We start from the raw sequence: 72,089 nt of genomic DNA, 5'->3' as shown, positions 1-72,089 counted from the left end.
AACTATCAGCCTTCACTTGACATTCTGAAATTCCTGCTATCACAAGAGCACACTCGAGAAACCATGAAGTTGTTGGCAGTCTTGTCTGGGTGCTAATTAGACGTGTGTTGAAGGAGCAGCACTGTAACTGTTAATTCAAGCTGAGGTGAGAATAAGTATCGCCCTCTCTAACCTCCGTCAGCTTATTTAGAGTTTACACACCATGCCGCACAGTATGTCCCAAGACCAGAGAATAGACAGGAATAATGCATACCCAGGCAAACACCACACATGAGTGGATGAACAGACACACACACACACACACACACACACACACACACACACAGGCTTGTGAAGAAATGTGTGCTCCGAAACACAAGATTGCTGTCTTCATGATAAGACTGAGTTTGAAGAACAAGACAAATGGCGTGGACTAAGGTTCAAATAAAGAATGCATACTGTATGTGTTTTCGCGTAAGAGAGAGAGAGAGAGAGAGAGACAGTGATTTATTGGTGCAGTTTTAGTGTGATATATTTTGGGGTGATAAAGAATTCAAAGAAATAGCACTGACGAGCCATCATATGGTGTTATTAATCTCATGACATCACGAAAATTGTCTACATACCCATTGAAAGATGTTTCCTCCTAAAGTTGTTGTGATTACGGTGCAGATGTCAAACAGATGTGCTTCTCTGAGGATCATGCTCACCCTTGGTTAAAATTTGACAGCTATGGTGAAATATCCTATTTATGCTAGTATCAAAGTCACAAGTATTCTAAAAAAAAAAGAATAATAGGTTTGATAAAAAAAGATGAATAATTCATATCCCCTTCAAATGCTAAAATGATTAGCAGCTGATCTCCAGCAAGCTCGTTTTGATAATCCTCTTGCTCTTATTTGTCATACAGTTGCTTATCCATGCCAACCAAAAATACAGATTTCGGTAACACTTTACAATAAGGATACATTGATTAACAGTTAATTAATGCTTAGTTAATGCTATTAACTGTTAGTCATGTTTAAAAGGCATTAAGTAACTATTATTGCTTAGTTATTAATGCTTAGTTAATGGTTAGTTAGGCATTAACTATGATTGGTTAAGTAATGCTTAGTTATGCATTATTTAAACACAAGTTAGTTAATGTTTATTAAGCATTACCTAAGCATTTATTCCCACTTAACATAAAACGTAAGTTTACTTAACGTAAAAAAAGTTGTATCCGTCTATAAAGGTCATTCCTTTTCCAATATTTTAAACAAAGTTGCCACCAACTGTTCCAAAAATTTAACATATGACTATTGCATATAAAATATATCTTTGATCATTCAGTCATCCTGCAATCCTCTCTTCTCTTCACTCCCTACTGTATATATTGATTTGCCGCAGTGCTTGGAAAGTTTGCAGGGATCTAGTTATGTTGCTGTCAGCAGAATCTGTGATCAGGGATCATTATGGCTAGCTGGCAGCTTGTGCTTATAACATTGGTAGCCTATGTAGTATAGGGTTCTTTTCCTAAGATTTTTTACTTTTTTCCTCTCCTGTTAACTTTTTTTTTTCAGTCTCCAGTTGTTATCTGGAAACCTCACATTGAATAGGTGTGGGAAGTTACTGAGCCCAGCTGAGAAAATAATTGGTGCTGCTTGACCAATTCCCTTTTTCTTTTTCGAATCTTTGACTTGTGAAAGCTAACCATCTTCTGGCTGTAGTTTCACATTCACACAGGCAACTCTGCCCAACACGTAGCTCACCCTGAACCACCAGCCCACATTAATGGGCTTCTCAAAAACAGACATGCATCTTCAAGAAAATCATTTTTATCCAAACTACTTCAAGCTATTGGTAAGCTGAAAGACATATTGCCAGCATACTGTAACGTACTGTACATGAACAGCGTGCTTTTATACAGTCTGTGCGTGAGTGAGCACTAGTGTATTATTGCAGATACTCACTGACCCATCAGTGTGTATCTGTTTCTGAGTGCAGTCACACACATTGACCTTTTCACTCAATCACCGCTCTCCATCCACCATTCCCCCGTTCGGCTTCCTCCTCCTCTCCCTCTTCCCTTTGAAGGCACATTCAAAGCTAGCTGGAGTGCCAAGCCATTAAGTGCAAGAATAACCCTGTGTTTTTGACGATTAATATTTTACAGAAAGAAGAAGTTTTTAAAGAGCACACGCCCCCGTTTCTCTTTCTTTTCTCACAATATGAAACCTATGGAGTTCACGGCTGCTGATAAAATAAGGTCATTGCAGAAATAAATGAGAAAAAAAAGACGCAGGAGTTTCCATGAAGAAGCCACAAAGGGATTACACATGTGCATCTCTCTTACCAAGCATTCCTAGAAAATGATAAAGTATTATGTCAAGATAGGGGGCTGTATATATAACTGTCTAGAAATATCATGAATGCAGCACATTTTTAAATTGGCTTTGGTTTGATGGATTATTCTTCCAGCAAAATCTCTATTTGAAGACCAGTATTCAGCCCCTGTGATGTTAAGAGGATTCCCTTGCAATTCTCTGATGCTTGCATACGATTACATAATCTGGTCAGGGAATAGTTGTGATGGCAAGGTGAAACGTGCAACACACAGTGGAACTGTTTGATATATGCTGCGCTCGCAACATTTATTTCCAGATACACACAAAGGATATTACATAAAATTACAATGGGTGGAAGGCAATAAAGGAGTGCAACATGAATGTATGTCGTCTCACAGGGGACACACACACAAACACACACACGTGCATACAAAATGAATTACTGTTGAATTCAGGTGAGAGTTGGCGAAACAAGGCAGGGTCGATTGCTCTAAATGAGCTGAGAATAAAAGGGGGGTTAAATTTAATTATCGGCAATCTACAGCCATGGGAGCTGAATCAGAAATGAGGTAACGGCAAGGGAGTTTGGTTCAAAGAAGACAGCTGCAGCAATCAAAAATGTCTCCTTCTGTTCCGTTGTTTCTTTGGCATCTTGTTCTCTTCTTTCATTCTGAATCCATGACTCCATCTCTCATCTCAGGGCTATAATCTTCATCCTATCAGTAGCTTTCACGCTTCTTGATCTCAGCGTCATAGATCCATACATCCATCACTCACACATGCACATTTACACACACACACGCACGCACGCACACACACACACACACACACACACACAAACCACATAACTGTAGGGGATCGGTATATACCGCCTGTGCACTCAGCACAAATAAAGTTAATGAGAGACCAGGGAGAGTGGAAAAAGAGAAGTCAGTGGTGTGAAATGACACAAGCGCAGGCACTCGGCTGAGAAACACTTGAAATTGATATGAAAATGCACAGAGGGGTGTACATGTATCAGAAAATATTCAAGACCTATCATTTCCCATCCTATCATGGCGTGGCATATGTATTTTTCAGTGCAATCTCGTGCTCCAGAAACTAGCCTAAATTAGTCTTCAAAACTAGATTTCAGAATGGAAAAACATCACTGACCATTGGAATACTGGAATACCAGGCAATCAGGCACCTGCCAATATGTTTTCCTATTAAAGTGACAATGATATATATTTTCTTTTATACTTGCAATGGATCCAATTACTTTTTGTATGTGAAAGTGCTCATCTGTCCTAACCTAGTGTGTGTGTGTGTGTGTGTGTGTGTGTGTGTGTGTGTGTGTGTGTGTGTGTGTGTGTGTGTGTGTGTGTGTGTGTGTGTGTGTGTGTGTGTGTGTGTGTGTGTGTGTGTGTGTGTGTGTGTGTGCATGTGACAGTTTTTCCATGCACACCTCCAAAATACTTTTTGGGGTTGGGGGACAGATTTTAGGAACAAGAAATAATTTAGAAATCCAGCAGCAGCCCACTGTACACATATCTAACCAGCGCCAAACGGCAGATGGACAAATTGAGCACGTACCTAGTGAAAAGAGTGCAGCATTGGAGTGCTTATTAGATCAAATATTCAATCAGGAGTTGGCAGAGACAAAAAAAGGGCTAAAAGGAGAGAAAACATTGGACTTAAATCCATCTGATGGCCAAAAAATCACGATTTTTTTTAATTAAAAGAATGCGAATTTCTCCATATCTGCCAAATGTGTAAATAGGGAACTATATGTTTACTTGTTAATCCATATCAAATTTCAATGGTGATTAATTGTGTTCACAGCTTGTAGTTGACGTGCCTATTTGCAAAAAAAATAAAAGAAGCAAAGCATAGACTGAAACAAACATTACCTTTGTCTTAAATCTGATTTGTGCAGAGATCTGTGCTCGGGTCAAGATTCACCATCATGTTAACACATATCAGGCCAACAGACCAATTCATCATAATGTCTCTCTAAAGGAGAGCAGCTGTCATATTATATCATAGCATTTTTTGTTTTGTCACCAAAAGTGTGTGTGTGTGTGTGTGTGTGTGTGTGTGTGTGTGTGTGTGTGTGTGTGTGTGTGTGTGTGTGTGTGTGTGTGTGTGTGTGTGTGTGTGTGTGTGTGTGTGTGTGTGTGTGTGTGTGTGTGTGTGTGTGTGTGTGTGTGTGTGTGTGTGTGTGTGTGCACAAGCACAACTCAGCCATGTATACATATGGGGTTGGTTAGCAGATAGTAAGTTGCCATGTAGACTAACTGTATAGAGACCAGAGAAAAGGAACAGCAGGTCCAGATGGTCAGTGGGAGTACATGGTGCCTTGCTGCAGATATTAAAACACACGCACACACACACACACACACACACACACACACACACACACACACACACACAAGCATGCACACAAGCATGCACACAGACCATTGGAAGAAATTCTGACTTTAAGCTTCACACACTGTTTTTTTCCCAATTAAAGCTCAAGTCCCAGCACTATTATTACATTATGCAAAGGAATACATTGCGCTAGAGATAATGAATATGTTAATCATGGTGTGCCTAGCTTTTTAATTTAAAATGAACATTCTGACCTAAGCCGTGTGTGTGTGTGTTCCCTTTTCCTGGTGTAATATGCACTTTAATCAATGGCAAAGTTACCCAGTATAATATGATTTGCTGACTCACAAAAATGTTGACGTACTCTAACATTGCTGAATGTTGAAAGAGAATCATAATGGTCTCAGTTGCCCCAAACCAAGAACACAGTCTGTCCTCGCCCAGCCAGCCATCTATTTCATCAAATAATCTGTAAGCAGTCATCAAAAGGGGATGGGCACTATCAGGCTACACACTCTGTGCCAAGAATTCATTTAAAGGAGGGGGTATCTATGGATGAAGACCAACTTGTGGCTGCTTGATTTGCTAGTAGCTCACCTGAATGGTCAGGTTACATCATGGAAGAAAGAAGAATAACTTGTGTTTCTGGTTCTGCTGCATTGCAATAATTATTTTGAGTCCAACAATGTTATATTGTAGGTGCTTGTTTTGTTTGTTGAAGGATAAAAATGTAAATATGAACACTGTATTGTGAAGGCTCCCTTCCTTAACTAGCATGTTCTTTTTCCAATAATTTCATCCTGTGATCTTTGAACCACTTAATAGCAGCGCTGCCTTGTCAATTCACTAAATGAAATACTCAGGGCGACATTTTGATCAATTCATTTTAGATGATTCTATTGCAGTGTGAGCTGCCTTTTGATGCTGTTGTCTGATTTAGCCTTGATAAAAATAAATATGCTAACGAGGTCTCCTGATGCCTGATCACACCCTCAACTGTTTTAGTCACCAGTCTAATCTTTAGTTTAATCTCTAAGACACAACCGCAATCACATTTGAAATTGGATGCAGTCATTTAACAGGAATATGTATTATGGAAATGAATTGACTGTGAACACTTTGTTACCAAGGTGAATGAGAGGTTGTCACATTTAAAATGAACCTAAGCGACTTACACATATCCAGTTATATACATTAGGTCATTTATGTGATCCAAAAGTCTTGAATTAAAAAGGGGGGATAAAATAAAGACCTAGAGGCAAACATTTATTCACTTAATATCACTTAAGTGCTCAGTATCCGCTCTGCAGACAGTCTTTGTACTCTGACCTTTGGCAGAGTATCATCTCCTCTTTACAGAGTAGCAGGCTGCTTCATATTCATGAGTGAGTTGCCCTAGCCTCTGTGAAATATTCAACTCATCAAATTATGAAGTAACCTCGTATCTCACACCCTGTCTCATATTGATGCAGGCAAAGTGTGAATGTCCTCTCTCTTTCATTCTGCCCTTCATTTCCCTTATGCCATGCTCTGTCACTCAGTCTGTTTATGACACCGTCCGTTTGCATGAGACTGTGCCTGATTGAATATATCCCTTAATAAGTCACCATTTTTATTACTTGTAAAAAAAGAAAGAAATGCATAACTGATCTTTGTTGCTTTCAAACCGAATAAACCTCCACGAAAGCCCTCTATTGGCATCCTCAACACCCAAGCCTTTTCTTCAAACTGAATCAAACCATTATGTTTGTGACTGAAGTATGATATCCCGAATATTTGTAGCTGGTTGATGTCAAGAATACTGAAGGTGGAGTGGCCCTCTTCCATATATTGCAGTTACAAAGAAGAAATGTACAGATAAATAACAAGCAGAAAGGGGCACAGTGTGAAACAGATGACATGATGCATCGATAATGGGATTGTTTAATGGATGGGAAACGTTTCTGTCCACCGTTGGGTCGTCTTGATATCCGGCCAAAGGCATGTGTGCTTGTTCCAGGAATACATAATGCATAAACCTCTTACAGTAATGCATCGTAAAAAAAAAATGCAATTACATTCATGCGTATTTTAAAAGTGAATGTTAACAAGGCTATTAAATAAACTGGCAAGCATACTGTAAATATAGCTGTATTGTCCCGATTGCAAAGGTGAATTAGGTCATTTACAAATGGGAACATAAAAATCACAATCCCTTTCATTGATCATCACCTCTTTTTCCAACAAATTGATGCTTCTAACAATTACTTGGTTGACTGATTTCTTGCTTCCACATTATGATGTCACAGTAAAAGACATCACAGTAATATTTACAAAGTAAGTTTTTTTTAACCCTATATTTCTCTTTCTGTGATGTCACGACAAAGAGAAATATAGGGTTAAAAAAAACACTCTTTCTGCCTTTTCTCAGGCTAGGATGAACCAATTTCAATTTGTTTTGCACATTTATACTACATAGGATCTCAGAATTCAATACACCTTCATATTCAAACCGGTGAAGTAGGCCTTTAAGATAAAAAACAACATCTTATCTGTTTAACTAACATTTTAATGTTTAACTAACAAGTGGTGGGTGTATTCTATATTCTATAGCATTTCCACTTGATCTGAGCTCTTTGGTTCTTGGCATTACCAGACATACAGTATCTCACAAAAGTGAGTACACCCCTAACATTTCTTCAAATATTTCATTATATCTTCCCATGCGACAACACTGAATAAATGACACTTTGATACAATGTCAAGTAGTCAGTGTACAGCTTGTATAACAGTGTAAATTTACTGTCCCCTCAAAATAACTCGACACACAGCCATTAATGTCTAAACTGCTGGCAACAAAAGTGAGTACACCCCTAAGAAAAAATGTCCAAATTGGGCCCAAAGTGTCAATATTTTGTTTTGCCATCATTATTTTCTAGCACTACCTTAACCCTCTTGGGCATGTAGTTCACTAGAGCTTCACAGGTTGCAACTGGAACCCTCTTCTACCCATTCATGACGACATCAAGGAGCTGGTGGATATTAGAGTCCTTGCGCTCCTCCATCTCCCGTTTTAGGATGCCCCAAAGATGCTCAATAGGGTTTAAGACTGGAGACATGCTTGGCCAGTCCATAACCTCTACCCTCAGCTTCTTTAGCAAGCCAGTGGTCGTTCGGAGGGGTGTTTGGGGTCGTTATCATGTTGCAGTACTGCTCTGCGGCCCAGTTTATGAAGGGAGGGGATCATGCTCTGCTTCAGTATGTCACAGTACATGTTAGAATTCAATGAACTGTAGATCCCCAGTGCTGGCAGCACTCATGCAGCCCCAGACCATGACACTCCAACCACCATGCTTGACTCTAGGCAAGACACACTTGTCTTTGTACTCCTCACCTGGTTGCCGCTCCACACTCTTAACACCATCTGAACCAAATAAATGTATTTTGGTCTCATCAGACCACTGGACATGGTTGCAGTAATCCATGTCCGTAGTCTGTTTGTCTTCAGCAAACTTTTTGTGGGGTTTCTTGTGCATCATCTTTAGAATAGGCTTCCTTATGGGATGACAGCCATGCAGACCAGTATGATGCAGAGTGCGGCGTATGGTCTGAGCACTGACAGGTTGACCCCCCACCCCTTCAAGCCCTTCAGCAATGCTGGCAGCACTCATACGTCTATTTTCCAAAGCCAACCTCTGTGTACGACGCTGACCATGTGCACTCAACCTTCGTAAACTGGGCCGCAGGGTGGTATTGCAACATGATAACGACCCCAAACACACCTCCAAGACGACCAGTGGCTTGCTAAAAAAGCTGAGGGTAAAGGTTATGGCCTGGCCAAGCATGTCTCCAGACCTAAACCCTATTGAGCATCTTTGGGGCATCCTCAAACGGAGGAGCGCAAGGTCTTTAATATCCACCAGCTCTGTGATGCTGTCATAAATGGGTGGAAGAGGGTTCCAGTTGCAACCTGTGAAGCTCTAGTGAACTACATGCCCAAGAGGGTTAAGGCAGTGCTGGAAAATAATGGTGGCCACACAAAATATTTACACTTTGGGCCCAATTTGTAAATTTTTTCTAAGGGGTGTACTCACTTTTGTTGCCAGCAGTTTAGACATGAATGGCTGTGTCGAGTTATTTTGAGGGGACAGTAAATTTACACTGTTATACAAGCTGTACACTGACTACTTTATATTGTATAAAAGTGTCATTTATTCAGTGTTGTCCCATGGAAAGATATAAAGAAAAATGTGAAGAAATGTGAGGGGTGTACTCACTTTTGTGAGATACTGTATATACTGAAACACTGCTGTCAAACAGAACACTCCTAAAGGCACAGGATGAATCATGTGAGATCCAAGAAGATCCATGAGCGCAGCTTGGAATCACAAACACACACTTTACAAATGCAGGACCTTGTGAATTCTCTCTCTCTCTCTCTCTCTCTCTCTCTCTCTCTCTCTCTCTCTCTCTCAGCCACACATTCACATTTAGACGCACTGCCTTTACTGTATCCGCCTAGATTATAGATGACTCTCTCCACCTACAGGACATTCAGGTCATGTTCCTGCTATAGAAAACATCAAAAACACCCCAAGCTACAGTTTAATTACCACCAACACAACAACAACAACATTGGCAGTTTCCATGCCCTACTTCTCCCATACAACACTATACGTTATGTTCTCCAAAGATGCATTTATTTTGAAAATAAATACATTTGCTTAAAAAACTGCACACTTTCAATCGGCCGATATTAACCATTTATTGCGTCATCATATTGTAAAGATACCTGGCACATAAGTAACTAAACTATGCTCAACAGAGCCTCAGATTTGCGACAATGAAAAGAGTCTGGACACATGTGGAAATTACTAACATGCTGAAAGCAGCAAATTGTTTGAAACATAATGTAAATAATTAACATTTTAATTTACGTTACCCTGTGACCGTTTCTCCATTGGATCCATCTTACCTGTTAATTTTTAACCTAGCATAGTAATAGCTACACACCATAAACATGCAGTGAAAAGTATTTCAATAAAAGCCAGAAATGTCAACTTAATGTGCACACTACAGTAAAATAGGATCACCAAGGTCAGTTTGATTCATTTTGTGGGAACCTTGAACCTTTTCTACAGAATTTCATGGCAATCCATTCAAATGTTGTTCAGCTGTTTCTCCCTGAACTAATGAGGTGACTCATTGACCAACAGAGAAACAGGTTGATATTGCCATGGAGCCAATGGTTAAAAATCTTGTTGACTGATACAAAAGCCGGTATGGTGTACTGTTTGGGTCGGATGTAGGCGCAAGATACGGATAATGGTATGCAGATATCAACTTCTGTGTTGTCAGAAGTCAGTAACCCGTCATCTTAATATCAATAAATTCACTAGGTTGTTTATATCAGAGCTCCACAAAGTGTAGCTGGGCTGCAGCGTGAGCTATACAAAAAAAATCTTCCTTTTTGCAAATTCATCAGAATATTTCTTCTCCTCTCTACAAGCAAGGGACACAGACACACATAGGGCTTCTTCTGACCAAAGCTGCTTGGCCAGCTCAAGCGTGACAATCCTTCTGGAGATGTTGTCGCTCATGCAGCTCCAGAAACAGCACAGATGCACAACTCCAGCATTTTGTAAAACTAAAGAAACAAATGATCTCTTGCCAGCTTGAGAATACCAATGTCTACCAAGTTAGAATGTTTATTAAAACATAGTTAAGTAGTACAATTGAAAAACTATGGGTAAATCTCATAAATGGCAATCCTGTTACACAATAGCTATAGTACATTTTATGTGCACAGCAGCCTTATAGCACCTCTAAAAATAATTTCCATCCACTGTCTATGTATCACAGGAATGTGCTCCGCTCCCCCTCCCCGTTGAGATGAATGAGCCACCACTATCTCACAGACATGTGCAGGATGTGGCATCCCCACTTACATATTGTCTTATTGCATTCTCTGATTGCATGCATTTATCTTCATGTTTCATCTCTTTAGCTCTAAAAGGAGACTAAACACAACATAATATGTAACCTTGCTATATTTCTTGAGCTGCACAAGCTGTTGGTTCAGTTTCGTTAACACAAAGCTTCATACACTTCCTTTATTGTTAATTAACTGTTAAAGAATAGTGTTAATTTCCTTTTGCACTGCAAGATGCCTGTCCTGTCAGGCCATTAGTGTCCTCTCTGGCACGGCCTGTTTTACGACCCAAATACTGTGTGGACAGGAAATCAAGAAAGTTCCTCTGTTTTCTCAATTAAAGATGTAAATCATTCATTAGACTCCATAGCTCTATCGCGCTACACAGATGACCACCCCACACCTGTCTGTTAGGCTATGCTCACAGACAATGCTGCGTCACCTTGAAAGCAAACATGGATCGTTTTGCCAGCAAGCCTGGAGAAATATTTTTTCAAAAGTAAACTGTCAGAATACGGAAATCGCAAGAAAATAATTGGATTGACCCGTTTGACCGCTGGTGAAAATGAAAAGGCTGTGACTGCATTGTACTGAGGTATCACGACTGATTGTAACATTTGGAAAACCCCAAAATAGGTGAAGAGAGTGTTTTTATTATATTAAAGATTATTTTTGGCATTTTCAAGCTTTATTAGACAGTACAGAGTTGAAATGTGGAGACAGAGAGAGAGGGGGGATGACCAGCAGTACAGGTCCACGGGTCGGATTTCAAACCCGCGACCACTGCAACGTAGGCCAGAGGCAATATGGTACGCGTTCTATCCACTACGCCACCGGAGCGCCCCGGAGAGTTACAAGATTTGATGAAGAGTGACAAATAGAGACCTGTGGTGATAGACAAATGGAGAAAGAGAGATATTTTTCAATAGTTTTGGAGATACTGTCAGGTCACACAGGTGCAGCGTTTTACTGAAAAAAAAGATACCACACACTGTCAGGTTGAAAATGTTTAAACATGGTTTGTCAAGGCAGAATCTTAACAATACAAAAACAGCCAACATAGCCTCGGGCTCCAAAGGGTTAAAGCTACAGTGTGTCATTTCTGTTGTGAGTAATTACAAAATAACTTTCGGTGCATCTACATGTTCAGTAAGCCTTCAGTGATCGCGCAAGGATTTTATACCTGCTGCTGTAAGTCCAGGTTGTTTCTTAGCAGTAAAATCAAAATCTCCCATGTGGAGCTGATAGGCTTAATCAACTTTGTGTCAACTCGTTTGCTGATGACTTGAATCCTATTTAATATATAAATGTATATGAAAAAGTTACGCACTAAAGCTTTAAGTATTATGCGAGGAAATAATTCAGTGAAACATGTACTTCATTCCAATGCCAAACAACACAGTGAAGAGCAGAATCGATTATATAGCTCGGAATGTGTTCCAGTAGCTAATTTGTAGAGTACAAGCTGGCTGCTTTCATGCAAACCTAATCGACCCCATTGACAACGCAAGCACGTTTCTTTGCCCTGTTTTTTGAGGAGATGGGACACCACCACTGCCAGCTCTTACACATCCATTTCTAAGTCCAGTGGCACTCACAACATTCAGATTGCTCACTCCACTACTTCAGTTATGTGAGGAGGTCAAAACATTATTCATGTATACTTCAAACTAGGAACCCCTGTGATTTGTGCCTCTCTGATTTTGACTGGCTGTCGCTGACTGATTGTTCTCCTTGGCAGACATTTTCAGCCGCTTGAATTGAACTTAGTGCCGAAAAGGGCCTTTTTCTTTCAGTTGATTGCATGTGGCTATACCACATGCCTAGATCTTGCAAAAAAGGGATTTTTGTTCCTGATCTGTTTGCCACAACATTTGTCTGTGAAAGGGAATTTTCAGGAAAGGTTCAGGAAACTCTGATGTCAGTCAAAATATTATCTTTGTATCGCTTTCAATACGTTAGATAAACACTAGCGTCAACATTGTTAATATGACATGACAAAAAGTAAAGTAAAACTTTTAACTACTCTGATTAAGATTAGGTTACTTCATCATCCAATAAGAAGGCTTGTTTTGATCTTGTTTTGCTGCTTTTCCTCTTAGTAGATATTATTTTAATTAAAAACCCACATCATACCATCATGACCCTGCTGGCTGTCAATCGCGTAATAAGCAATAATAGTAATGAGCACATCATTAATAACGTGGGCATTTTTATCAGAAATCTTGAAAACCTAAAACTCTTGAAGAATTATTTAAGCACACAATAGAAACAAGGCCATTGAATCCAATGTATCTTCCTGATATGTTGTATCATAAACAAACCTCATGCCAAAATCCCACATGCCCCCTCGTGCAATTATTGTATGTTAAGAGCAATTCATAGTTTCATCCTAAGTTTTTAGTGACTTAGATGGTTGGGTGAATATACAATGTCCTGGGAGCTATTGTGGCCATATTAAACCTTTCGCAGTCATTGTCTCACACTAGAATGATCTTATTGCTTCCAGAGTCTGTCCTCATTTGATTTTATGGAGTTGTGCATCTCATAAATACAGAGCAGCATTGAAAGGTGAGTGTCTGCCAACTGCCATACATATAGAAGCTGTACATATAAATGTCTCTGTTTGACATAATGTCACATTAATGTTTTGCCCCAATGCAGATACATTAGCAGAAGGAACCCCACAGATACAGAGTCTCTGTCACCCAGCAGGGGTGTGGACATACAGTATCAATTACTTGTTGTTCCCAGTATTGAAGAGTTGAGGTAACAAACTGTGAACACAGTCCCCTCCAGAGGCAGAAGTTAAAGTAAGACACTAATGAGAGATATTATAAGGGAGATTGCAAGGGAACAAATAAGGTGTTTGTATTGTCGAACAGATACCATTTGCCTTTGGGATGAGGCAGAACCCCACTGTGTGCTTTTATGGAACTAGCAGAAGGCTGTTGATTGCTTCAGGACTAACTAACACATGGCTACATTACAGATCAGCGATGACAGAGTCACTGTCTCGTGTTAGTTGTACACTCTGCATGAGGCCTCGCTTAGATTGAGCAAGAAAGAAAAGCCAATGATTACAGACACAGGCTGTGGCAAGAAGAGTGTCCCTGATCGCACCATGGAGAATATGTAAATGAAGACCCACATTTCAGGCTGAATGCTTTCATTTGTCATAAAACAAGGTGACTACAAATCTGGGCAACGCACATTGGCCCTCATTTATCAACCGTGCGTAGACCAGAAAAGGGGGTGTACGCACATTTCCACGCAAACCTCGGCATTTATCAATATGGACGTGAGCGTAGGATACGCTCAAATCCCACGCCAGCTCTCAGCTCGTGTACGCAAGTTTGGAAACAGCATGGACTCGCAGTGCAGGCTGTGCCGGGTAGCCGATGACTTTGTTGGACAATTATTAGAAGATAATACAAATGCAGTGTTTGCTCAGAACGAAATAAAGATATTAATCACTTAAAAATGTGCAGCTTATTTTTACTCAACTGAGTAGGAGAACTGATTCAATAGTGCGCACACCGGCCACTTAGGAGCTGCATGGGACTGCGGGCAGTTGTCTCCGTCTTGGAGCAGCTGGGGGGACACTGAGGCACGGGGGCTGCATTCATTCAAAATGTTAGCCTAAGTATTTAATAGCCTATGTAGTAGGCCTACACTGCTCTTTATGATAAAAAAATACACGGCACAACATTCAGCTTAAAATTGTATTTATTTGACGCACTTTTTAGATGTTAGTTCCTCTTTTAATGTGTCATTGATCGTTTAAGCGAGCGATTTATTTCCACCGTTAACCGGCACGTTTTTCCGATCTGCTGGTGGAGCAGGACAGTGGGCGCTCTCACAGCTGATCGTTGCCGGGTCGGCTTGTGCAGCTGACGGCCGGGCTGACCACTCGTGCCAAGCGCATGCTGTCATACAGTAAAAAGCAAAATGTGTTATTTTTTGTTTTTAAAACCCTTTTGAGTAGCCTAGTGCTATCTAAAAGGGCCAATACATTCTAATCATTCAAATCTCTGCAGACATGTATTTATTTTATGGGGACCATTGAGTCAGACCACCTTTTCTTCATCAGTAAAGAAATGGCGACATATAATTGTATATGCTGTTTTACAGCATTTGAGTGATAGCCTACTGATGTAAACCTAAAATGCAAAATCCTCAGCTGGATATCGTTTTGTCAACACCAACGCTGTTGACCGCAGCAGTTATTTCCTTCCTAACTGCTGCCCCCTGTCGTTCTTTGATGCCGCTTGTAATGCTCCGAAATTAAACTATTTTTTTTTCTACTTTCGCTGTTATTCTGTCAATTTCTACTTCTGAGAAGTTCCTCTTCTCTGCCGTAATGCGCATATCCATGTCGTAAAACCTCTGGGCGAGCATTTTCAGCCGCAGCATTTGTTCTCCCTTAGGCCTTTCACACCAAAAAGAACCATGAGCCAGTTCCAGGCTGGTGCTGGGGTCAGTTCAAAACTGGTTACAGCCTTATCCCAGTTATGAACCGGTTGGTTTCACATTGACCGGAGACAGCCATGGAGCCGGCAAGAGAGCAACGTCATGACGTCAATGTAAACGTGTGTGTACGTCGCCCGACGCCGCTGCTCTTGTGGCTAACGCTAAAGCTACCGCTAGCTTTAAGCACAACAACAGCGGCGAATACGTCTTATTTTTACACGTGTTGGCTCTCGCTTTGCTTTCCTAACCAAACAGGACCCATACAGCGTATTCTCGCCGGTCAATTTTATCGCTACGTTCGGTAATTAAGTTATGTTTACGTCTCGTAGTAGCGGTGTTTTTAAATATGGCGGGCATGAGGTTTGAGTTGGTCTGGTTGGTCAGGATAATCCCTCCCCCGGCCGCTGGCGCAAGCAGTTCTTCTCAAACCCTGCTCAATCCTGGGGTATGAGTTGAACCGGTTTTTACAGGCCGGAGCAGGCTCTCTGGCGGTGTGAAACCAAAACACTGTCTCTAGCTCCGAACTAGCCCAGAACTAGCGCCGATTTTGCGGCGGTGTGAAAGGCCTACCTGACTCCATCTTGTCTGTTTTGCTGGTTCCTGTGCTTAAGGAGAAGGCTGGCAAATTAAACAGCATGGACAATTATAGGCCAATTGCCCTTGCCAGTACCCTGTCTAAGGTGCTGGAAAAAAATATTTTAAATAGGATGGAAATGTATGTATTAACTACAGACAATCAATTTGGATTCAAGAGAAAACATAGTACTGATTTATGCATTTCAGTACTATGCATTTGGGGCGACTGTGGCTCAGTTGGTAGAGAGGGTCGGCTGATGATCAAAGGGTTGGAGGTTCGATCCCCGCCCTGCCACCTGTGTCATAGTTGTTGTGTCCTTGGGCAAGACACTTCACCCACCTTGCCTCGTGTGAATGTCGATAGTTAGCCTGCTATCGGTGTGTGAATGGTAACGTGTAAATGGGAACAGGTCTCCCTTGCAAAAGAGTCTTCGGACTCAATTGGATATACCTGTATAAATAAAGGTAAAAAAAAAAAAAAAAAGTATGCTCTAAAGGAGATTGTCGCTAAATATCAACGCCGTTTCATTGATGCCTCTAAGGCATTCGATAGAATCAACCATGCAAAACTACTTATGAGAGATGTTACTAAATATATTGTTAGAATTCTAATGTATTGGTATGCTCAGCAAACATTCCAGGTCAAATGGGATAATGCTGTTTCTGATCCTTTTCATGTGGCGAATGGGGTCCGTCAAGGAGGAATCTTATCTCCTATTCTTTTTAATGTATATATTGATGACCTTTCAAGACAGCTAAATTAATGTACAAACAGGATGTATTGTGGGAGATCAAGTTGTGAATCATCTCATGTATGCTGATGACCTGGTTTTACTTTGTCCATATTCTGCTGGGTTACAAAAGCTGTTGAGGATATGCACACAATATGGAAGAGAATTTGACATCAACTATAATGCCAAAAAGAGTAAGGTCGTTGTTGTGAGATCTAGAGAGGACAAAAAATCCTCTTTTCCTGCTTTCCACCTATCAGATGGTCTCTTAGAAATATCCAGGGAATTAAACAGGGACATGTCTTCTCAGATGATCTCATGGATGACAGTGACATTCGTCGTCAATGGTGTAAAATATATGCACAGGCCGACATGATGATGAGGAAATGTTCCATGTGTTCCACAGATGTTAAGTGTGCTCTGTTTAGGGCTTATATCACGCCGCTGTATACAGCTCATCTCTGGTCCTCTAGAGTGAGAAGTATGCAGAGGCTTAGAGTGGCATATAATGATGCCATGAGGTTGTTGCTCCGTGTTCCTAGGTGGCACAGTGCTAGCCAGTTATTTGTGTCCTCTAATGTACCTACATGTCAGGCACTGTTACGAAAGTTAATGTTCAATTTCATGTGTCGATTGGATTTATCAGAAAATAGCATCATTATAGCCTTAACCAACCCTATGATGGGCTATAGGTTCACATCCAGGCTTCGAAAGCATTGGCATGATAGCTTGCACCTATTTTAGTACAGTATTTTATTGAGTAATGTATTTTAATGTGTTCTATGTGTGTGTGTATGTTGGATGTGAGTGGGCCATCTGAGTCCTTAATAAAGATTATTATTAATAATGGCCTGGCGTACGCTGAGATTGGCGAGATACGACTGTTTGATAAATCCCACGCGATACCTGGCGTAGGGAGGTATTTGCGCCAGAATGTGCACCAGTTTCCACGCAAGTTTGATAAATGAGGGCCATTGTGGATACCTTTACAGGAATGCACACTAAAATGATATGCACAGTTTACTTCAGCAATTTTGCATTGCAATTCATAGGGGTGAAGGAACACATTTATCAAAGGAATTGTCCAAATGGACAGTATGCAGCGAAGTCTGAGATATTTTGACTTTTTTTGCCCAGGTTGAGTTAAGACACTACTACACTTCCCATAATGCTCTAATTGATACATTCTCGCATCGACCAAGTCCATTCCACCAGTTCATGACACAGGCTTCCTATAAATAAGACATCACCAGTATGACATAATGAGGGTGATTTCCTCAGACTTACCAGAGCTCTTCCGGAGCCATTACAGACATTATACAACTCTTATTACAGGCTGTGTAGTAAACTGATCTTTATTGTCCCCCTCCCCCCTCTAAACCATTCTGTTGTAAAAGGGAAATACAGTGTGGGTTCCGCTCGCATACGGCTAAAGCCCAGGAAACCCTAGACATGACAGGTCCGTCTGTCCTCTCTCTAAGGAGGGTCACCCAATACTGAGCTGTTTCTCATTTTTTTGTCCTTTTTTTCCCCCTTTGCCCTTGTTGTTGGTCTCTCTCTCTGTCTGTCCTTTTGAAGAATGATGAATCATGAATTAAAGATTGGACAGTTGCTACTCACTCTGTGTAGTCCACCCACTCCTGAACATCTCACGTCCCAAACTTTTACGAGAACACTTTAACACACTCTCACACATTCAATGACAATGTTATCCTCTCCTCTACACCTTGGCCACTTAAAGGATCGTTTCCTCTACCACATGCACTCTGTAAATGGGTACTGAAATTGCATCTAATAATGTTAAAGCCACTACGAGTAAGTCGGCACGTTGGCGACACCTTTGAACAAAAGCGGTAGTATTATTACGACGCCAGCTGTCGTGAAGCTGTTTTCTAGCTCGTGCAGGCAGCGTGCAGGGCGTGCAGATTCAAATAATCAGGAAGCAATATGGTGCGTGTCCGTGTGTTGAAAGCAAAGTGTGAGGGCACCGGACTCTTTTCGGCTCCGTGAGTCTATACGGGTGACACAGCATCAACTAATGCCAGTAAGTGCTAAACACACCTGATTGCAATGAGTTGATGCATTGTCACCTCTCACGGAGCTGAACGAGTCCGTGTCCCCACACAAAGCGAATGAACGAGAGATGGCAGTTAGTTAGTATCACGATGAGGTAATGTGTTTATGTTGTAAATAATGACTATTTCAGATGAATAATGGTCATCTGATGATGCTGGTGAGGCAAAGTAAACTTTGTTTTAGTAGGCTACCGCTCATTCATTTAGGAGTAAACACTGCAGTCCATGCTGCAGTCTAGGTTCGCTGCGTGAAATTGTGTATACGTTGCTTGGCAACGCCCTCCCGCCCGACTATCACTCTCCCTTTTCGCTTTTCTTCATTGCATTTTCTTTTTTTTCTTTTATGGTTCAGCCCCGTTATCAGTCATTATGACGACAAACAACTGTCTCAAACAAGGCTCCCGCTCCCCTTCCCTCACCTGGAGGGATAGGCTTCTCAAATCGCGTAACTGCGCCACACTGAAATCTGTGACCAATACGGATATGTGACCATAGAGCATGCACGCGTGAACCGAAAATCGGACTGGGTGTACGACCAGATCAAATGCAGTAATAAAAACTATATAAAAACGTCTTTCTTTGCACTGATGGTCTCGTTTGCTGTTAAAGGTAATTTATGATTATGAGAGGAAACATGAGGCTGTTTAAAAGATATTTAAAAGTTACTCGTTGCCGCTTTAATCGAGTACAGATGAAAACACTTCAGGAAAATGGAATGGAGTAAGCTTTTGAAAGAGCTTTTTTTTTGCTCAAAAGGCAGCATCCATATGAGCACAGTAGAGCGGATGAATCAGTTAAATGAATACTTGACTTCAGAATTGAATGACGTGATACATTTTTCAACAAGATCTCCATTCAGACGGTAGATTATCTGCTGCATGAAAATGGATTGGGTTCTTTTCACACTGACAATACTCTCTCTCTCTCTCCCTCTCATTAGTTCGATGGCTTTTAACTTTGCTTTCGCTCTGAATTATATCTTATTTCCTTTGAAAAAATGCAGTTTACAACTGAACAGCAATTTGTGATTAATGTAGAGAAAGAAAGACGATGGTCTCTTGTGTCACATTCTGCAAGTGCGTGGCACGTGCATTAAGTTTTAATTGGTTTGTGCTTGAAGTATAATGCTTATCCTCGTCTTTTTCCATTAACCCATCTTGGATCTCAGTCTTTGGTTCTTGGTGACAGACTTCCCAAGAGATACACTACACACCTTTAATTCCTTTTGTTTATCTGGCACCATGGTGTCTCACCAGGACTTCGGGGGCTTATGGTGTATGGTCCCGCTTTTCATTAACATGCATTACCTAGGTAAACAGCCGTATGCTCCTGCACATTAGACCCGTGGTTTATCAGGATACCTATTAGGGGTGTAACGGTACACTAAAGTCACGGTTCGGTACGTACCTCGGTTTTGAAGTCACGGTACGGTACAGTACGGTACGGTTCATAGTTAAGGGAGAATGAACAGCTTTAGCTGTCAGTAACTAGCTGACAGTATACCTATGGATTTTACTGTCAGTAAAAAAATGTCAAAGGAACCGTATGTGCACCATCAGATTACAACAGTGATAAACTGAGGGCTGCTGCATGTATTTTCTTTCTCAAAGCTTTAACATTTCTTTTAAAAAAAATAGATATAATAGATAAAGCTGATTGAAAATACGGTCACTGTATTTCACATGAACATGTGTTTTAATATTCTACATGGCTCCTGTTTTCCGTATATGTTATTAGAAAAGGTGCTTCAAGCGTGCGGAAGCAGGCTTAGTAAGAGCTTGTTCAATTATTCATTCCTCATTGTTATATTCCGACTCGGTTTGGCCTTTTGTTTAATTAATGTCATTTTTCAACGGCACGCTTTAAGCAGTTTATGAAAGTAAATATTTAGTCAAATACAATCTGAAGCAAAAGCTATTGCAGGGCAATTATGTGACTAGGTTACGAGTAACAGTACATTATTTAAAAGAGCTAACAAGGTACAGGTAAATCTCCATAAGCCAGTTTGTAATTGAAAATTGTGTTGCACAAATTAGCATTTTAATTTCCGTGAGCTGGCATTCCTATCCTATAGTGTTCGGCTTGTGATGATGCCAAAATGTTGTTGTGAACTCTCACAACGCTTACATTTACAACACACAGGGAAGTTGATGCCTGCAGCAGGGAGAGCGAAATCTTAAATAATCTTTCATATTGTGAAGTTCTCTGGGTCTGAGCCTGCCAGAACATTGTGCTAGAAGGCAGTGCTGTGGGTGCCAAGGAGATGAGCAAGACACTGGATGACGGAAAAGGGATTTGTATAAATGGAGAGAGGTGGAACAGGAGGTCTGAACACATGTAGGCTATAGACAGTTAACGGGTTAAAATGAACCTGTCTTAGTCTCATCATTGAACTGCAGTAAACTGCAGAAAACAACATAACCACACAGCAAGACCACAAGCGTTTGAAGCTCATTGTGTTCTTTAATAGCAAATTAATAATCCAATTGTCATTTAAACATAGATGTTTCTTCATTTCTGAGCATTTTAAAATCATCAAATGTATGATTATCATGAAATTAACCCCAATTATTGATTTGATTTATGTTCATAAATGTTTACAAATCATTATTTTATTATGTAATGTAATTGAATGTATTATGAAATGACCTCTCTTCACACGCATGAGGGATAAAGAAAACAATAAGGAAAGGGAATTTTTATTCATACCCGAGGGTAGATTCATTTTGCAGCAAGATGATTACATGTGGCATCCAATCACAAAACAACATCAAACAGCACAAATTAAAACCTGCTCAAACAAGATTCAGTGTTCCACTGATCAGAAAATGAAAGAGGGATAGATAAGTACCATATATATCGGACTTTAAAAAACACACAAATAAATATAAATCAATGCATGCGACTCACTGTTTGCGGTTCCTTCTCCCACAGATGCATGTTAAGTGACCATGTTCGTTAGTTAGCGCTAAGTCGCTAGCAGAAAGTGAAAATGTTCTGCTGCTGCTCCTTCACAATAAAAACATTAAACTGGCCAAACACTGGGTTGAGTTAGTGTGAATCTGGCATAGGAGACAGGCTGCACACTCTTCAGTGTATCAACAACTGGGGAGTAAAGGCTGAAATTAGCTTGCGGTTGCTTATGAAATGATGGGAAACTGATGATAGCCAATAGTAAACATTAGGCTAAATAGTACATGTTGCAGTGCTGTTGCAGAGTCTATTAGGCTACCTACAACAGGTTGTCTGCAATAGGAGCACATTGATTGACAGCAACGAATCCTGGGTGCCTGCCTGCTGGCGTGCTGGTTTTCAAGTCAAAACAAGTAGCAGGGTCATTGAGGTAACTGGATAAATAAATCCAGTTACCTCAGCCAGCCCCTGAGCCTCAGTTGGCATTCAAGAAAATAGATTTATGTGGACAAAAGCTGCTCTTTTGAAGAAACGGTCACGCTGTGTTTGTCTGTTCCCTCTTCATTGTGTCTGCCCGGATCACAGAACGGCTCTGCTTTGTGGCCATCTGAGCACTTCAGTACAAAAGTACACCTACACCAGAAACACTTACAGTACCATCGGGACCCAGGTCGTTATCTGCTAAATGTTGTTGAAATTGTTTAACCGTCAGTTAATCTAAGAAGGTGACCACCTTGAAAACATTTGAATGCCGATCCCTACACACCTTGTTCTGATGCATTTCATGTTTCTTCAAACCGATGAATGCACGAGAGGATTGAGGTCTCATGTGAATATATGGAAGAGCACTTGAAACATCAGCTTTGACTTTAACCTGTCAAAAAGATGTACACACATCATTGCTGCCAGTAAACACTAGTCTGACAACTGTTGTTCCCGTTGTATTTTCCCACTGGTGAGCCAAAAGGTGAATTTCTGTTGACTGCCTACTGTGCACTCATGCATTGATGTTCCATTTGTGTTGTCTCAGTCAAATAACTAGATGATAACCCTCCTCCATTTGTCTTGTATAAAGATGGTATTACTTTTCAGTGGAGGTGAGAAGAAAAAGAACCAAAAATCAATAGAGCCAAGGATCATGTTGGACTACTAATCATTGCCATTTTTCTTTTTCCCGCTTTCAAAATGACAGGTTCAAGATGCTCCTTCTTCTGCAACAAACAGGTTATCAAGCCGCTTCCTTTTGTCTTTTTTGCTTTTTCCTTTACTCTTTCCCAGCTGATCTACTATATTGTCCCTTGTCTTTCCACTCCCGTCTGTACACAAAGCCATACCTGCAGGGAATAAAACTGTGAGGGAAGGTTTGCTTTGAAAAAGAACGTCTCTTATTGAATCAAATGAAGCGTGTACTCAGGGAGGGAGGGAGGAAAAGGTCAGCAGACTGAGAACATTTAATGAATATTGAATCGACCATCTCTCTCTCTCTCTCTCGCTCGCTCGCTCTCGCTCTCTCTCTCTCTCTTACACACACACACACACACACACACACACATCAGATGTTTCAATCAAGAAAAAATCCCCCTAATATCCCATGACTATGTCTGTAACTCAATAAAAGCAATAATAATATCAATGAAGAAATGTAGGCTACAGGTCAGGTTATAAGTTTATAACAGTGCTGAAGTGTAATATATTTGTTGTAGTGCAGTAGAAAGCAGAGTTATTGATTTCCTTTGAGACCATTAAAGAAGATTGTTTATTTTTTCATTTGTTTGTCTATATACAGGGGTGGACTGTTTTAGTGTGTGCATGGGTCCATTGTGCATGCCAAGTGCATGCACAGTTTGGCATTGTATGGGATACAACAGAGAGAGGAACTTAATGTCACATTTTCCTTGAAGCCCCGTCGATATTATGTCAATGTCAATAATGTGATCTTTGCACAGTAAGTAAGTCAGCAAGCAAATAATTGGAAATTACATTCCACATCACAAAAGCTTTAAGAGGAGGAAATATGACTACGAGGATGCAAATCATTGACATTACAGATAGCAGAGCATAACATACGTTCATGGTTGACCTTGGAGCCAGCCATACTGTGTTTCACTTCCAATGTTGTGCTTACTTTTACTGCATATTTACCACGGCCTTATCTAATTGATTTCATCTTCTATTAGCTAATGTTGTTCTTGCCTAAATCTTACTCACTATGCCTTTTGTGAATACCTGAGCTTATAACAACTAAGATAATGTAAAATAAATGTATCTGGGGGGATATTTGAATGTTCGCTGTCCGTCTCCATGTCATCCACACACTCCACACTTGCTGTCAAACTGTTCTCTACAAGACGGTTTGGAGTCAGTGCACACTGGTTGCTAAGCACCGTATAGGATTAAGCCCAGTGACATGCCAAACTTTTTTGATTCATTAATTATATGCAATAAATCCTATGTGCAAAGCCTGATGGGAAAGAATATGGGTTTAGTGTGTGTGTGTGTGTGTGTGTGTGTGTGTGTGCGCACGTGCGTGTGAATTGAGGGATCCTTTTCTACTCCATTGATGCTGCCAGAGTGTAAGGCACACAGGGGGGCACATTAGATTACTGGCAGCATCATGCAGGATATTGCCCATGCTATCAGTCACACATGAGTTGTATCCATTTCCTATTAAAGTTGCATTGCCTTTCCATGCCAGGAAGTTTTTAAATAGAAGTCTTAGAGGTAAACGATCTATAGGGAGTCTTCGTCACTAACTTTAAGAGCAAATAGTTGCAGTGCTGGTTTAAAAAATCCACTCGATGCCTAGTCTAACTGACATATACTTCCCACATAATGCTCGTATTCATGATTTTAAAAAAAATTGCATGAGTATCATCTAAAGCATGTTTGTATTGGTGAGCCAAGCATAAACACATTGGTATGTTTTATTTAAATTTCTTTAAAACCCCGAAGCAGGTTGAATATAATTCCTTGACTATGGCAATATATAGCTCATATCACTTGCCTTTTGGGCAATTTGTTATGCTGACATTTCAGGCTGGAAACTTCATCAAAAACGTCAGGGGATGAAAGTACCCGCTGCTGTCGGACTAAAAAAATGCTGGCAACTGATCATTTTGTAATGCTCAGAATGAGGGCAAGCAAAAACTCATTGCTGCAGGTATGCAAAAAAATAGAAGCTCTTTTATTTTTAAACCATGCTCTTAAATTAGAGATCATAGGATCTCCCTTGATGCATTCCGTGTATATCTTTTTAACTGCCTATTAGCATCAATAGAAGAAGATAGCTTTGTTCAGAGTGTCAGTTTAGAAGCAGTGATTGGATGAAATGGTGAAGAATATATGAAAAAACGACAGTGCTATATTATTACAAAAATTGCGACCTAAAATATAAAAGTTTATAGGCGTACGGAATCCCTGGTGTTATGGTCCTTGGCACATCTGGCATATTTGGGCTGGATATGTCTCATAGAGCAGAAACTAGCTGAGGCAAATGTCAACCAAGATGAGTTTTCTCTTCAGGGGTGCCTTCTTCATCTGTTTAAAATGCCCAGGTTGGACTGGTACACAGAGAGACAGATGAAAGAGGCGGATGTAAAGTTTTACAACAGCAACATCTGCAGGGTCATATAATGATATAATATATGAAATCATACAACTGCAAAAACCTTCAATTAGTGTTTCTTGTAACTTATGAAGTCCAGATTGATTTGTTTAAAAAAGCTCTTGAAATACAGTGGATTTCAGAAAATGTACCCAGTTAACTTTTTGGCTTGTGTACTCCTAACAAAAGAGAGTTTTCTAGTTGGCATTTTTATGTCAAAAAATGGACTAAGTCACTGAACTGTATTTGAACTCTCGACTCCAGTCAAATACTATTTATTATGCACATAAAGTCCATTCCTCCTCTAGATGTTCACTCTACTAGAATATGCAGTCTAGACCTTAATCAAGCCAATATATTCATTTTGTACAAAAAGTGGCAAGATTATTAAAAGTTAGTGTTTTTAACTCAGCAGCCAGTGGGCTTAACTTTTTTGTGCAAGGGGCACAATTAAAAGGGAATATATGATTGGAAATAAATGGCAAGGGGAAATTATTTTTTCCTTTGCCTTTAACAAATAACATAGTTAAGTCGTCCTTAAGGATTCATTAAAGTTTTTTTAAACATTCTTTCTCTAACACTGAACTAAAGCAACATTTAGTCAAACTGCACGATGCACTGAAGCTATTCCCCAAACTGCTGAGAGAACCATGAAATAGCTGTTAGAGGATTTTGAAATGTTGAAAGTTTTATTAACAAGATTATTGGAGAAAAGCTGGACTCTAAGTCAATGTGAAGTCTTCTGCTCCCTGTTGTTCCCTGCAGTTAAAGCACAAGTAATAAGATGATCGAAGCCTGTTCATTGCAATCACTTGCTCTTGATGGCCTAGCTGTTCCATGGTCAGTGATTGAATGTATCCTTTATTTCATTATGACTCTCTCTGACACCCACAGGACAACACATTCTGCTGATAGAACACCTGCTATCTCAAACTTGGTTTTTCCACATTTCTCATTCCTTCTCTTTTCCCATCCTCCTGCTTTCTTTCTTTCACTTTTTCACTTTGTCTTTGCTCTGTGTCTCGCCGCTCCCATACCAAACCCCAGTCACTTTCTCTCCTTCCACCAAATGGAAGCTCAAGGGAGAGGAAATGATCATCATCAAACAGGATTTATGTAACAGACACAGCCTGTTTGCTGTGCCATAACTTCCCACTGCCCTAATGTCTCTCTCTCTCTCCCTCCCTCTCTCTCTCTCTCTCTCTCTCTCTCTCTCTCTCTCTCTCTTTCTCTTTCTCTTTCTCTCATTCTCTCTCCCTCCCTCTCTCTCTCTCTCTCTCTCTCTCTCTCTCTCTCTCTCTCTCTCTCTCTGTCTCTCTCTCTCTCTCTGTCCTTCCTGACCTCTCACTCCAGAGACTCTCGCTGGCATATTTGTTCAGGCTCACACCCAATCATAACCAGACAAAAAATGTATTCACAAACTCATTCACCATTCACACTATTGTGCCTGAGTCGATGTTTGTATGCATACGTCTGCACCAGGATGCTGCCGATGTGTCATAAAAATTGCATTTCCCAAAGGGGATCTTCTTCTTCTTCAGAAACTGAGATGGATGTGAAAGTTTCAACCGGTTTGTTTTTGACCTTTTTGAAGCCAAGCAAGGCTGCAGTCTTTACATGCAGACACATTCATTAAGTGGGGCTCTGTCAAAGGCACATCTCAGACATGCCTGTTAAGTGGGGGCGCAGTAAGTAGAGATGTAACACAACAAAGGACGCAGGGTGGAGGAGGCAACTTATAGGAGCTCTTTGAAAAGATCAAGAGTGTTTCATATACGTTAAGAGGCCCGGTTCATGCAAATGAACACCACCTCATATGCAAATGAGTTCTGATCAAAGTGCAGCGTCTTCTTTAGTCAAAGGTTGGACCTATAATAGCCAAAATGCACTTTAAATTAATTTGGACAACGGATTGTAGCTCAGAGCAGAGCATATCTTTAAAATGCTCAGAGATATTACAGTTTAGATATATTCAAAATGCACAAAAAGATGTACTTGGGTAGTATTACAGTCGACTTATACTATACCAAAAGTAAAAGTACTCATAGGCGGAATAGCCCATTTCAGAATAATGTATAGACAACTGTATTAATTCATTATAAGTAGTGATGCGTGCATCCATGTGTGTATCATAGTAGCTGGTAAAGGTGAGGATGTGTGGTGGTGGGGGTGTCCCCCTCTTACGCCATGGATGGTCAGGAAAGAGCAACTCACTCTCTAAGTCTCTAAGTAAAGACACTTTATACACATGTGATAGTCATTTAATGTCCCCTGAAATATACCTGCCAGACCCTACTAAATCTGTTTATCTGTTGGGACTAAGGGACAACAATAATAACACATTGATTATGATTCCCCTGCTAACTCCTCTTGCTTGCCTTGTCTCCTATACTCAAACTTTGATCCAGACAGTATTGACAGGTAAAATGAATAAAAAGAACTGTAGGGAAAAATAACACAACACTGTATACAACTAACAAGCCTGGCTTATTCCCCAGTTTCATAATATCCTAATTGAAATTCATTCATTTTCAGACGATTTAATTGATTTCTGCACACAAATGTATTTTGTTTTGTTCCTTTGTTGAGCAGATGTGAATTGCAGTCTGGCACTCGCCCACTATTCATCCTCTGTCTCTCTCTCTCTTCAATTCACTTCAATTGAGTTTCGTCTGAGTGAGATTTATCGACATTAAAGTTCTAAAACAATATTGTCAAGGCTAGGGAGCACAATATAATGTCTGTCTGTCTGTCTGTCTGTCTGTCCGTCTCACTTTCCCCTCTCTTTCTCCCAGTTATAATAGTATAACTGAATTGAGTTCAGTTATTGTGGGGTTTTGGCATGAATGCTAGAGAGACCAGCTTAATATTAAAAAGCTTGCTCTCATTCTGTCTCCTTCTAAATTCAATCAGCTTGGCTGGCATGAATATGTTATTAACAAAATAAATCACATATTCAGAAAATTGTCGGTGTGGGTTTGTTTATTCTCATGATTTCAATATTATAATATATTCATCACTGGTGTCTGTGAGTGTGTTATAGCTACAACAGCAATATGGATTGTGTGACCAATAATAACCCCTAAAGGTATCAAATACATAGGCCTACATATCTGATGGGGATTTGGAATGTAGGAATGAGTAGGCTATCACAATGCTCCGACATAGGATATAAGAAAATACATAGTTAGCACTTGCCTTGCGGTCTCACTGAACAACCGTTTAAATTTTTTATTTGGCTATTCATTATTTAAACACAAATTAAACAAGATGGAACCAAACATGGGCTATTACAACAGAGGTCTCCGTTAAAAATAGGTGAAAATAGCATGATAATAATAGGCTGCAACAAATACATGAACAACATAGGGGAGTGGGGGCAGCTACCACAAAATAAAGTGTACGGTAGGCCTATTTATATAGGCCTAAAAAAGTCATCTTCAAAACATTCTTTTAAAATAGCCTATATGTTTTTAATGGACATTTGAGGTCCACAAAGAAAAAAATCAAGTCAGTTTATCATCTTTATCATTAGTGCTTGGAAATAAAGGTTACATGTGTATGCATTTAAATGTAGACTATTGCAAATCATTGCACTTTTCTTTGTAACATTCTTGTAAAATGTTTTTTATAACCAAAATAGGCTATAAAAAGGCCTATCAGTCAGTCAGTTAAAATTGTTGACCGAGAGTTGCAAGAATATCTAGCCTACTATATAGAATTAATGTGATTTTCTTCTGTGATTAAAAAAAAAGGCTACAGAAGGAAGTGGGAATATGCTTATCTTTATTCCTGCATTTACTACCCTACTCCCAACTTGTGCTGAGGGTATCATGGACATATAAAGAATGCCTGTCATATTGTAGCGAACGTGGGGATGTGAGCATCCAGTCACGTTAAGCGCGTGGAGGATTTCTATTTGCTCACAGTTTTTTGCAGACCTCGTTGCTAGGTAACCGCGCATAGTTGAATTGGAGGATTTGTAGTTCACAGACGGTCGTATCCGCTTTTGATAACAACGTAAGGGCCGAGACAAGAAACTACATATTCTACAATGCACTCCTAAAGGAAGTGCACGCCCATTTTGAGCACATGACTTGTGGAACTCCAGTGAGCTACAACAACAGAAACATTCGGTCTTCACCCGTTATATTTTATCCTAGCTGGTGTATTTGGGGCGTTTTTCCTTGTCCTTTGTCTGTGTACAAGTATTTCTAAAATGAACCTGCAGTTTTTAGTCCTGGCGCTGTGCTTCGGCGCTGGCGTAAGGTCTCAAAAATACTCCCGTGAATTGAACGAGCAGAAGCTGAGCGACATTGATGGGAAGCCGGTGGAGTTTAGGATAGCTAAGCTGAACCAGGTGTGGGAGAAGGCTCAAAGGGTATGTATATGAAAGGAACTACCAAATGTAGGCTACAGACAGCTAACGTGAAGCTGGTGCAAACAGCTGTCTGTGATACTAGCACTAGCACACTGACTGTTGTCGGCCAGTGAAGTTGGCTACAGTCTTGTATTTCGTTGCAGAATCTTGGCTTCATCACTCTGGTGTTCCCTGAAGTTGGTGACTGCTCAGTCAGATGTGACCTGCCATATTTTCACACCAGTGACTTCTGCCATCATGGTCAAAAGGGAATCAGAACAGGGCTTGAACTGGGTAGTAGCCTAGCTTACGTTTTCCAGCTCCACCTCTTTAAAATGGAACTGAGATTTTTCGATTTTAATGAATTATATAACTTCTAATTAACAATACTACCTAACATTATATGCACCTGTCGTACAATGTAGGCCTGTTTCTTCTGTCACTGTTACAATCTCATTTTGCTGTTGGGTTTTCCTTGCCACAAGCTGTGTTACACCCTGTCTTAACTAAGGTGTACCTATGTCTCTTGCCCTGGTTTGTACAGACCCAGTTGTCCCCCGTGCGTCAGTCGGAGCTGCACAGTGACCTGAAGCTCCAGGAGAAAGATGAGCTGCAGTGGAAGAAGATAAAGGTGGAAGGGCTGGATGAGAATGGAGAGAAAGAGGCTCAGCTCCGGAGGAACTTCAACGGTGAGACAGTATTTGCCTGTTGTTGCAGTCGGGGACAGACAGGGTCCTCACTTTGCCCTGTATTGACTGTAGGACACCCTGGCCCTAAATCAGGGGTGTCCAAACCTTTTTCACTGAGGGCCACATAAAGAAAAATCTACGAAGGGCCACTTTTCAAAAATAACACATTTATCAGGACATGCTCTGATGTTTAGTTTCATAGTGTCTTCGTAAATTGCAATCCTTCTTCATGGCAACACTTTCCTTTCAAATTAAACAGACCTCTCCAATGTTAGCGCTGCCCCCCTCATTGACTATTGTTGAATGCCATTCAGACACCCATTTTGTTTTGCTATTGCCTCCAATGTTCAGCTGGGTGAAACTTGTAGCCAGCCGAGATCCCGACCTTCCTAGGAGGGTCCGGGGGTATTCCCCCCTGTGAATTGTTTTACTTTTTAAAGTGAAATGCATGAATCTGGTGCACTTTGAGAGGAAAATTAAGAGGCTTAATCTGAAGAATTTTGTATGAAAAAATAATTTGGAGACACTGTGGGATGAATTAGAAGCTATTGAAGAAGGACACATGGATTTTCCATAAAAATATAAATGTAAAATAAAATATTATGCAGGGTCCTCTGGGATTGGCTCGGTGCTCTTTTTCTTTTATGGGACATATTTATCTGTAATATAATGAATGCATTTAAATTATTAAAAAATGAAAAGGGCAATATTACATTATATTTTTTAAATGTGCCGCGGGCCACTCAATCAGTTTTGACACCCCTGCACTAGTGGGTTAACTAAGAAATACAAAAAAATTAAAATAATTAAAAGAGCCATATTACATTATATTTTTAAAATCGGCCGCGGGCCAATACAAAGCGGGCTGCGGGCGGCAGTTGGCCCGCAGGCCGTAGTTTGGACACCCCTGCCCTAAATATTCAGTCAGCGTCTTTGGCAGTACCCCTCTGAAAGGTGTATGAATTTGGCAAGTTATTATGCTTAAAATGTGGTCTTGAAATCTTAACAGAGAAACCTATTAGTACTCACCAAATAGCAAAAATGGCATACAAATTTCAAGCAGCTCCCATGGAAATGTTTTTGTTCATAAGTGAGGTAGTGTACATCGATATGACTAAATTATATAGTGCAGTCAATGAAAATCATTGGCCAACTCTACTTTAAAGGAATCCGTATGTGTTGGAGATGAAAACGCAATGCTAATATCTCCTCTAAAAAAGGCATTGTTTAATAAAAGGCTAGGCTACAGCTTGCAGAACCTTCAGTCTGTCTGAGGGCAAATGTATGGCAACTTCCTGACAGGTTAAATGTGAAGACAGTGTAGATTTGGTCAAGTGTAAGATTTCATTCGGTGTTGAAGGGATCTGTTAAGAGAGCCAGTCTGTTAAGTCAAAATGTACAGCATGGCAATCTTCATCAAATTTAAAGAGACAGAATACCGTATTTTCCGCACTATAAGCAGCACTGGACTATAAGCCGCAGGTGTTATAATGTTTAATTACCATATGTAAGAGTTTGTGCACAGAGGGGATTGTCGGGAAAGAGATGGCTGCTTGAGGAAGCTCCCATTTATTAACATTTCAACAAACAAGTTGCATATTTGCATAACGTACATAAGTGTTACCATTTAGAGCAATAGTAGCTACTAGGGATGGGCACGAGTGTTTTCGCTACTCGTGTGATCGCTTGCATTCCTCGAGGATCAATCGATTCCTCGTTAAACTTATTTTACGGTGTATAGCTAATGAAAGAGTACATTTTATTTTATTGTTTATGTTCTAAATGTCATTGCTTGGGCATTTCATGGAGAATGTTAGATAAAAATGGGATCCTTATAGAATACAAATAGGGGAGAACGGGGGAATGTGAGCCATCGAGTAATGGGAGACACCCCCTGTATCTAGGCAATGGAACACATTTTTGGTCATGTGAGATATATGTTTTCAAGCCCCTCTCATTTCCGCTTGGCCATGAAAGAGAGGACCTCATGGTGATGTTGTAGGCACGTTTGTTTCACAAAAATGTCTTTTCTGCATGTAAAAGTAAATTTTCTTGCTGTCAACTTAATCGATTGTTGTGCCAAAGCAAATTGATTCAGGTAGAAAAACTTCTATCATACATGTTGATGAACTACCAACATATGAAACCATGTGATGATGATAACTGAAGATTAGCCTGATTTGCTAACAGGTAGTTTTTTCTCAAATTGTGGCAGTGGGGTAAAGTGAGACTAATGCTGTGAGGTAAAGTGAGACAGTGTCTGTGCCCTTTTTTAATGAATCCATTATATTTGAGGTAGCAAGGAGACTAGTTTGAATAAGACAAAAGACAATGTGGGCTGGAGGTGGGGGTTGATGGTTGAAGGGGTGTCAGCAAGGGCATGGTTTGGCACGTATGTATGTGGCGGACAGGAGAGTGACCTTTAACACCTATTGATTCTAAGTAATATGTCTTTATTCAATGAATGATCCCAATAAAATAAATGCAGAAACATATTAATCAAAGATTCAAAAGATGGAAAAGGACAACTGGGTCTAGTCCTGTGTCCAGGCTGTTCTAGCTGCTAGTGCCCTTTTCTAGGAAACATCCTGAATTAATGGGAAATGTGTAAATTTGACTGGTAAATCATTTTAGCTCCCTTAGAGGGAAACAAATGTAAAAAGTGTCTCACATTACCCCGTTCTCCCCTACTTGAAAAACCAATGTCATACTTTGTTCTTCATCCCTATCAAGGTTAGACTCTACCATCTCTTTCCAAAATATCAATTTATGATTAAGGCTGTAGCTGAACCCATACTACGCACTCTAAAACATGTACATTTGTATTACGTGCAATGTGAGTGTATACATTTCTTTAGCATGTGAAGGTTACATGTATTAAACATTAGCAGAGAGAAAATAATTTTAACATGGACCTCATGGTTGAGGATTAAAACAACCCATTATTTGCACCCTATGAACCTGTAGAAAGCGGTCGGGGCTCACTTGTAAAGATTATGATGGGGAATTAACTGGATTAGCAGCACCAATCATTGACATATTCAGATGTCATGCCAAACAGTGTTAAAGGCACTACGAGTAAGATGGCACGTTGGCGTCCCCTTTGGACAAAAGCGGTAGTATTTTTACGACGCCCGCTGTCGCAAATGCTCGTGCCAGGCGCGTGAGCGTGGACTGAGAAGGGCGCAATATAGTGCATGTTCGTGTGTTGAAAGTGTGAGGACTCTTTTCGGCTCCGTGAGAGTGGTTTTGACACTGCATCAACTAATGCCAGTCAGTACACACACCTGCTTGCAATGAGTTGATTCAGCAGCGTCACCTAACTACTCTCTCTCTCACGGAGCTGTGTCCTCACAGAAAGCGAATGAATGAGAGACGGCAGTTAGTAGACTATGGATCACGATGAGGTAATGTGTTTGTGTTGTTGATGTAAATAATGACTATTTCAGATAATGGTTATCTGATGATGGTGAAGCAAAGCAAACTTTGTGTTAGTACCAACCGCTCATTCATTTAGCAGTCTAGTTTCGCTCTCGTGAAATTGTATACACGTTGCTTGGCAACGTCCTCCCGCCCGCCTATCACTCACTCTACCTTTTTCGCTTTTCTTCATTGCATTCTCTTTTTTTTCTTTGATGGTTCAGCCCCGTTATCAGTCATTTATGACGACAAATAACTGTCTCAAACAAGGCTCCCGCTCCCCTTCCCTCACCTGGAGGGATAGGCTTCTCAAATCGCGTTGCAGCGCCACACTGAAATCTGCAACCAATACGGATATGTGACCATAGAGCCTGCACGAGCGAACCGAAAATCGGACTGGGTGTGCGACCAGACCAAAAGCAGTAATAAAAACTATATAAAAACGTCTTTCTTTGCACTGATGGTCTCGTTTGCTGTTAAAGGTAATTTATGATTATCAGAGGAAACATGAGGTTGTTTAAAAGATATTTAAATGTTACTCGTATCCGCTTTAATGTATATTAGAGATATATATATAATGGGGACGAGAGATTGAGAATGTTGCAACTTAATTGCATGCACCAATTGTATGTAGTAGTCAGTAATTACTTGGACAATGAAACATATGTATTCAGAGAGAGCTACTGCCCCTGCAGTATGCTTCAGAATGTCAAAAGGACTGTACTGGCATATTTTGACAATAAAATCTTTAATCCAGTCCAATAAATCTAGAGTTAGTGTTTCACCTAAGTACCTGCAGGTAATGACCCATCATGGAATACTCACTGCTCTGTTTAGCATTCTGCCACTAGCAGCAGCTCATACAGCAGTCCACCCGCTCTACTAACTAATTCCCTAGTGGTGGGGTGACCTTCTATTCCAAGCAGAGTAATAGAGTCACTGCATTCTTGTGGGCGGAATATAAATCTTTAAGAAGCCTCTTCTCAATGTGTTAAGTCCTTCTGCTTCAGTCATTGTAATTGGCCACAACCATCATTTCTGTCTTTCCTTGTTTTTTGTTTTAATAGCATATTTCCTTCATGCAGTCAGTGTGATAAGCCTATGGACAAATCCTGTCACCTTGCTTTTTTTTTTGCATTTTTATGCTTTTATTGATAGTGTAGAGACAGGGTTCAAATGGGGCAGAGAGGGGAGTGACATGCAGAGAATGACCGCGGGCTGGAATCGAACCCGGGTCCGCTGCTGGCCGAGGCCCATGGGGGGGACACCCTACCAACTGAGCTAAGGGCGCCCCCATCACCTTGCTTGTTGATCTGATAACATCTAAACTTATTCAACTGTTTGTACACATTGTAGATCACTCTGGGCAAGAGCCTCCGCTGAGCCCATAAACTGTAAAGCATGTGAGCCAAACAGTGCCGCAGAGATTGTCTTCTAGTGGGGGCATCTTGTTTATGAGGATATTAAACTAGCCCACTGCATGCATATACTCTCCATATGAAGTATAATTAGTAAACAAGTGATACAGATGGGTAACCAACTTGTGGTGGTGCTGCTGAATCAGCGGCTGCCGGCTGCTATAACTGTTTACGAGAGCAGAATAATGAGGGTAGAGCTTCTTCAGAGCCAAGTCCAACTTGATTGTGTTATGTAGCATTCTGAAATTTTTAGACACACAAGACTTAACTGCTCAGTATTTGTGTCCTGGCAGGTTTTGGATGTGTATATATATATTTTTTTTATTAATCTTTAGTCCTGCTACGTTTTGAGTTGAGTACGGAGTTGGATTAAAGTGAGTAGCAGGGTAAATAAGCATTAAGTCTTCTCTCGCGCTCTTCTTTATATGGTTTTTACTGGTCAGAAGCTGCATGACAAAACCGTACTCAAAAACCTTTTACTGTTTGCTACTTGATTATGTAGAAGTGAAGTTGGTTTGTTATGATAGGCTCCCGTCAGATTCCAAGACTCCAAACCTTATGAGTTGGCCTGCTCAGCTTATTTTCAGCAGAGGATTCATTGGAGATGCTTCACCTTTTGCTGTTCCATGCGTGGAATTATTGAATTGCTGTCACTGGGGTTGCGGAGCCTCTGGCTAATTTTTTATGTTAAATATTTAAGAGTCTTGTTTAAAAGATGAGCAAATGTTTTTTCCTAGTCAATTTAGATTATTTCTGTTATCAAACGAGCTTCCTCTCATGGCAGCCTCAGTTGTCAGTCCTTTATACACTCCTGAACAAAATCTAAAGACCGGGGAAACATTCCAAAGTATTTTCATTTCTCGGTGGTTGATCGTAATAAGTTGTAAGTAGAGTTTCAAAATGCCATCAGGAGCAAGAGACGAAACAAATTTAAGTAATTTATTGAGAACTGAATTTAAACTCAAACAGGCTGTTCATCATCTACTTTGCAATTTTCCCCTGGTCTTTAGATTTAGTTGAGGAGTGTATGCTTACAAGTTCATGTCCAGATAATGTATCACAGCATTAGCTAAAAGTCTAATGTGTTGTGTCATGCAGTGATCCTGGCCAAGTATGGAATGGACGGGAAGAGAGACACTCGTCCAATGGAGAACAACCACCTAAAGGACCACGAGACCAAAGAAGGAGACATATTTGAAGATCCCAGGCTGAACAAACTCTGGAACAAGGTGTGTATGTGTGTGCCAAGGCGCAAGGACTGAAAATATATTGCAATATATATATGCCCTCCTTTTTTTGTTTGTTACTGGTAACATTTACAGTTCCCTGTGAACCTGAGTCTAGCTAAAAAATAATTGTCACTCAATTTCACATAAAGGAAGACCAGATGCACCAAGCTTGTTTTACAAGGGTACAGACTTTTCAAGGCTCTCACGCAGCACAGTTACTGCTCTCATAAGCTTGTGCTTTGACAACTACTTTGTGAGGTGACATTTGCTCCAAATATAAAGGTCTTTGCACACCAGACACATCGCGAACAAACGGCACGAAAATGCGAATCATTTGGAATGTGAATTTTGACGCGTCTGAGCATCGGAGATATATATATGTATTTTGTAGAACCCTACAAAATTTGAAAATTCTCCTATGCCACACATTCCAGACATGTAGTCAAGGAATTTTACCGCACCCAACAGAGATCCTGTTTGAAACACCACAACCTGTCATTCTTTTTCCAAATCAAATATATGTTACTTTCCCACTGCCCTCGAGAATAGCTCCTTCCTGCCTGACTTTCTGTATCTGATGACTGCCCCACCCCATCCCCCCCTTCACTCACTCATTCACACACACACACACACACACACACACACACACACACACACACACACACACACACACACACACACACACACACACACACACACACACACACACACACACACACACACACACACACACACACAAACACACCACCAGGCCCAGACCTCAGGGAAGTTCTCCAAAGAGGAGTTGTCGAGCCTGAAGAGGGAGTTCCAGCATCACAAAGACAAGATCCACGAGTACAACATCCTCATGGACACAGTCAGCAGGACCGAGGGTGAGAAGCATCAATCACTCCCTTTGCTCTTTATGAGCCCTGTCCTATTCTCTCCTATTCACCTCTGGCTTTCTTCCCGGTATAAAATGTACATATTATTCACATAAAACTCATAAATAAAGCCATATTATAATATTCTAAGTGTCAGGGCATCTTCCAAAATAAATGAAGGCAAAGCAAATCCGCTCAGGTCAGGCATCCAAAACACCAGCATCAAGTCTGAAGTGCTCGCTGTGCGTTTGTTCAGTCTTGTGGACATGTCCGTTAGATGGAAAGGTATCAGATTGCATATGTTGTCACCCTGTGCTCTGCTCTTATCTGTGCTTGTCTCATAACATCGTGCTGTGAGTTTTAAGCTCAGCTGACGGGCCCCGCTGTTTTGAAGATAGACGCGATAGACAACAGCCATCTCTCCTCTGGGTGTGATGGGCACTCTCCAGCTGTTCACTGACAGAACGTTTTTCGTTAGCGCTTCACACAGTGCTATGTTTATGCCCCACGAGCCAGCAGGGTTTTTCAGCTTGTCTGATGCATTTAAATATTGAGCCAGTCCAATGTTGCCTTGAGGGGGAGTTTCTGTCCAACTCTACAACATCACCATCTCCATCCACACACACTGTTACTGCCTGTTTCAATGGGTTGTCTGTTTTGCCTTTTTTTTTAATCCAAATGTCCACCTCTATAAGAGAGTCAGCGTTAACTGTCTCACCTTTTTAGGGTTAGACAGGTATTTCAGAACCACTCTGTCATATTAACTGGTAAGATGACAAGCCCTTTAAATGCCTTAGCACTTAAGCACACAACATCAAATTTGTTAAGTCCACCAAATCTCGGTTTGTCGTGAGCAACATTGTCTATTGTTTGTTTATTATACTCTTTTACTGTTATTTTTCTTATCGACTTATTGTGTCAGAATTTGGATGCTTCTTTCCTTTGTCTCTTTTAATTGCATTCATTTAGTGCCTATTTTTATTCTTTCTCCTCTTGTTTTATCCCTCTAATCTCCTCCTCTGCCCTCGCTCCCATTCCAAACCCCCCCACCCCAACCCTCTGTGGACTGTGGCCTCCCTGTACCTTCCCCTCCTCTGCCCCTCTGTCATGTCTTTTCCTCAGAAGAAGTGCACAAGAACGAGATCTCTCCACTGGAGGGCGACGCCAAGGAGCATGTGCTGCACCAGAAGCACACGGACCTCAAGCACAGAATGAGAGACCTCAACCAGGGCTTTGACCGCCTGCGCAAGATCAGCCACGAAGGCTTCACCGAAGACAGCGGTGAGAGATGGAGAGAACACACACACACACACACACACACACACACACACACACACACACACACACACACACAGCAGTCTCCTTCTGCATCTCAATGACACTCCACATGAATCTCAACAGCCTCATCACCGGGATGTGTAATCATAATAACACACTCCTTCTGCTGTAGCACAGTTCGTGAACATTGACATGCTAACAGCTTAATTTAAGTGTTGTATGCTTTTAGTTCCAAATTAAATGTTTCTCTTCAATAAAATAGGCCACTAGAGGAGGTAATTTAAGCATCATTTCCAATGAGCCATACAGATCAGTTCGGTACAGAACGGCACACATTTATTTGCTTTTCCACTGTCAAAAGTTGGAAATGGAACCAAAATAAGCCAACTGTGCCATACCTATTTTTCTCACCCTTTCGTTGGGGTACCAAACGGTCCCAAGAGGGTGGAGCTACACACTGTCTGCAGTCCGTTGATTTGTCGACAGTCATCATTTCTGTGCAAGAGACAAACTGCAGTGTCATCCCCCCTGAAAGTGAATCATTAAGAAAAATGACTGTTCAGCCCCTTGTTTAATGTGACACATTCTTCCCCTTCATTGAATGAATCAGCGGGTTACACTGTCCCCGCTGCTATGATGTCACAATAGTTACGTAGCTTCTGCAGCCAATGCCATTCAACCAACAGCTCTGGCTGCGGCTACCACCATCCGCCATGTACCCTGCCTACCAAGTATGGGTTCTGTCGGCAGTGGAAATGCAAGTCAGATCCAGGGTTGAGCATTTCTTACCAAACCATACCGTACCAAACTGTACTGCTCAGTGAAAAATGAGGCATTTAAGAAGCCCACTATGCTGCATCCATGCTGTGATGTCAGAACCGGCTTGTCTTTTCTGCCTTTTAACTCTAAAAAAACCTTTAATACTCTCTCATCGATTTCCTTATAGTTCATAGTCTTTGATCTCACCTGTTGTGCTGCGCGCGTGCGTGTGTGTGTATGTGCGTGCGGGCGTGTGTGTGTGTGTGTGCGGTCTCAGTCGGAGTCTGTAGATCAAGGTGATGTTCCTATTGCTCATTCAGGCTGACTGTGTTACTTCCTCCCTCCTGCTTCCCCTGCAGGTTGTTTCCCTGTGACCTGCTTGTTCTCTGCCTGCCTCCTCTTACACAACACAGTCCTGGTCTCCTCCTCTCCGTCTGCTTTCCTAACACGTGTACTTCCATAGTGCTTGTGGGGTTGTGTAGTGAAGAGACAAGGCTGTGACAGCACTTAATGCTGAAAAGTCAACGCAAGCGGTTTTCTTTTCTCTTTCATGCTGTGTCTGTCCATACCGAATGATTGAGCAGCTAGGGCAGCGTGTTGTTGTGAATGTAACGTATCAAACGTTTGATGTGACTGCTCCTCTGTAATGCTGCCTCCCTCCTCTGAGTGTTCCAGGATTGGTGAGGCTCCAAGCTCCAAGTCTCCCTGGGCTGTTCATCTTAATCTCTCTCTCTCTTTCTCTCTCTCTCTCTTCCTCTCTCTCTCTTCCTCTGTAGAGTTCCGGGAGCCCCGTGTGATTGAACTGTGGGAGGCTGCCAAGAGAGCGAACCTCAGCGATGATGAGCTGGACTCTCTCAAGGTAGCCCTTGCATCACTTGTGACAGTTTGACACTTTAACCAATACATTTTGGATAACTTTTCTTTTTCCATGTACAACTCTTAGAAACTTTTTTATCGAGTTCTCTTTTAGTACGGCTGAATTATCTTTGGAGAGCAGTTGCTAGTATTCCTCTCTCCTATCTCTCACAGTGAACTCAATTTAAAATTCAATTTATTTGAAAGATACCTTGCCTTTTGAGATCAGAAGTATCGCAGGAAAACTTTCAGCTAGAATTTACTCTGTGACATTTTTCTCTCTAGTCACTACTTGGGATGCATATCAGCGTCCCTTGTGCAGCTGTGCATTTAGTTGTAGGTGGATTGAAGTGACACCCCCTAATGTGTTCACTTCCCTCCTGTTCCCTGTTCTCGTAGGAGGAGCTGCGGCACTTTGAGACCAAGGTGGAGAAGCACAGCCATTACCAGGAGCAGCTGGAGCTCTCCCACCAGAAGCTGAGACACGTGGAGGCTCTGGGAGACACCGAGCACATCAAGAGGAACCAGGAGAAGTACAACAATATCGCCGAGAAGACCAGGGAGATGGGCTACAAGGTACGCAGGCTCTACTGTCATTGGCTGCTCTTCATAAGTCCAAACTAACAATGTTGTGGAATAGACCAGCAATGAAAAATTGCTTTAGTGTTGAGAAAATGCAGTTACAAAGAAACAGATCACAGATTAATTATTGTAAGCATAATTTGTATTGTAGCCAAAGGGAGGTCCATACTTAGTTTTTTTTTAAAGCTTGAATTTTAAACATTGGCAGTGATACAACTGGCAATTAGGTAATAGCATATATTGTTTGTGCAATTTCAGATACAGTATAAATAAAATCAAGCCGGTTGGGTCAAAGATACCATTTACATAATATGAACATTGCAGAAAATTGAGAAGTGTGTCCCGCATGAATATTTGCGTCAGGGCTAAGTTAGATTGGAGCTATAGAATGTTCTCATGCATATAAATGGTCCGTGTCTTTCATTGTTTGATTTCAGATGAAGAAACACATGCAGGACTTGTCCAACAAGATCTCTCGTGAGGGACTGGAGCACAATGAGCTCTGAGAGGCTCGGATCACACCCATCAAGTCAAGGTTGAATGAACTGAGATGATTGATTCCCTCTACAACCACACACACAACATACACACATACATACATGCTACATTCCCCCGTTCCCTTTCTACTACTGTTTTCTACTTTTCTAGTGTTATTGTTGATTTGTTGAGAAATTGCTGAATGAATTAATTGTAGGTTGCTTGTACATAATACATATGAGATATTTCTTATAATTCAGCTGATCAGATTATCAGTCACAATAAAGATGGAATAGTTAACATACTAATCTGGTTCTCTGTAGCAACATAGATTTACAGCTAATGGCAGACAGCTGTAGAAGAAATGTCTGGCTGAAAATAAGTGCTTTAAGAAAGCCACATGTCCATCCCTCACCAGTTACTTTTAACCAAGTGATGGTTCAGGTCCTGGGGAACAGCCAACCATGATTACTTCATGGCATAATGTAACATTATTGTCAGACAATTTGTCTACACTGTCTATCAATAGCAATAAATGCTACATTAGTTAGGCTGTTACGGTAGTAACTCACAGCTTGGTTTGCCTCTGCTGTGTTTAATCAATATAAAGTGAAGAACGCTTTGCTGAGTCATGTTAGAAGCACTCAAACAAGGAAACCTGAAAATGTAACGGCAATCTTTAATAATCAGTGAGATACAGGTGCCAACAACATACAAATGGTAATATTTCAAAAATATAGTTTCTTATCATCGCATAAATAAAAGCAGTTACTATTTACAAGTCCTGTAAAGGAAAGCAAGCTAGTCTTGGTAAAATGATGAGTTGTCATCCTCATGTTTCCAGGTGACCTCTCAGACACACCGGTGGGAAACCGCCAGCAATAGAATAAATTACAGTCGGATATTGGACAATTTGTCCTGATTGATATCAAGAGGCAGGTGAGGAATTGGAACACGCACTGTGCTTCCCCATTTATCACCTCCTGCCCTCTCACGGAGCAGAAACAGAGACATTGATTACTGGCATGAATAATGTTACTGAATGGCTGATTACTCAGTCATGTCCTGCTTGGGCCACACGGGTCTAGATTAATGTCATCTGCAACCCGAGATAGAACTGAGCTGCTCATTTCAATCCAATGCTTTTAAAGTCTGATGTGGAATGAAACCCAGGCAAGCTGGGATTCTTAACAGTCAATTGTAAGGTGCACCAAAGGGGGCTTGGATCTCATTTTGCATCAACCCTGTGATTAATCATTTGAATTTTAGATAATGGTACTTGGTGACCTCTTGGTAGCACAGGCAGCAACAAATAGAGCCACGCCCAAGCAGTCTGAAGAAAGGAAATCTAGCAATGACTAATTGATAACAGGCAAAGCTGCCACCTACTTTTGTCTCTATTGTCCTATATCACTGGTAAACGTCCGGGATTATTCAATAATTAAGGCCATGTATACCAATGCCAAAGCTGAACAATCATCCTGAGAGAATCTTAAGAGGCACATAGCTTTTCCTTCAAACTCAGCTGAAAATAAGTGCCACGCAGCCAAAAACATTAATGTTTCATCAAGAGAAAGTCAGGAAAGCACTTATTTAAGTACAAATAAATAAGATGGAAAACACTTTTAACAGAACACAAAACACATCCAAGACGGCAGCTCCATTAGAGACTCCCCAGACATTTTCCTAATTTTTCTTATTCGGAGTGGAATGGATTGGCATGATGATCGACTGCATAAGAGCGTTTTAGCTTATTCAGGAAAATCCATAGAACGGGCAATGCAATCTGTTTTGAATTGTCATGGTGTTGGTTGCACAGTCAGTGTGGTGGCCCTCGCTGAGTCGGCCTGTCCTGAACATGCGCCGCCCCCACTCTCTGAGCCGTATCCATGGCAGCCATGTGGAGGTGGGCGTACCTGATGGAGCCCTCTTCTGCTCGGGGAATCAAGAGAAAACATTTGTGTTACTGCTTTGTGTCACAGCTTTTTTAACTTGTCTGAGCTGCATTGTTCAGTTACTGAAACGCTCCATTTAAATTGAATTGTAAGGATACATACAATTACATTTATATTTGACATTAACACCTGAGAATCGATGTTGTTACATATAGATCATTGTAAATTGCTTAACGCCACTGTTATAAATTGAGTCCATAAATATGTGATAATACTTCATAAGAACACGCACTGTAGAAATCTAATTAATTCGTCTGTTTTACATGAATAAATTGTTCTTTGCTATTCAGTGTACCGATTTGTTTCTACTTGTAAGGAAATTGAAAAGAAAATAATTGCAAGGAAAACTTGAAATAGAAAGGGGGAAAATAGGCAGCAATTGAGAATGCTCTCAACCAAATCAAATGTAAATTGATGTATGTTGTCTGTCATGATGGTGCCGTGTCATTTATTTCTTTGGGTGCTACATTTGTAAGAAGCGGTACACAGACTAGAATAGCTATCAAATCACCCACCCCGCCAGTATCTATGCAGTAAATGTATAAGACATACCAATGACATTTTAGTCTATTTAAACAATGTTGGATACACATTAAAACACTTTTTTTCCTATTTCACTTCTGTTCTCCTTAGCCCTGCCTTTGTTTACTACCCATAATGAATCCATAAACTCTAATTATGTGTATTCTTCTAATAGGTGGGCCTATGGGTATTAGGCAAGGACTTCACTTTCCCACAAAAGCCAGATAAAAAGACAGCAGACGCAGGAACAGACAAATGGAGATCTAAAATGAGCATTCAGGGCTTAGTGTTCTCACTGTGTCTGCAGAGCTGCAAAGTCTTACCTCTGACAGCACTGTGGGGACTGGAGACTGCAGCTGGAGCCATCTCCTGCAGGTCCAGCTGTGTATAGAGCAGCTCTCTGTTAGCTCTCGTGGGCAGGAGGCTAACGGGGACGTTCACGTAATTAGCAGAGCTGTCACTATGGAGGCCAGTGTCCAGGTACACGGACGGGGGAGCTTCACGGCATGACTGGAACATACCTGAGGGAAAAATCCAACCTAAACTAGCTGTCCATTGTGATCAAATGTCCATATATCAGCAATAAGTTACTTTCAAAAAAGAAAAAAAACACAGACGTATTAGTCTTATCTTACCACAGGCTGGCTTATACATGCTCAGTGGTGGAGGTGGAGGGGTAGAGGGTGGGGGAGAGGACACTGCCACCGGCCTCTGGAGACATGCTAACCTAGCACCAAGATCCACTAAGTCATCATGTTCCTCTCTCACACAGAGAGCAGGCTCTGGGAAGACATACGTACATCAGTGTCATATACTGTGTCCCTTCAATTCACATGATGACAGAATCACAGTAGTTAGTATTTATTGTATTAAGTATTCAAATCATTTACTTATTGGAGAAAGAAAATCAACACAGTCAAAATACTCTGTTACAGGAAAATATTATCTTAGTAGAAGTATGAACATATCAGCAAAAAGTATCAAAGATAAAATAATTCAAAGTATTATGCAACAGTGCTATATATTAAAATGTGATTTTTTTTTTTACATTATTGCACACTGTTACATCAACGTGTAAGCAGCAGCATTTTAATTATCTACCTCTAAAAGCTGGAGCTTATGTTGACAACCTGTGTTGCTGGATCATTTAAATTATGCAGTACCTCATATTATATAAACCATATTTAAAACTTTAACTTAAAGTAAATAGTCACAAGCTGTCAAGTACATTTATTTTATTTGGGTTAATGTTCGGACTGTTTATTTGCTTTGGGTTTATGTCGATGGATTTCATTTTTAGTTAATGTGTCTGAATATGAACCAAATCAATGAGGGATTTAAATGACCAGACAAAAAATAAAAAAAGATTCTGTCAATCATTCACTGCAGTGAAGTGTACAATACCTCTGAAAAGTCATGGATTAGTATGTGCCAAAACATTTAAACACTCAGGAATGTTTAAACACTGTACACAAACCCACGCACATTAATGCATTCACAAACACACCTTGCATACTTGCAGAAGGCAACAGGCCTGATGGTGAGTTGGCAACCTAGAAAATAAATGGTTTCAAATGTTATCTGTAAGCTCTTTATGACAGCTTATTCACAGTATGCAGCAACTGTAGCCAAAAGTGCCTTCCTTTCCCATGATTCTCTTGAGTCAGTTACTCAAAAGACATTTTCGTGTTCATCTGGGACATTTTAGAACAACGTTTAACAGTCAGAGGAGCCTTAAATGGACAAATATAGCAGTTAGTGAGTTAAAACATGTAGTTAAAGCTAACATTAGCCACCATAAACTAGTGAAAGCTGTAACAGCAAGACCTGTGTGTATTGAATGTGCAAGGGTGGTGTGGGTAATGCTTATACATTTAACGTATCAATCTTAACAGGAAAATGTTTTTGATTTCATTTTTCAAATGTTACATAGACTTGCTTACTGCACATATAATATTTTTTTGTATGGCTCCATGAGAGCCAAAACTGAAATGAGTGGATACAATCTTACCTGAGGCAAACATCTGTTCCTCGCAGAGCGCCACTGCTCTGGTGTAATGTAGTTGTCTGAATCTTGATTGCACTGATTGGGGGAGACAAGAGATGTTATCATTCACGCAGGGTCAATTGTTTTTCACTGCAACCTTCAACCTTGTTCACCGCTTACTTTATCAAACTGCTGAGATTTGAGATATGGAGAGGCGAGATATAGTATTGTAAGCAGCTGTGTACAGAGAGGCTCGGAAAAGGCTTGATTAGGAGAAAGAAAAGAAGAAAAGGGAGGTGGCATGAGGTGAAGAAAAGGAGCCTGGAGGACGGAGCTGACATCTTCAGAGGTGGCAGACGAGACAAAAGGGTGGCTGGCTCAGATTCATGACTAATTTACCACCCTCTCCTACACACAGAATGCTCAAGCTTGAAGAATAAAATCTGTCACATGCCGTGTTCCATTGGTCTTGAGCCAATCAGGCATGGTCTGTCTCATTACCAGACATGAAGGATGTGCGGTTTCTGCCACATTAAGCCGCTGACACTTCACAGTCAAGGAATGATGAATAAAGAGAAAATACACAGGAAAAACACAAGAGGAATCTCCTCTCTCAGGGTTTCTTCAGGTTTCATCACTACTCATTAACTTACTCAACTCCCCTTTGCTCTCTGTCTTTCTCCCCAGCATTCACATAATGTGAAAACACACACACACATAAAGACTCCTACACAAGCTGTCAGAAATCACAAGACACGTGGCTTCCCTTTCCTCCTCTGATGATAATTTGCCTGCTACAGTGGGCGAAGCGCTTTTCACAACCCATCAGAAAATTAATTAGACAGTGTGGGGATGTCTCTTCTGTGGGCTTTTGAGGTTTCAGACAGCATTATCAGAGGGAAAACAACTGGCTCTAGACAAGTTTCACGTTTTTTTTCTACATAGGCGGCTTGGTGGCTCCGCGGGTGGCACACACTGTCACCTCACAGTGAGGACAACTATTCACAGTGGCTTTGCGCTGGTGTTTGAATCTTCCCACCAAGTTTTCACGCCCTGTGACCAACAACTTGTTAAGTCTCTTGTACTGGAGACTTGACTGCCCGTATGGACAAAACCTCGAATGCTGTGAATGGGTTGCCACCACAATATGAGCAGGCAGATTATATTAAAGGTGAGCTAACAAATAGGTACAAAAAGTTTTGTTCTCCCATGTCCTCTGGTAATGGCTTATGACACTTGCAATCCCCAGTTTGAATCACAGAATAGCAATATTTTCCCTGCTTTTCTTCTCCTGTGGCAAGCTTTGCTCAGCATTTTGCAGTGTTCTCAGCTTCTCCGTGAGCCTTTAAGCCACATTGACAACTGTAAATCACAATTACCAAGGGAGTCGTTATGTTGAATAGCAATAAGCAGTGTGTATGTCAAGAGGAAAAAGAGATGCTGCTTGAGCTGCTGCTTTCTTTTGTGGCAAGAACAGTAAGGAGTACAAAGGCCAAACAAAGGAAAACTGCATTAGAAAAGCAGACCCAAACCAGACTGGCTAAATCACTAAAACACACACTTGAACAACACTTCAACCTATTTCGTCATCTATTACCATCCAGTTAAAACAACATAATGTATAGTACAAGCTTAAGATTAAAAATTGGCAGTTGCTTTGCTTTGCGTCTTATACTTGTACCTTTGACTGAACGTAAATGTGCACAGCCTCTTTTGTCCACATTAAAAAGTATAAAAAATTGCACAGGATCATGTAGACTCTAGCATACTCAAACAGCAGAGTTCCCCAGGAGTAATTCCCAAAAATCTATTACTATAGAAATATATGAGCCAGGTCTCCTATTGCATGTTGACTTCAATACAGCTTAACATCTGTGACTGCAGGTGCCCACATGGTCAACTCAGCGATGCCCCCTGTAGCTACCCTGCCTCTTTCCTCATCCCTCAACATCCTATAACCACAATTCTACAGAGAAGCTAGCTTATTAGCATAAAGATCCCATTCATGAGCTCTAGAATGAAAGAAAAATACCCCTGTGGACTTAATAAATGCAAGCAGAAGCATTAAGGAGTGATTAACATGTGAGGGAGCGAAACCCAGAGCTAGAGGAAGTGATTAGCATGGTGATTTGAAATCCATTTTGTTCCATTTTAATGAGACTCCATATTGAATGCAAATGTTAGCACGGAAAATGGTATCAAATAAAGAAAAATGGAAGTCTGCATTATGTAATTCTATATTATTATGTGATTAACCAAATTCCTCTGGGTTATTAGACTATCATTATGAATATTTTTAAGAAAGTCTATTTCTTCTAAGAGAGCTTTTATTTCACAGAAGACTCACTTATAATAACTTATACATCATGATGTGTTGGTGAATTAACACTGGATTTTTTTTCAGTGCACACACGTTAACTGATTGTGAGGAGATTAAAAAAAGAGATTTTGACAGCAAGCGTTCCCTAGAATTGCTGACTCCATTTTTCATTTCACAGGGGACTCAATTATAACTTATAAATGATTTAAATGTTGGTGTATGAAAGAGTGCGAGACTGCCAGCACCTGTGTTTCTCCACAAACCAAGCCTCCGGGCCCCAGCAGCATGTGTCTAGGTGTGGTGCTCCCCTCACTGTCCACAGAGGGCGCCCTCTCACTGCCCCAGGAGAGAGAGGGCGCCCTCTCACTGCCCCAGGAGAGCGAGCGTTGCATCATGGCCTGATGCTGAGCCATGAGGCCTGCTGGTGTATTGCTCCACCTGTGTCCCTGACTGGACCTTCCATCCCCACCACTGCCCCTGCTGTCCAGCTCCAGGTGTGGTGGGTTCTCTAGGGCTGTGGGTTCCCTTATGAACAGGTTGTGGAGCAGACTCCTCGGGGTGTCATAGCGCTGACTGGGGATGTGATACTCCTCACTGTGCCTGGACGCACTAGAGCTACATCTGGAGGCACAGGGGCAGGGGGAAGACGAGGTAGACAAACTGTACATGGACTGGAAAGGAGTAGAAAGGGGGGATGGGACAATAGTAGGAGGTGAAGAAGGAGGAGGTGCAGGAAGACAAGCCACAGACCCAAACTCCTCCCCGCCTCCCTGGCTGCCAGTTTCCAGGCTTCCCGTACATGAGGAGAAGCTCCCAGAGTAAGACGACTGACTGCCCGTCGCTATGCCAATCCCAATGCCACTGTCCAATGAGCTCTGCCGCCCGCTGTCATGGAGACCGCGATGATGCAGTTGCTGCGCTGAGGATGGCCGCGGGGCCCCGGAGCTTCCCATTACAGCAGAGTAAAGCCGGTCGTCTGAACCAGTCAGAGGCCTCAGTGTGTTGGAGCTGGAGGCCGCCTCTCTGGAGAGCTGCAGCCGAGATACCGGCTCCGCCCAGAAAGGGTATCGGCTGCTGTAACTGGCCTCCGATTGGCTGGAGGATGAGCCGGAGATGCTACTGCGGTCGTCCCCGGCCACGGATGTCCTGTAGCTGTAAGTGGAAGCTAGAGAGAGGGGAGAGAAAAAGTTATTAGATATGGATGATGGGGTGGTAGGATGGCCTAGAGAGGAACCAGGGGCCGAACAGTAACCGTGAGGTCGCTGGTTGGACCCCCGGAACCAGACTGGAGGGTGTTAGGTGTAAAACTAGTGATGGCTCGTATAACATCTACAGTGCCCACCATCTGAGTCTACCATTGTGTCCTAAACCTGCGCGAGGACCTGCTATGGAGTTGGTGTTTTGGCAGGGGTTACACAAAAAAACTAATTTCAATGTAGCCTTGTGTGAATTGACCAATAAACTTAACTTTAAGTTGCACTATGCAGTTTCCGAGGAAGGGGATTTGTTTACATTTGCAATCAGTTTACAAAACATATTTACTCTACATGTAATTCTTCGTATTGAATAATTATCAACTATCATCATAAATAAAAACACCATTATTTGAGGCACCTTGAACCAAAAGTCTAGAATATGTAACAGGACTGTGGGACCTGCTTCTGTACAACAGTGAATCAGAGAGCTATCTACTTTCCAATAGTGTTCCAGTGTTCCAATTTCCCTGTGAATAAAGTCGGTCTTAAGTTCCAATCCCAATGGTAAACTGCTACATACATAACATTTAATAATTATTATAAGAATCATGTATTTAACTGGGCTCTGGGTACAAAAGAATTGTGACTCTGTGAAATCTGTTTACAATTAACTGTTCTCATTTTCTACAGCTCAAGTGTTTTGCAGGCATTTCTATGCAGCGAGGGCATACATCATTAGGTTTTTTCCCTGACTCTCCCTGAGCTTAAAAGGCAGTCAGCAAAAATGAATCATTGGGCATCCAAGCTTCACATTTCTGACTAATACAGACACGTAATGATAACAATAACTTTTCCAAAATGGTCTCGCAAACAGAGCAGAGATAAAGCCTTGGTGTGGACAGAAGGCCAGCCAGCCTGAGCATACATGGTGCCATGATGAGTAAGAGTTTCGAAGTAAAGCAAATACCAAAACATTTTATTAAGACTATGTTCAATACTGAAGTAGTCCGTGAGCCAGGACCCCAAAAAATAAGGGTCACCGGTACCATCTGTTGGGACTCATTCTCATAATCATTTTTGGAAAAGTATAACCCACTAGTGTTAGAAAACATGTGATAGAACGGGCGGCAGTAATAGTGATACGTGTGTGATCAGTGGATTTACAACCACATGCCAAAGTACACTTTGCAGAACTGTACATTGAAACAGAATAAAGACTTCTACTTTAAACTGGCGGTTAGAGGGAAGATAGATCAGATAATATTTTTTTCCGATTTTTCTATTTCATTTGCATCTCTACAAATGTAATATATATATATATATATATATATATATATATATAGCAGACCAGTAACAACACAGTGACTACATAAAATGTAGTTCCATTTCAATGAATGTAACACAAAAGCGTCTTCTGTACAGCTGTGAGGCTCTTTAAATCTATTTATCATGTTGGTTAAATTAAATACATTATTTGCATTTGTTTGTCTTCAAAGTAAACATGAGATGTTATATTACTTAGTTGTCAAAATATCATATGAAAGAGTGTATGCTAGGCCTAAACATTGCAAAAAGTTATGTTTTTTTAAAACAAACGTATTGTTGTGGTTGTGGACATAGGCTACAGGGTAACACTTTACAATAAGGGTACATTAATTAACTGTTTGTTAATGTTTATTTAATGCTATTAACGGTTAAGAAATGATTATTAAGCATTAAGTAACTGTTAATGCTTAGTTATTAATGGTTAGTCAATGCTTGCTTTGGCATTAACACTGCTTAGGAAATTAATGCTTAGTTAAGCATTAAATAAGCATAAAGGCTAGTAAATGCTTAGTTAAGTATTTTAAAAACATAAAGTAAGCAGTTAATAACAGTTAGTTATTGCTAAGTTGATGCTTGTTAAGTGTTAACTAAGCATTAACTAAGCATTAAGTCAAGTTTAATTAATGTACCCTTGTTGTAAAGTGTTACCGGCTACGGTAATATCACCTTTGTAGCAGGTGCTTTTTTCAGCAGCAATTTTTCTGACTTTGTTTCTGTTTCACGTACTGTGGGGATGGGACAGTCCTGCACAATAGAGGAGTGAAAAGAGTAGAGTAGATTCAGAGATGGAGTAGCTAAATCACTTTGCTTGAGAATATGTGAACCAGGTTCCCAACTCAAAGAGTGTGGAAAGTTCACATGAAGATGTGGATGATAATTAACACATAAAGCTACCACCACTGTAAGGCTATCACATATTTCCTATCTCCAGGGATGTGCATCTTGCCAAATGTCCCTCTGATACATGACAGAGAGCTCATATAATGTGGAGTTGCAGTAATAGGATAACTTACCCGTGCTGCTGGCTAGGCTGCACTGAGACAACATGCTGAGTCTTTTCTCCAGGTCTGATGCCTCCTGGCTGATTCGCTCCTCTGCTGACACGGGGTCGGCATTGGGATCTGCTGTTTATGCACAAAACACAAAAAAAGACATGGAGGTAGGAAAACAGACTTCAGTGTGCTAGAATGTCTTTTGGAAATTAAAAATCTCACAAAACCAAGCTAGCAACCCATTTGGTATCTTCATAAATGGCAATATCAAGGCGTGACACTATAGGCCAACATCAGGAATCGTTGCCAGTTGATTTACTAACATTAAACAAGTATTTTTTGTATTACAATTCTTGCAATATCTTACTTATTATGCGTACATTTTCATCTCTTTAAACAACTAAAATCTATATGTTGGATAATCTGTATTTTATTTTGAAAACATAATAGTGTCTGGTTTTTACTGAACAGAGTTTTGATACAGCCTTTCTTCATTTTAGAAATCAAAAGAGACTATGTATAGATCTTAGGAAATGCATTTTCATCATGTTTTTAAGCATATAATATGATAAATCAGATAAGTAACAACATATGAACAAATGATTCTGTAATTACCCCTTAGGATAGTGCTAAGAATAATTATGAAAAATTAAGCTGATTTTTGGTTAAAAGTATCAGTATTAGAACAACTTAATTTTGAGATAATGGCAGGTAAAGACGGTTGTATAGGAGAAGTATACAGACACAATAAGAAAAGTTGTAGTAATATATAAACCTTTTTGGACCAGTATGAAAGGTAACATGTTATGGAAGCAAAATCTGAAATATCACCAGTGCTTGAAAAAAACAATGTTTTTGCCTGCAGTTGTAAAGTTGTAAGAGAGCTTCTGTGTGCACCAGCCCCCTCTTGAAGATGTCTACCGTATGTGTGAGCGTGTCGCCAAATGTTTCACCAGCTTGTAAATTTAACATCTCCCACAGGAGGTTATCGGCGCCTCGACTTTCTGTTGGAACATCAATTTAGTGTAAAACCCTGCCAATTACACACGTAATGCCTGCTATATATACATACTGTGAATATGTGTGTGTGTGTGTGTGTGTGTGTGTGTGTGTTTTTGCCAAGGTGCATATGTTGCAAAAGGTTCAGGGTGCTTGTGTGTGTAGGTGTCAACAACCCAACTCCTGGATCTCTGCCGCTGGACTGCAGCAGCTAATGCTATGGTTCAGACGCCAAGTTTCTTCACTACGCTATGCGAGGTGTCAGCTAACATTTGCTAGCGTTGCTCTTCCGTGCTAATTATAGCTGCTTCACAGCACTGAATGTGGTGGGGTTACAGTGGGCCTCAGGGCACACTGACGCAGGTTGGCTCACACTAGACTAAATGTTGCAGGGAGGCTTAACATTTTCAAGCTGGATCCTCTTTACTTCATCTTCAATCAATGGCCATCATTTGACATGGACATGTTTGTTGTCTGTCTAATCCAGTCCTGTAGGGCCTTGCATAATACTGACTTTGCAACATGTACAAGATGTAATGTAATTAAGATACTTAAGCTTGAATAGCAATACCACAATGTGGAAATACTACTGTATGCTGAAGGACATATGTATTACCAACCAAAGTATCAAGTGTCAATAGTAAAAGTGGTCATTAGGCCATAGACTGCACTCATCAGAGTAACATTATAACATATTGTATTATTGGATTTGTATTACTTAAGTATTAACATACATTATAAGCAGCACTTAGATAAAGCTGGTCAAGGAAGAGCTCATTTTTACTTTTTTTTAAAGGTTCTCCAAGGAACTTTCAGTTTGTGTTCATTCTTGCAGCCCCTTTGGACAAAAGCGGTAGTGTTATTGCTATGCCAGCTATAGTTCCAGCCCATGACAAAGGCATAAGAAAAACTATAAAAATAGCATTCTTTGCACTGATGGTCTCGTTTGCTGTTACATCACCAGAGGAAAAATTAGACAGTTCTGAGGCAGAAATATTAAAAGAGTTCATTCAGTCACGAGTGTCACTCCAAAATGCAATAAAAAATAAAAAATATATAACTTCATATACATTTTGTATTTTTGTATTATGTAATTTAAATATGCATTATGTTCCGAGAAACACTGAATGTAAGCAGAATCTTTATTGGCCTCAAGCGTTAGCTATCGAGAAGACAAGCTTTTGGCTGGATTTGTTGAGATTGCATGTATAGAGCACTCCCTGACAAGCAGGATATAAACAAGCCTACAGAGGCCTATTGACTGGACAGTTAAAGTCTATTAGTATGATGGAAGTAGATGGCAAAAACCATGACAATAAAACGATCCTATTTTGCTTTTAAATGATAACTGACTCTCTCCTGCTATTTCTCCTGCTATGTCCTATCTCACACAGTATGTATTATAAATAAATAAATAATAAATACATGCAGTCTCTTTGGTACAAGTTGGCATCTGTTCTACATTTACATAAGACCCATTTAAGCCCCTATGCCCCAAACTGAAAACAGATGTTGTGTGCAAAGCATACTGTATCCCAGAGAGGTAGGCATGTATATTGTGTCTATTCTGATGTATCACAGAGTTGTCAGATCCTTGGCATGTGACCTGTACAACTTTTCTTTCCTCAACTGTCACTACATCCTCTGTCTCTGTATTTGTGGACACAGAAATGCCTATAAAATTAGCAGTGAGGTACAATAGTGCACAAGTCACACGCAAGGGCTCAACCCCTTTAATCCACGGTGACCCCCGGGGGCTATATGTCCATGCTATGAGCATGTGGTGTTTCCGTTAGCATGGCGCCTGACACCAATGCTAAACATGCACACAGAACAGGCAGTAAACCTTTATAATGAAAGTCACAGAGTTACTACCAATGTGATTGGTTACTTTACTTAATATTGTAATTGTGTGTGTGTGTGTGTGTGTGTGTGTGTGTGTGTGTGTGTGTGTGTTACTTTACTTAATATTGTATGTGTGTGTGTGTGTGTGTGTTACTTTACTTAATATTGTATGTATGTGTGTGTGTGTGTGTGTGTTACTTTACTTAATATTGTATGTATGTGTGTGTGTGTGTGTGTGTGTGTGTGTGTGTGTGTGTGTGTGTGTGTGTGTGTGTGTGTGTGTGTGTGTGTGTGTGTGTGTGTGTGTGTGTACCTGGCAGGGCAGGTCGTACGCCATGAGGGGCCTTGCTGGGGCTGGTGCCCCTGACAATGCAGTCAAACAGGAAGCTGATCTGCTCTCCTTCTGAACAGGACAAGAAGAAAACCCCGGCCCCTGGAAGAGAGAGAGAGATAGACAGAACTTTAGACAGAACTTTAGACAGAACTTTCAGTGAGAGAGAAAGAGTGCATGTTGAACTACTCCAAAAAAAATTGATGGAGTTAAGAATAATACTTTTGGTGAAATTCAAAGCATGACCTCAAGGTATGAAAAAAACTGCTTTGGCAAAATGAATTCATTGATCAAGGCCAAATAATATTCAGTGATGTCCAGGTGACTGTTCTCTTCTAAAGGCTACATAAAACGTCTATCAATTCAGCCCACCAAGCCCACACAGAGGCAGGAAAGACCTATTTGCTCGACCTCAAGACGAGCAAAATAAAAAATAAATAAATAAAAAATCTCACATCCTCGAGCCCTTATTCAGGGGTTTGGTTAAAAAATAAAAAGGTGAAAAAAGAAAAAAAGAAATCTAATGAAAACATTTCTTCTTGTGGAACAAAGTTTGGTGCAAAAAGGAAAAGCCGAGAGCAGAAACAACATCTCACTTCATAATTCACACAGAGTCAGTCTTGAGTAACGAGCTACAGATTTCTAAAGCAGCCGTTTTGCTGAAAAAAACCGAAATGGATCTCATTTATACTGTATCGTGCTTTTATTACACCGAGGACATTCCAAAGGTTACGAAGCAACATTAAACACTCATCTATCAAACTGGAAGGTTAAACTTTACTTACTAAAATCAAATGCACTTACTATACACCTACTTTTATTTTTTCATTACGTTTGTGTTCAGAGCTATTAAAATATGCTTCCAGAGCAGCAATTACTTCTTCCAGCTGAATAATTGAAAATAGTTTCTCACCTGAATCATCACTGAGCATTACACGTAATGGAAACCTCTTAGCTTCATTAGCCGTTGTGTATTTTAAAGTGTTTTTTTTTCAGTTAGTCGGTGGAAGTGCCCGGCCTGCTTAGCGACTCACAACGCGAGGAGATGGAGCATGAAACTACAGTCCCAGATGATATCAGTGTAAGGCTATTAGCTGAGATGAGGCCCCTATGAAAGCCTGGATTGCATATAGTGGCAAATGTTCTAACTTCAATTCGACAAAACACTCAAAAAACAACAATTGCAAAACCTTTTAAATCCAAGTGAGAATGCTGAATGATGGAGGGACTTCTGAGAAGTTGACAGGGCCCAAACTATTCACAGAATGACAGTGTCTCTCTAGCCTTGAGGCTGTTGTCATGATGCAGTGCATTCACAGATACAGGGGAAGATAATAGAAACACAGTTCAATATAGTCTAGTGCAATCCTTTGACAGAAGTAATTTAATAAAAATACATTTTTTGAATGTATTCAGACTATGTCAATTAACTCTCTAAAAGAAAATGATATAGGTATTAAGTTACAAGGTTACAAGCTATGTGTCCTGCTTCATACATCTAAATCAAAGCAATAGAACACAGACTGGCAATGTTACTACACACTGACAGATCTAATACTAACAAAGTTTTGAAATCATTGATAAAGAAAATAAGCTTCTTCTTGGGTTCGGGTTCAGATTGCAGTTTCCACCATTAATTCAATGCCAGCAAAAACTGCAAACTCAAGAGAATAAAAAGTCCATGACTGAAGGACAAAATAGCCCAAGATTCATTTTAACCTTTGCCTGTTGGAGGCAACATAACTCGACTATATAAATGCAACTCTTTGCGAAAAAAAATGATGTCATGCATTGTTCGCTGACTCTGTTGGTACACAACGTGGTAAAGTACAGGCCGGGTATCTGTCTAGTCTCTCATTGTTATCGGATTATGAAAGGAAAAAAATCTCCTGAGGCTTTGAGAAGCTTTTTCTCTCTCCACACATTTTCAAAAACCTTTTTCTTAAAGCCTTTATGCGGGTAGCCTCATGTCTTTATAACCTCTCAAAACTAAACGAAAAACCGAATAAAAAGGTAATCTTCTTGCATTAGAAAGAAAATGAAAAAAGCATGCATTCCGCACTTTTCTGTAACTCTCGCAGAGGGCATGTTGTGGCAGTTGTATTTGTGTTTTTTGATTTGTTGTGAATTCCACTCGGGGCCTTGTTGGACCCTGTTTGTGTTTGTTTTATCACAAATATGTTGAGTTCAGCTGCATTTCAGCTCATCTTAAAAAGAGTTTATATTCCTATTGGAGCTGTACTACATTATATTGAAAATAAAAAAATGGGCCAGATAACACAATGCAAACCAAAATACTGTCTGCTTGGGACCATCTGATTTGTTCACATAGGCGATTCCCATCCTTCACACTGGCATTATGAAGCATATGCTGTACAAGTGATAGGGTCAAAGGCAGATGCGCAGCTGTTTTGTCTTGAGGACATTTTCAGCACCCACCCAAGAGGTTTCAACACTTATAACAGGTGGGGAGATATACAATCTATGGTGGGGAGTCAGAGACATTATAACCTCTGTAGGTCATTCACACTTTAATGTCATATGGCAATAGACTTGTTAAAGTTCCCTGTTACTTGTACTAGCGTCCTCATCAGAGAACATGGACAAACTGCAATGACAAAAACACTGCAAAATGCCTTGTTACAAACATTAAACACATATACACGCTGCTGTACTACGATAAGGGGTGTGTGTGTGTGTGTGTGTGTGTGTGTGTGTGTGTGTGTTACTGTAATGCCCGCTGACTGAGGGAGATGGAAAGATTGCCGACATAGCAAGTCAGCTTAAAATTGCTTTTATCTAGATCACAAGGCTTGACGGCTATTCGAACCCTGCCGAGTATCTTTTATTACTGTGTTTGCATGTAGTGTCATCTGAGTGTGTGTGTGTGTGTGTGTGTGTGTGTGTGTGTGTGTGTGTGTGTGTGTGTGTGTGTGTGTGTGTGTGTGTGTGTGTGTGTGTGTGTGTGTGTGTGTGTGTGTGTGTGTGTGTGTGTGTGTGTGTGTGTGTGTTTGTGATTGTGCTGGACCTGATAAGCCAGAACATATCCGTCTAGCTAAGACACAGACTCCGCTCCAAACATCCTCGATTACAGAACAGCGTGGCCTCCTTATCACTCTGCATAATGGCAGCTGGAGTAGTGATATGGCTGTGTACTGATTCACACTGCTGCAGTGTGCGCATGTGACTGTGCAACCAAGGGCACACCACACGTCCAAACCCGTGGGCCATGAAGACCCCAGCTGTACGGAATACTTTAAAGAACGTTGCAAAGCACGACTGCTCATTAGGGTGTGTGTGTGTGTGTGTGTGAGCGTTTCCATGCCATTAGAAAGGCTTGTCATGTCGCTGCTCATTAGTCGGTGTGTGTGTGTGTGTTTTTTTGGGGTGTGTCTGTCCATGCTATACTGAATACTTTAAAAAAACTTTGCAAAGTACGACTGCCCATTAGGGTGTATGTGTGTGTTTGCGCGTGCATGCGTGCGTGTGTGTCCATGGCAGTAGAAATGCTTGTCATGTCACTTGCCCTGATGTCTTCAACTCTGCAGCCACAAATCATATCTTCCAAAGCCCAGCTGACTTTCAAAGTGCAGCTGCAGCAGAGAGCATAGTGGCAGTCAAGGGTGAAACATTTTTATTCAGCAGCATTAGATGACTGTTGGACCCGCACACTTGTACTTGCCAGAGCAAAAAGGCCTTGAGGGAAATTATGGTGCTGTGGGTGTGCAGTGGAGCTATTCCATAGGACATTGGTTCAAAGTACTGTGCACAAATAGGGCTCCTAATAGAGAACCATGTGTTTCTAGTTATTCTGCATCATTTGCACAGATTTGTAATGATCATGGCCTCATTGTCTGCTTTAAATATGCTCGCCATTTTGTTACTTTTTATGACACATCCGCTTTTGTTGCAAGTTCAACAAAACTTGCAACACAAGCTAGCTAGTTGCATCGCTAGCAGTAAACAACCCATCCCTACCGTAGACTTTTTGACATTTCCTATTTGGAGAAGCACAGGTGGAGCTACCTTGTTCTATTTAGGTGTACCAATTAGCCACACCAAGGACACAGCATACATATGTGAACGCAGCAATTAAAAGTTAGATATTCTGTGCTGTTTCCTACAATAACATAAAAAATGTCAGCAAGGAAAAAAGCCTTTGGGACTTTTTCTTACCTTGATCATGTATTCACATTTAGACATGTCAGTACAAAAAAATTATTCAAATAAATTTCGGCTGAATTCCATGTACCTGCTTCAGTTTCAGGGTCTTGGTTTTCATGTAGGATAACTACCGTGGCTTACTGGGACAGTTTAATAGAACAAGGCATCGTTAAGTGTAATAAGTGTCTCTGTTTTCTGTCCTTCTATTAGGACAAGTCAAAATGTCTGCACTAAAACAGGCCTTGTAATCTTTTTCAAACCAAATGATTTGAGTTGCAATGGCAGGAAAAGCACAGGCAAAACTCCAAAAGGTGTTTCAGTAAAACATGACAGTGAGGCATCATGGCCAATACAAAGATCCTCCATTGATTCACCTAGATGGAATGCAGTTGTTTTTTATGTTATCATTTCCCCCTTTGCTTATCCTACAATGACGTGCCAATATGTCAGACTTATCTCACCAGAAGAAAAAAGAATCTATGTTGCTGAATATTTCATTCTGTAAGTTCTGTGTTTTTTTTGTTTTGTTTTTTTCTTTGTTCCTGATGCTGACTGCACATCACTTAGAACTTGTTCCAAAGATAAATAGAAAAAAAAGAAAAAAAATGCCAGCGGGAAAAAGTGAGCAGTTGATCCTAATGTCTTTGCATAAGATCTGAAGTGTTATGATAAACAGTAGCATTTCCCCAGCTTACTGTTTCTGAAAAAGGTTAATGGCATTGCTAGCTGGAGTAGAGCTAATTATGTTCATCTTTTTATGAGTCCAAAACATGTAGATGAAGAAGTGCCCAGTGTTTTATGGTGGGGTTTGCATACATAATAGGTGCACATGCTCCAACATCACTTCACAGACTAATACAGTATGTTAGCTATGTTGCACTGCATTTGCTTCACCACAAGTGCACAGAAGCACTCCCAACTCTTCTGACTGAATCTGGGTCAGTGCCGCGGATACGGTATTGAAATGTTTGCAATGCTTTCTGGGTAATACATAAACAGATACAACAGGCCGGAACCTGTGACTCTACGCAGACAAGTTAGTGTGTAAACACCCAAATGAAAGAAAAGTCTGCTTTGGGTGAAACCAACACTTGATAAAAATGACTGGTATGTCTCACATGTGCTCACCAATTACAAATAAACATGTACAAGTGTAAACGGACACTCTGCTTTAGCTTGGCCTCACGAAAGGAATGTCACTGGCGGATTTCACTCTCACGTTTCTGTCTTTCTGTCACTTTCCGCAGCTATGCCCAGTGGGCCTCTCGCTGCTGCCCCGGTGGCTGCTGGGTAATATGTAGATGGAGGTGAAGGAGCAAACTGTGATTGGCGATCGAGCCAGCAGGCATTATGTGGCTGGCTAAATGACCACTACAGGAGGCTGGTATTAATAGATGTTGCTCATTGGAACACTGAAACCAGAGACTATGGCCCTTGTGGTTATTCCTGTAGGCGCCATGAGACGCTTTACAAACACACACAAACACACACACACAGACATCACACGAGTCCATCCTGAAACTTTCTGTTAACACATCTCCAAAAAAACAAGATGTCGGCTAGGAGGCAATTTCTCACTCTTCATGAGGACTTGCGAAAAATCTATATTTTAAGATATCGCAACTGTTGGCAAGTTAAGTAATCAACACTTTGAACACTGTCCTATTAAACACTTACTTAGCTGTCTAGATCTCACACACGCACACACAAACAAACATAAAACTGTCTCTCATTCCTCACATTCATGCCCACATCAACTGGACATTCAGAGGATACCTTACCCTGGCAACGACACACACACACACACACACACACACACACACACACACACACACACACACACACACACACACACACACACACACACACACACACACACACACACACACACACACACACACACACACACACACACACACACAGTTATTTGGTGGGCCATCGCACAGAGAGGTTGGTTTATATGTAGAAAGTAATTTCTTATGGGGATCAATGTGGCACAATTAACACCTGCAATAAATCACAGGTGTTTTTAAATTAGTTCGAAAGTGTTAGATGACAGTTAAGCTGCCGCACTACAGAGAACTGAAGCAGTGTTTATGTATCTAATGGAGGAGCTCTAAACAAGGAGAATTTAGTGCACATGGAGAAAAGTTTCTGGGGCAATGCATTCTTGATTGGTTAGACTTGAAAGTTCACCCTGTTTGCTTAAGAGGTTTGAGTAAAACTGCTTATGGAAAATGTATCATATCTCAAACTTTTCCTCTTGAATAATTGTTAGATGTCAGTGCATAAACAGAACTGAAAAAGGCTCTATGATTCTAATGAACAAAACATGATGTTAACCATTGATTTCCATCCCGTGTTAAGCTCCACTGTAGCTTTGGTAGACATAACAATAAACATGTCCTCTTGGCTTGGCTATTGGTTATTTACCCAAACATAATACACCTCCACCAACAATAAAACGCCGGGCTGTGATGCACTGTGCATTGCCCGTGGCTATTATTTGGTATGTAAGTATTAAAAGTGTTGACCCATTTTGGCAGCAGGCCATGTGTCTATGTGTCACACCACATGGCAGATAAAAACCTGTTCAGTCGGCCAGTTACTCACAGTGTCCACAGCGGGTTCCCCCCTCGAACACAAAGCCATTCGTCACCGCACCGTACCGACGCAGCGCCGACAGCTTCCAGTGGCCAATGACGACAGGAGGCACGCCTCTGGTGAGCACTAATAGATCATTGCACAGGTGGAGGGAGGCGGGCCCATTGTCCACTTTGGTACCCGGCTCCACACTCACGCTGAACCTGTGGACTGAAGGAGAGAGAGAAAAGTAGATGAGACTATATACATTTGATAAGACAAGAGTGTGTGCTTTTCACATTATATCATCATGAATGAAAAACAATTGAAGTGACATTGATCATAAAAAATGCGTAAATCACGTGCCAACCAACAGGGCGGATGACATACGAAGGCTTATGAAAACACATGTACAGTGTAGCAACTAGCAAGTGACGGCAGTGGTAAGGATGATTAAGCAGTTCTCTATGTTCTCTCTATGCTCAATTTGTCTTTGCTACGTTTGGGCAGATGGCACTTTCTCTCAGTACCACGGCCTGTATGCTGTACATGGGTAGCAGGGGGCAACAGCATACATTGCGTTTGTATACTGATCACAAGCACATGTTAAATCACGGAAAGTGTTTTTCATAGCATAATGAAATGATGTAAGACCAAAGACTACGGAAGTAAATCAACACTGTAGAGGCTAGGCCTACGCTTTGAAGCCACTGAGATGTCTCTCACCCAGGATACATTTTAATGACTCCGGATGGTATTGCAAAAGATGTAACGTACACAGCCCGAGTCCTTTTGAACACTCTGTTCATTTATATTCTCCTGTGCCAAAACACTAAAACAAAGATGGTTAATTAACTCGGAACAGTAAAAAAAACATAAGAGTGCTGCCACACAAGCTGCCTCCGCTCTCACACCGACACCAGCTTGAAAAAAAAACGTTTTCCTTTGGGGCGGAAACACCTGACCCGGCATAGAATGGTTCCTTTTGAAGACTGCACAGCCAATTAATGTCACCTGCCCAGGTGCACATCTATCTAGATACAACAACAATAATATTTTGGCTCCTAAAGTTACAATGCGGAGAATGTATAGTGTTCACAATTTTTTAGGAAGGATACATTTGAAACAACTCAGCTATGGAAAACACAACCACAAAACCAATATAATATCCATAATCCATCATATTTAATGTGCAGAGGGTTTTATTGTTACAGGCAGGAACACGGAAAAGAACAGAGTTGCTGTTGTTAAGCAGGAAAATGCTATCCGATATTTAATGTCAAGAAAACTGCAGTTTTGGGGTTTAAAGGGAAGGTTAAATTTTGACATTCACATGGCGACGCGTAAAAAGGTTTGGAGGTAGGACGGAGCCTTGAAAATGTCCTGCAAGTGGTCTTTCATGGAGCTGTTCAGAAAAGTGTGTCGAAATATGAATACTGATCGTGCTGCCTGGCGCAGTGCAACAAAATGCCAATTCAACTCACAGCCTGGCAGAAAAATCAGACTGTAGATATTCAGAGATGTTATTAAAATTCACTGTCGCTGGGAGAACATGTCTCGGTAAGACAAGAAGGTCAAGAAAGAAAGTTTTAACAGCAATAAAAAGTTATACTATGTGAGGAGGCATAGTTAGAATTCTTAGCTCAGCCACTGTAAACTTTTTTTAACATATAAAATGCATATTTTTTTAGCATTTCTCTGAGCTGTTTGGGTGGAAGTTAGGGCAGCTACTCTGAAATATTGTATCATCTCCTGCAGAATTCACCAGGGTATCAGGCAAAGTGGAGTTTTTTCTCTTTTTCTTTACTCTTATTGCAAACTTCTTACTGTGGAGGGGGTAAGTCTCTAAAGGATAACTAGAAGAGGGAGCAACAGGAAGGTAAACTTGAACTGTGCAGTATTTATTAAGAACCTTGCTTCAGAGCACCCAAAATCAAAAGCATAGGTCAAAACCCTGTATAGGGGCAAGTCTGTCTGGCAGCGTCCACACATATGTTTTCATTTTCTTTTATCTCCATCAACAAGCTGGTCTATATATAAACACTTTGGTGAAGCAATACTTTAGATACTATTATTGTATCAACAAGTCCTTTAACATAAAGAAGTTGCTATGAGATGGTATCTAATACTGCCCAAAAACAACCTATACTCTTCAGCTTTATGCAAATTCTTCTAGTGCAAAAACAAAGAACAACCTGATAGAATACCACAAGCTGATTTGTTTTGATGTGTGTTTTACAACTGCAGCGTAGTGAACCAACTCTCCACCCACAGCGAACTAATCCTTCCACACAAAGTAGTTCCACTGACCTTCTCCCAGGCTGTAGCGGATGCGTGCGTCCCAGGCCAGCAGTGCGTCTTTGTTGTTGAAGCCCAGGACCAGTGTGTGAGCCAGGCAGAGGATAGAGAGGGTGTAGGAGACCCCTTCATACCCAGGCCCGGGCTCCACACCGCAGATACCCTGATTAACAGCAGAGCACATTACACATTTAGATTGTATTAACCATATATTAACCATATATTCTCTTTTATTCTGTATTCTTTTTATCATCACAAAGAACAGAGCCACACTTGAAACCAAAGGAAAATCACTGAGACGCCAGTCCAGTCAGCCCTTAATCAAAAGAGTTTTACCTCTCCTGGTTAAGGTCAGTTTGGAAGCACTGGCCACTTTTGAGATTTTGGGCTATTTTGCTATGTCTTCTTTCATACTAAAAAAGTAAAAAGGTCCAACATGTACATTTAGGTGTTTATTTTAGTAAACCTTCTCTGTTTGTGTCTGTATATTTCTCCCAAACAACCACCCTTAACAACAATTAATGTAAATAATCAACTGGCAAGGTTTAATGAGGATATGTATAAGTTATTATTATTTTTTTTTACCCTTATTCGCCTGCAGTGTCTTGAAACACAAAATGGCAGCTCATGTGACTGTCTATTTCCTTTGGCGTGTTTAGTCTGGTCTGGTGCAGTTTACTGAGAATATGGATCACATGGTTACGAGCAATGAGTTCGTACAGAAAAAAAAAGAGATTTCTCACATGATAATTTGGACAACACTCGCAAGTCTCATCCCTTTGAGTTATTTTCAGCTTGCACCCTTGTTTAATGCAAATTGTCTGTGTGCTCCTGCCATTTTGCAGTCTACTGTGTGTGGCCCTATACTTCAGCCCCTATCCATCCCTGTTGCATTCACATTGCTTGTTCTAACCCCCCTGTACATGTGGTATCAGTAAAAGGCCTTGGGTGAGTGATGCAACAACACCACAGTGCTGTAATAAAAGCTGCTTCCAGTGTGGGTTACCTGCTCCTGACATCAGCAACACACAGGCTTTGGTCTGTAAGCAGCAGCTTACCTCTAGAGTCACACTGAGCCTCTCCTTGCCCTTGTCTTTCGCTTTCTTCTTCTCCTTGTACACCAGCAGAGACAGACAATCTGCAAACAAACAAACACACACACACACACACACACACACACACACACACACACACACACACACACACACACACACACACACACACACACACACACACACACACACACACACACACACACACACACACACACACACACACACACACACACACACACACACAGAGTGAGGCACTTTAGAGAGTGAAAGGCTTAGAAGTCAATTTTGCGATTAATAGCAGAATGCCGTATAACAACAGAGTCACTTTCTGATAATCTCCCCTGTGCCGCCTGCCTGTGTTTGAGGCACAGCTGTGGTAACACATCCTAACACAATGAACTGATCCACTGACACAGCTGATGATCAAAGTCAGGAAGACACAAATACACACACATGCTCCTGCACACAGAGCAAAGCTAGCCCCTATTCTACAATGCGCCCGTCACTTTAACCTGTAGGCTCCACAGGTTGAGCCATGTGTTTATGTATGAGAGGCACACCGTGTCTGTCATCACAGCATCTCAAGTGAAAACTTCATTCAGTTTAAGCCTTTTTCAACATCATTTTTCTGCCAAGCTTGCTGAGAGAATCCTCTGTTTGACCGCGGCAATGTCACTTTTTATGGTCTTAGCTGGAAGGCTTTCGAATAATTAACTTTTAATCAAAATGGCACTTTAAAACAAAAACATTCGATGTCATTTCCAGACTCTTAATTTGAAGGGGACATGCAGCTTTCGTATTTTGTCTGCACCCGCCCATTAAAAGCGAATTTGCTCAATCGATTTCAGCTGGTGTGTTGCGTAACTTCGTAATGTGTTGACGCGGATGTGTTGCGTTTACGCGCTCCTGTGGCGCACAGCCAAGAAACCAATTGACAAGTTGTGATTAGTTTAGCCGCAGAAAACCAAATGAGAGCAGTGCTCAGTGATATGGAAGAATGACCTGATATTTTCTGTAGCTGTGTAAATGTGCATAATTTGAGGCGATAATTAGAGCCGATTATAAAAAATAGAAATTTAAAAAAGTGCGTATAATTATGCCACATACCTGCGACCGGAGAGGGCTTCCGAAGAACGACCCACCGAGTCTTCCACTGTGGAGAAGTTTGTAAAGAATCAGTAAAATACAAAGTATGTTCCTGTTGATTGTCTCTGAAGCATGGGAAGGCATTTTAAGCTTTAAAATGAGCGAAATGTCGTAGGAATTGACCTTTTTTCCATCTCTAAACTTGACTTGTCCCTCCGCGACAACTGTATCCGTCATCTTCTGTCATGGTTCCGAGCAGCTGTGTGTGTGTGTGTGTGTGTGTGTGTGTGTGTGTGTGTGTGTGTGTGTGTGTGTGTGTGTGTGTGTGTGTGTGTGTGTGTGTGTGTGTGTGTGTGTGTTGCACTGACAGAGAGAGATAGAGGAGGTCACTTTTCAAAATAGCCTTTACAGCCCGGGCCCCAGCCGCCGACAGACAGCACTTTCTCTCCCCGACTATCAGAGCACCCAGGCGGCGGGGGACAGCCGCCTCCTGCCACGATAGTTGCCTACAGTTGTCATCTTGCGTCAAGTGCTTATTGTTTACAATGGGGCTAATTCGATTAAAGGTGCATTGCTCGCGCACCTTTCACTTAACCCATGAGGCTGGCTCTCAGCCGGGTGTCAGACAGGGATTCATGTTGCCTTAATGCTAATCAGTAAAGCCTCAGCTCTGTCTGTGGAAAGCCAATTTAATCTGTAAAATGGATTAGGGTGAGAGCACGAGAATAATGCCAATTAAGAGATGTGAAATGCGAATCCGCAAAAATAAATAAAAAATATTACTATTCAAATAAATACTGTTTAATGTGAACATAATACGTCCCTATTTAATTAGCAAATCCTAAGGGCAAAATAGTTGAATACTGCAGTCCTGCTGGTTCTAATGATTTAGGCCTACTGTTATTTTACAGCAACAGCCAACAGGTAATATAAAAAGTGTATTATAAATCCGGTATTACTCTCCAAGGTACTTGTGTCAGGACTGGAGGTTTTGGGGGTGGTATAACTCCCAGGGCCTCTGTAAATTCAGTGTTATTTATTCCTGGAATGACAGGTGAATTTAGTGAAATAGCTGGTGGGCTAAAGTGCCAGGCAAATAACACTTACCTCACAGCAGGGAGTCTTTCCTTCACCACCTTGTCCTGACAAATGCCCCCCACAGCTGGCAGTGTGTTATTCACTATTACAAAATGTATTTCTGATTGTTGACAGTTAAATCATTTATGAAAAAAGTCCCACTGAATGTGATTTACTGCTCATTCTTTGTGAAAGCAGCTGTATACAGTGTTCTGTGACCGGGGTGTATTTGGGCTGGAAGACTGGCTGCACATTTTACCAGCACTTCACAACATTTTGATGTACATTACACGCAACTGAGCTTCAGCTTCTCCTGTGTGAAGTGTGCAATATTCACAAGTCTTCCATCTTTGTGGGATAGCAATCCTAAAAGTAAACTGATGGAGTAGCCCTTTAAATGACAAATGTATGTAAAAGAAAATACAGAAACAAAGAGCTACTGCTATTATTAGGAAGTTTTCACCCGCATGGGCACAACAGATAGAGAATGCTGACCACTGTGTCCTAATCCTTACTATACATACATACTTTTTTATACAATATGCACTGTATGCTAAAAGCTGTTGTGCAGTATTGTTTTATGTTAAACAAACAAGATGTAAAAAATACATTTTTGTTTAGTCAATATTTCTTTGAGGTGTTCCCAGAGCTATTTCATCACCACTTTACATGGTGGCCAGTAAAAAAAAAGCTTTTTAGTCTTACTTGCTTTGTGAAATATCAATTTTTCCACTGTGAACACTTACTACCAGTGAGAGAGGTACTCAACACTTTTACTTGTTAAAAGTAAGTTAACCACAATTCAAAAATAACACCTCAAAAAGCAGGACTCAATTGTTAAGACGGTATAACAATTCTGCAAAATATACTTAGTTTGGAAAACAAAAGTCCTCATTGTGCAGCATGTTCCCTTTCAGATGTCTGTGGATGAATTATTCTTAGTGTATAACCATGTAAGAAGCATTGTGTTGAGTGTTGCAGCTGGTCGGACAGGATCTAATTTTAACTTCTTTATGCTGTAGGGCCTTTTCATAAAACACAGCACGCATTATATTAACAAGACAATCATTAGTTTGAGACTTTTTTATCTGTAGACAATGATAATGGCTTAGTGAACATATATACAATATTTCCCAATAGAATGTGGTGGAGTAAGAGTGCAAAGTGGCCTGGACTGAAAATACAAAGTTATACAAGTCACATAAAGCTATAGCGCGTAACTTCTTCCATATTAATGAATGTCTGTTACATTCAAGCTATCGCCAAATGAGTGGACACAAAGTTGATGAAGCCTATCAGCTCCACAAAACTCTCTTTGTATTTCTCAGTAGGGAATTGTTTATAAACTGGTGTCGACCCCTGACACTGGCGCAGGCGCTCAGAAAAAAAGAAGCCCCACGAAATGTTTCTGATGTTGATTCTACTGCTATGAAAGAACCTGGATGTACAGCAGAAGGTATAAAATCCATGTCAATCACTGACGGCCTACCTCAAGTAGATACGCCGACAGTGTTGTTGTACGGTAACTACTCCGAATTCCTCATGGATGCAACAGAAGTTACACACTATAGCTTTAAATTGTGATTCAGTTAATGTAGCTTACTTAGTTAATTTCCACCATTACACAGTACATAAATATGCAGAGTGTGGAATTGGGACACAGGGCGTCTGATTAATCTCAGTCTGCCACCTCCTAATAGCAGCCACTTGATGGGTGGAGAGAGTCTGGGAGCAGCTGCACACCTAGTCGTCTCAACCTTATAACCCTAGAAAGCAATGTCTCAGCTGCCATGGAGACTGTCAGTGTGGTCACATAGGCGGGCGTCAGTGAGGCCAGACAGTGTGTGGTAGTAGGCCTATGGTGAGTGAGTGAGTCAGCATTATATCAGGGCTCCGTCATACAAAGGTCGCTTTCAATTTACTCCGGTCGACGTGCCCTTTGCCCTCACCGTGCTCCGACTGCCTCTTGGCTCTGACCATGGAGGGCATGTCTGAAGTCTGGTACACCGCTGACCTCATCCTGCTGCCACGGCATCGCAGCTCCAGGGCCACACCCTCCCACTTCCGGTCCAGCTCTGAGCCCTGGGAGCCCCTATGGTCCCGGGGGCCTCTGCCTGTCTGCCTGCTGCTGCTGCTGTCTGTGTGTGGTGGTGGGTGGTGGTGGTGGTGGTCAGGGGGCCCGCCACCGATGTTGTCCAAATCCAAGGCTCGTTTCGGGGTGGAGCGGTTGGAGCGAGACGTGGGGGACTTGGATTTGCGGCGAGAGCGAAGAGGAGGCCGTGGAGGAGGATGAAGAGGAAGAGGAAGAGGAAGAGGAGATGGAGGAGAGAGAGGGACGGGGTTGGAAGATGTGGCTCTTCTGCTGGGCGGCACTTTGAAACCTCTTTCTCCTTTCTCTCTTTCTCTTTCCCTCCCTCTCCATCGGTCTCTGTCTCTACCTGAGGAAGAGGACGCTGCTTTAAAAAAGAAAAAAAAAACCCCAAAGGGGACACGACGGAGGAGGCAAAACAAACGACAAAGCACTCACAGCCACCGCAAAAAAACACATGCAATGAAGGGACCAAGATCAACAAACAATCAATAGGAGCAAACTGCTGCTGTGCATTTGTAGGTAAAAGCCTGCGGGGCCAGTGAGAAGTAACATCAACAAACAAATAAAGCTGTGTCCCTCAGTACGGTTAAGAAAGAAGAGAGAGAAACATTAAGAAGATTATTCAAGCCATGGTGTGCATATCGCCAACTGTTCCCACAGCATGGGTACCGAAACACACACGTACACAGACACACTAACTCACACACACACACACACACATCTCCCATCCAGGGAGAGAGAGATTTGGGTGGCAGCAGTAGATTAAGTGGATGTGACATATATTCCCATACTGGCTCTTGGCTATGACATCATGGGAAAGAGGGTTAGATGGTGCTCAGTGTGTGTGTGTGTGTGTGTGTGTGTGTGTGTGTGTGTGTGTGTGTGTGTGTGTGTGTGTGTGTGTGTGTACATGCACGCGTGAGAGCAAAGAGAGAAAATAAACTGTCCCCACATCTGAATAACATAGACTGCTGCCATCTACTGGTCAGAAAGAAAGAGGGACATATTCTCTTGTTTTAGTGACAGGTGATTTCACTTCTGTTGGTTGTCACAGCTGTTTTGTTTTCTGTTGAATTCAGACCCGTTGCTGCATATGCCGTTGTCTCATTTAATTTAACAGACCGCTTTGTCTTGTTTTATTAGATTCAAATAAAATGATAAAACAACAGGCCTTTCATACAGCAGACATTTGACAGGTAACTGTAACATGTCAAATGTCTGCTGGTGCATTTATAATAATTTAAACTCAGACATCCGTAATGGTTCCACCTGCGCTTTCCCTGCTATTCCAAGTCAGAATGTCTACTATGACAAACAGCGGGTAGCATGCTTCGATGAATAGTAATGTCGGTCTGCCCTCCACAAGGTTAACAATTGTGGTTTTGAGTGAAATGTCTCCACACTATAATTGGGTGGTTTAATAAGACAGCCATGCCCCCCTCAGGATGAATTGTAATGTGATGGGTTTGTTTTATTGACATCTGCCTATCTGCCTCAGTCTTTCGTTAGCTTTGTTGTTTCTCTTGAGGACAAACTACATATTTACCATATTTATTGAACACCTGTGTGTGTGTGTGTGTGTGTGTGTGTGTGTGTGTGTGTGTGTGTGTGTTTGTGTGTGTGTTTGTGTGTGTGTGTGTGTGTGTGTGTGTGTGTGCCATCAAAGTGCAACTGTATACCACTCTCTTTCTTACTAACACTTACAAAACATTGTTGAGTACAAAATATTTCAAGTGAAAGAAAAGTCACTGATTTTAAAGTAATAAAAATTAAATTAAATTAAATAAACTATCTGTTATGATTTCCAGTCCTGGATATACTATGGGAAATACAGTTGGCCTTGGTTGGATCAGCGGAGGAAATAATTAAATTAACTCCCTTCTCTCTCCAGCAGATGGGGCCCTTTGAGACCAGAAGCTTAATTATGCCGATGCAGTAATTACTTAGTTGGCCAGTGGACATGCTGCGCATTGATCCCAGCAGGGGCCGATGAAATGAAAACACCAAGCCAACACTGTATTCATATAGGAGCACCTCTGAACAGGCTATTCCCATGTAATTACACCAGCAATAAAATAAATCCTTCGCCCTGCGGCATGAACGCAAGAATCATCCCAGATAATAGATTGGTTTACTTTAAAGACATCTCACCTCTGCTTTAATAAAACATGATTCTCAACAGTAAGCTGTGTTAGACTAATGGATTTTACAGTTGTCAAAAAGCTCTACAAAAGGAGGCTACAACTATCCACTGTCCTCACAGATACGGGTCTATGTTTTAATGTCTCTATGATCTATTTTCCAATCATGGTCTCTGACAGAGGCCTCTGGTGAACCCTAAAAAATCAACATCAATTCATACATCACAGCCAGGCAGCTGTTTTTGTGCATATGTGGAAGTGGAAACAACAATGATATATGATATATCTGATTAACTCTATGGGGCTCTTTAATACAGTTGCTGCTGTTGTCACAAGTCAGACCCTGAGGAAACACAACAAACAACACTAATAAAACTGCTACAGAATAAGACTATCATGTGATGCAAAGATACACACAGATGTAGGCGCCCTGTGTATGTGAGTGTGAGCATGAAGTGATGAAATGAGTACCACTGTGTGTGTGTGTGTGTGTGTGTGTGTGTGTGTGTGTGTGTGTGTGTGTGTGTGTGTGTGTGTGTGTGTGTGTGTGTGTGTGTGTGTGTGTGCTAGGTCGAGGAGGAAACAGAACCTAGTGTTGTTTGTGAGCTGCCAAAGAGCCCAGCATGACAAAGCTTGCCTAACAAGGCATTGAGCAGAGGGGAACCCATGCATAGCTAATAGCCCAATCCCCCCAAAAGCCTTTGTACCCCGAAACAAAAGCGCTGTCCCACTCGCACACACACAGAGAGAGAGAGAGAGAGAGAGAGAGAGAGAGAGAGAGAGAGAGAGAGAGAGAGAGAGAGAGAGAGAGGAGGCGACAGAGGGAGAAGGAGAGGAATATCAATTAAGATATATAGGACTGAATTGTGAAGATGGAGTAAAGGTCAAATACAAGAGGAAGGGAACTGAGATTCCATCATTAGCTGGTAATGAAAAACAACTTCAAAAAGATGTTTTCAATTAGATTATTATTGCTTATGCTTAAACATGTAAGCTGCATTTAAATGGTGTGTCTGGTGGAGATCCCAACTGCTTTAGAAACCAATACCTGCGCTATTCAATCTGTAACAATTCATTATATTTTATGGAACAATAATGTATTTTTATGTGAAAACCAAACCTGCAAGACAAATAACAACTACATCCGTCAGATAAATGGATTGAAGTAAAACGTTCACATTTCTCACTGAAATGTAGTGGGGGGAGAAGAAGAAGAAAAAGGAGAGGAGCAAAGGCAAATAATCTC

The 72,089-nt window shown here is 41.0% G+C and overlaps 2 protein-coding genes across 3 annotated transcripts; one reads left to right on the top strand and one right to left on the bottom strand.

The window, feature by feature from the left end:
* The first annotated feature begins 29,055 nt into the window (after positions 1 to 29,055).
* Positions 29,056 to 43,376, top strand: lrpap1 (low density lipoprotein receptor-related protein associated protein 1). Of its 2 annotated transcripts, none has more exons than XM_080029819.1 (8): positions 29,056 to 29,325; positions 29,849 to 29,993; positions 35,930 to 36,060; positions 36,812 to 36,932; positions 38,049 to 38,204; positions 39,737 to 39,819; positions 40,215 to 40,391; positions 40,835 to 43,376. In XM_080029819.1, exons 1-8 carry the CDS (start codon positions 29,164 to 29,166, stop codon positions 40,901 to 40,903), a joined length of 1,044 nt encoding a protein of 347 aa, XP_079885945.1. In that variant the 5' UTR covers positions 29,056 to 29,163; the 3' UTR covers positions 40,904 to 43,376. The 2 variants fall into 2 exon arrangements, with proteins under 2 accessions (XP_079885945.1, XP_079885944.1); XM_080029818.1 differs by having other exon boundaries at positions 38,046 to 38,204.
* dok7b (docking protein 7b) lies at positions 42,678 to 65,770 on the bottom strand (the record flags this gene model as incomplete). Its single annotated transcript, XM_080028859.1, has 13 exons — positions 42,678 to 42,806; positions 43,675 to 43,872; positions 43,987 to 44,133; positions 44,859 to 44,904; positions 45,363 to 45,434; positions 47,904 to 48,823; positions 51,194 to 51,301; positions 54,330 to 54,449; positions 61,125 to 61,325; positions 63,405 to 63,555; positions 64,451 to 64,530; positions 65,555 to 65,600; positions 65,717 to 65,770. The coding sequence occupies 13 exons, from the start codon at positions 65,768 to 65,770 to the stop codon at positions 42,694 to 42,696; spliced, it is 2,256 nt and encodes a 751-aa protein (XP_079884985.1). The 3' UTR covers positions 42,678 to 42,693.
* Positions 65,771 to 72,089: the final 6,319 nt, after the last annotated feature.

Source organism: Ammodytes marinus, assembly GCF_949987685.1.
Source record: "Ammodytes marinus genome assembly, chromosome: 6".
NCBI classification, from domain to species: domain Eukaryota; kingdom Metazoa; phylum Chordata; class Actinopteri; order Uranoscopiformes; family Ammodytidae; genus Ammodytes; species Ammodytes marinus.
Note: the sequence above shows the minus strand (reverse complement) of the source record. Positions and strands in the feature narration are given on the sequence as shown.

Excerpts from the sequence above, each read along its gene's own strand:
- lrpap1 (XM_080029818.1), top strand. The coding sequence starts at position 29,164 with ATGAACCTGCAGTTTTTAGTCCTGGCGCTGTGCTTCGGCGCTGGCGTA. Across the intron at positions 29,994-35,929 it reads GCTCCGGAGGAACTTCAACG|TGATCCTGGCCAAGTATGGA; the intron begins GTGAGACAGTAT and ends TGTGTCATGCAG. Across the intron at positions 36,061-36,811 it reads TGAACAAACTCTGGAACAAG|GCCCAGACCTCAGGGAAGTT; the intron begins GTGTGTATGTGT and ends ACACACCACCAG.